Consider the following 72,089-nt stretch of genomic DNA (forward strand, 5'->3'; position numbering starts at 1 on the left):
CAAAAATGAGCAAACCTCTGTGAAAATGTCAGTGAAGCTTCACTCAGAAATGTCAGGAGAAATTTTAGCTGGAGTGGGAATTTCACAATGAATACATTTCTGTTTTTTTGAAATAGAGCCATATCTTTAAGCACTTTTGTGATTAAATGGAAGAAATTTCAATGGCCTCTACTGCGCACCATTCTATGAAACCCTTCTGTTTCCTTGCTGGACAGCCCCTGTGTCTGCACTGTGTTAGAGAAGGGAGCCCTGCAGCTTCCAGGCTCCTTTCCACACACGTGGGCTGCTGGCTCCTCACTGAGTCCATCAGCGCCCTGCAGCCCCAGCCCCTGCCAGGCTGGTGGGGCTTCTGCCAGGCGCCAACGCAGCCCGGGCTTCTCTGCCCCAATGGCCACTTCTACAGCACTGCCGTGAGCTCTGCAGATCTGCAAGGATCTTTTAAAAAACTTTTTAAAAACTGCTTTCATGCTTGTTTTTAAAACTTCTAATTTAAGTTTTGGAGCTTCCACATTCAGTTCAATTCTGAAGCATGAAATTAATTTCCTATAGTTTTGAGTTATCTTCAGCCATATTTTGTTATAGATGAGTGAGAGAAAAGATTAAAAGCATCAGGCCTTATTTATAAGGTGAAGAAATCTGAGAATTAAGGAGTTAATTGTATTCTGGCATGAATACCATTCTCATTACCTCACTGTCCAATATGGGTAAACAGAACCAGAAATATGTTTACAAGTACTTCAAGGACACTATTAATTTTGATAGATTTTGTATGTACACCAATATATCTGAGAATATTGATTTGGTCCATGGATATATGTCCTGAACTACACAGTATAGGTCCTGCTAATTAGAAACTCTTAAATTTTCACTAAATTAGTAGATTTCAAAAGATGAAATGTTTTCAGGCACAGTAGCTTGCTAAAACCTCTTTCCTTTACAGGGAATAGAATTAGCTATACTAATTCAATTTGCAAAGATGAAACCAATTAGGGAGTTTTGTTTCTTACTAAATGCACAAATCCTTTTCACAGACATGTTTCATGGAACCCTATGCACTTACCTATGTATTTTTATCCACAAGAATTCATACCAAGATAGCAAACCAAGAAAAATCCAAGTGCATGCAAAAATGAAAGAAAAAATAAGCAAAAAGATTTCTCAAAGTTTCTCATCCCAGTTAAACAAGTAACTGACCTTGCAGGTCTTGTCTTTGTTCTGTCCCTGCAGCACAGTCTAGGAAAGAGCACTCCCGGTGGGAGCTGTTAGTCTTGAATAATAAAACAGATAACATGCAGAGAAGGCTGAACAGAGCCCTTGCAGAGGTTAAGGGAGAAACACTAATTTTGGAAAGGAATCCCAGTGGTGGATGTAAAATTTGCCCGAATAAAAGGGAACACATGTTCCTGTGGCAAAACAGCTCAGCAACCAAGAAAATAACCAGGCATGAAAAGCTTTATTTTCCAATTATATCCATTTAGGGAGTTTGATATATGCACTGTGTATCTCTACCATGTCTTATCCAACTTTTGGTCTCTCTGCAGTCGAGTAGCTCCAGGTTCAAGCCTGGACTTCTCTGTCAAAGGATTTATGGGGCCAGAGATGCCAGAAAGATCCCCCACAACGTTTTCTCCTTACAATTTAGTCAAAGACCTTTCTCATTTTCACAAGTGTTTCTGCTCATAAGTCAGCTGGAAACCCAGAAGAGACCAGGACAAGTTTTACAGAGACGATCTGCTCCCATATCTCTGTTGCAATATTATTCTCTGAGAGCTGTTCCCTAGAAAATATGTTGCTCTCACATCTCCAGCCAACATCTGGCCTGAGAACCCCTGCTACACAGATATGAATACAGTCCCAGTCTTAACACATTGCTGAACTTCCCACTGAGGAGGAGGAAAATGTAAGAAAAGGGAGGGATATAACACTGCCTTCAACTCTACCAGTACAGATTTATGACCCTGTTGAAAAGGTGCTCCAGGATCTGCTGCAAGATAGTTGTTGGCTCCCTAGAAGTACCTTTTAAATTCCACCCCTCCCACATTGGAAAGGTGTAGTCTACATTCTGCACACAAACAGCCATGAAAATAGAAAAATATTTTGTAAAGGCCAAGTATAGGTCCAGGTAACCCCTAAGACTGCTTATCTTTCCTTAAAGTTACGAGTTGCATGGACAGAAGTGCCAAGTGCATAAATCCCTTGCCAAGAGTGTGCAACAGGGTTTAGAGCACTGGGACACTGGAGGCCTGGTTGTCTTCCCTATCCTGCCTCTCATCTGCTCTTCTCTTTGTCAAGCCTCTCCACTTTCCTGTACATGTAAAGTTTAGCAATACTAATAACACACACTTCTACTGTAAAGCATTAACATCTGCTAAAGCAATTAGAATATTCATTCATATTAATAAGAATAATCAGTGGTGCCTATTGGAAGCAAAAACGTACAGGAAGAGAACAGAAAGCATTTAGCTGGAAATATAACAGTTGGGAGAAGCGTCTGTGTCATGTGTTGTAAATGTGGAAAACAGAATACAAAAGGCCCTTTTCATTCACATGAGATTCACGATCCCTCGTATACCACGTTTGGTGCTGATTTATTTGAATTAAGATGGCAAGAAAACCTCCTCTTGCTGTTTTTTGATGCATTTTTTTAGTTTAGTTTTCTTTTGTTTTTAATCAAGATCTTGCTCAAGCCCTGTGAGTAAGAATTCAGTAACACATTGTAAATCACATTTTGCAAGTTCTGTGACTTCAGATGAGATAGTAAAAGATAATGCTGTATAATTCACATGTGGCTGGTTTGTCATTCCGGCACCACATGTCAGATTCTCCCTCTACACAGCTGAATGTGTGAGCAAAAGAGCAGTAGAGCTTGAAAATAATGTAATTTTAAGGCCCTGGTAATTAGAATGTTTTGATTATTGCTGAAACAATTCAGAGTCTTATGAGTGCAAGCCTAAGCCATTTTTTAAACAATCTTTGAGTAAATTCAATTTATGATGAAACTTTTCCAAAAGAGGAATTGAAAAAGAGCTCAAAAACCATCAACCAACCGAAACAGAAGTAGTACGCAGTGAGCAGTCAAACCTTTCCCCTGTAAATGGTAGAGAAAATTATATTCCAAAACAAAAGTGTGACATCACATCATACCAGGAGGTTTCTCAAAGCTTCACATACAAAATGAACATCTGAGTAAAACTTTTTCAACAATGTAGTGTTATTTTTAAGGTGTCAGGGGCTGTCACTGGCTACAGTTGCTCAAACAAGGTCTAAGGAGAGTCACTGTCCTAAACCTGTCTTTGGAGAGAAATAGGTGATTTGCAATCCAAAAAAGCAACTTTTCTATGTTGTCCCTAAGAGAGTCTCAGTTAAGGTGTCTACATCACAGGTGTAACTAACACCACTCATGCATCTACCATTTACCAAAATGAGGACCCAAAGGGTCTGACAATTGACTCACATCGTAATGTAAAGACTAAGTATTGTTTTATAGTGTTATACATCCCAGTATGCAAAACAATCAGCTGTGCTCTCGTGGGCAGCAAGTAAGGCCTGGTTTCTTATTCCTGAAAGTACCCAAGCCCCTCGAGTGCCTTCATTTTCACTACCTACCTAATCACTCACACAATTGCACATTTACCTGAACAGCCTACTGCAGAAGGAATAGTCATGGCACTGTTAAGGACATGCCAGCATTTCAGATAGATGCACAGTGAAAAGAAGCATGATCATTGTTTTCTTGAAGACATCCACACCAACGACTCTCCGAGACCTCTCTAGCTGGGTTTTGCACTGGTCCAATATATTGCTATGTTGTCAGCTACCAGACAGCTTTGCAACATTAATTCTGGGTTCTTTGGGTTTTCAGCCCTTGAGGTTCCAGTTGTTAAGGACGTTGAAACCCTCAACAACTTGAAAAAGAGCAAAGCTCTTGTGTCCTAAATTATAATAGAAAAGTCTTCATAACTAGAGAAACTGATATAGCTACAGATAAGGGTAAATTTTCATATAATTATGTACGTGTTGCATTAAATATGTGTGTGTATATTATGAATAAATATATATAAAATAACAAGTATTTGATAGGACAAAGGAAAAGAACAAAAAGTCCTGCATTAGTTTGTACTACTGAAGAAGAGATTATCTGAACAGGTTTACATGAAAACATGCCTACATTTACTTCTCCAGAGCATGTAGAAAGTTTGGTGCCACTATCCCTAATTACAAACCAAGGAATTATAGGTTATGAATTTATTAGGAATTTTTAAAAGCATTTTTCCTTTCCAATGTATTTCAAGTAGAGTACTGGCACTTGGAGGTATGATTTGAAGGTATGATTTTTATTAGAAGTGTAGATGGTTCACCATTGGCTGTCTAAGAAGCAACAAAATAAATGTAATTTTGCAAAATGTCTGTACTAAAAATGAAGTATAACAAAATCTGTCCATAACCATTGATGATCTCCTGCTTTTCCTTTTAAAAGGATACATCAAGTCAGTGTCATTTTGTCATGTATCTAAGGAGTAAAGCCACAGCAGAGGAAAACATTATTACAGGTTTATTATGTCTCAAAATATAGAAATATATTCCAACAGCATATTTTAAAGAATAATATAACAATAATCTTCAGCTTCTTAGTCTCAAAATGGTACACCATTATTTAAAAATATATTACTTAATGTACCCAAAATTTAGTGTCCATCAAATTCCATTTAGAATAAATTGAATTCAAAAAAGCACATCCATGTACCCATTTTGTACAAAAAACCAGTAATTTTTTGAATACGACAGAAGAGTTTAACTTTTCTAAATGGTAATTCAGATGCAGACCTTTTTTCCTATACATTCTTGTGCATGAACTGCAACTAAATCTATGTAGGCAATGTCAGTATAAAATACAGATGGGAGTGTAAAATGGAACTGTTCTATTAAGCGGAAAGAGTTCCCAAGGCTGAAATCAGAACTCCTATTTTTTTTTTTAATTGAGTGTATGCATAGAAAGGATTTATGTATTACTCCAATAGCAAGATAAAATAAATTAGTTTCTGCAAAAAAAAACAGCTGCCTATTCACATGCATACACACAGTCACACACATGCTGATTTTATCAGTCTGTAATCATCTGAGTTTTCTGAGATATGTTTTAAATAACCAGAGAAGTCAGAGTTTACATGATTAGACTGTCTAAGAAGAAACTTATCAATCCTATCAATTTTTTAGCAACTCTTTGAGAATGGTTTAAAGGAAGCATTTTTAATGAAGGCAGCTCATGATAAAAGCGTATGTGATAATTAGCCATGTAATAGAGAGAAAAACATTTCTATTTTCTCACTTTCACAGCACTAAAACAAAGGGGTGCCCAAAGACATTAAGTGTAATTAATTCAAAATAAACCTGTGTGTAGTGGTGATGAGAATGGTAATTTGTAATTGGTTGTGTAATTCAAAGCCAAAGGATTTAACTTGAGGCCAAAATTTAGTGGGAATAAAAAGTTGTTGATATGGATTTAAGAACTATTAAAGTTGCAAATGCTAAATAAAAGAAAAAGTATCACATATTGAGTCCCATTATTTAACTCAATTCCCACCTGATAGAAAAGCAGATGGGACTGCAAGTAGGCTGCAAGTTACCCAGCATCATCTTATGAAAGGTGTTTTTCACCTTTACCTGAAAACAGCCACCACCAGGGATAAGATTTTTGATTAAACATTTGACAACTGCTGCACCCCCCTGTGCCTTCCCTTGCACACTCTTAAAACACATCCAGGATTGGGAGCTAAATAAAGCAAAGCCCTTCCATACCCTGTATTCTGTATACTTTGTGCATATAGTAGCATGTGTATGTAATGGGAAAGCTTGCATGGTTTTTTAAAATTTGATTTTGGCTTGCTTTACACTAATATAAAAATACTTGCCAGAGCAGTGTCATAGATAATAGACTGATATGATTTGAGGTAAAAATGTTGTAGTTCAATTTTTAGTGTTAACTTGGAAAGTCATAGATAGAGGCAAGAGTCTCTCTACACAGAATTTCTGAAGCCTGCAGCCTTTTGCAAACTCTGCAGGTCACAAGCCAAAAAGTAACATACTCCTCCAGTTACACTCATCGTGTTAAAGAGAATAGTTATAACAATTATGTGCAATTTTTCACTTCTATTTTTTATCTCCTATTTATTTACTTAAGCACTGTTCAACATTTCACTTTTTCTAATGGAGCAGAAGTTCTAAAAGAAAAAATATGTTTAGCTGTGCAGTTTTGTTTAGTTTTTTTCTTCCTGTGCCTTTTTCTAAATAAATACCTTGCCACAGTTTTCATTGGCAAAATATGACCAAGTGCACTTAGTTCTTCTAACAATACAAAGCAGTTACAGAACTTCTGGAGTTTCTTGTTTAAAAAAATTCCATACAAAAAGGCTTTACTTTACAATATTGAAATGGGATAAAGCAAATTTCAGTATGGTCAATTGAAAAATTAATTTGTGAACTTCTGCTGCATAGTGAGGTGACCCATTAAATAAATGTTTCTGAAATTTTGCTCATACAAAAGCAACTATATATTTTTAAATAAATAAAAGCTACTATGTACACTATACTGTACAATTAAATGAGAGATGACATGAAATGGAATAAATTTAGGCCTGCCTTTTCATCAGCGATGCTCGTATCTTGACTTTATTACAATTTTGAATAAAACCCTCTGCTTTAGATTTTATTTTTTTTTGTTTTAGTGGCAGCCACATGAACGCACCACCATATTCCTGTATTTTTTTAAAATAACATTGGAACTGTCATCAAAGTAGAGCACGGAGATTGCGTTCAGTTTTGTTGGTGCACAGCATGGCTTGGGTACGTGATCAGGGAACATCAAATGAACCTGAAAGACAGATAAATACACAGCTCATATATCAAACAGAGAGGTGCAAGGACAATGTCAGTGCAAAACATGTCTTTGCAATTCAGCAAGGGCTGTGGTCACAAATTTTCCTTGGTTAGCAAGTTTAAAGTACAGCTTACCTCCAGCACATTTTTCTGATTTCAGTTGCACAGGCAGGGTTATAGAATAAAAGCAGATGGAGAGATAAATGAGAAGCAGCCAAGACAGAAAGTTGGTTTTCAGATGAAATTTAGAGAATTGGAGTTAGGCAGCTGCTCAGGAAGACATTTAAACGTATTGTCTGTACCATCTTTGCTGAGGGCAAGGCATAACATGAAGCAAATGCTCAAGCCCCAGGTCTCACCAGGACCCCAGCATGTGCTAAAATGCTTTCCTGTGGTGGGGGCTCAGTGTGGAGGAAAATCTATTGCAGACAGCAAAGGCTGTGCAGGCAAAGCCTCATAGTGAAACTGTTTTCAGCCTATGAAATGGTAAGATGTGGAGTCTCAGACAGTATGAGCGCATTTTAAGGTCTTATCTAGGTATCTATGGATCCAATTCTACTTCCACTGAAATAAAAATCAGTTCATAAGGTGGGTGCCAGCTGGACAGAATATTTGGGGCAGGAGCTGAGGCAGACAAGTCTATGTTCACCGGGCTGAAATATATCAATGAAAGATTAAAGCAAAAGAAAAGAGTTTTGAAAAGTGTCCCAGAACAAACAAGATCTAGTGGAAATAAAATGGGGGAAATTCAAGTTCTTTGTACTTGAAAGAAGGTTGGATGTAATATTCTATACACGCTGAAGACTTGAAACCTGGGGAGTGAGAGGAGGGAGTTGTAATAGAGAGGGTAACAGATTATTAAGGCATGGATGAAGACTTCAGCAGTAATAGATTTTGTTTGTATGTTAAGTCTTTGTAATTCTGTTAGAGCCATCTGTCTTGCAGTGATATAAACCCAGAGCCTTTGCCAGAAAACAGAGAACGGTCTATCAGGAAACGATTTTTACATAACAGTTACCATGAGAAGGTCTTTTGAAATGAGCAATAATAAATCCTGAAGTAGCTGTTTTGTAACAGTTTAGACACACATTTAAAAACTATTTAACAAATGAATAGCAAAGCACTGGAGAAAAAAATGATTGTGCCTGACCTGGTCAGACGTTTGTCCAGCCATAAATCGTGGTCCCACCAGCCCCCGCCACCCCTGGCGGAAGATCCGTGGCCCCACAATACCCCCTTGGAAGTGTGGTTCACAGCCTTTTCAAGTGTTTACCCCAAATTCAGTGCAAGCCAACCTGATAATCCACTGTCTTACATGACCAGGAAGTCAATGCTAACCCTGTGCCTGTTCTGAGGGTGATGCAGGAGACGAGAAGTTTATAGAGCTTATTAAATGCACCCCGTCTTTTATTTATATGCATCTGTATTGTCTGTTTGCCTGAGTTTAATTGCAGAGAAACAAGAGAGGGAGAGAGTGAGGTACTGGCCTGTATTTCTCCTATTCTTGTTACAGAAGAAAATAAAAAAGAATCAGTTAAGTTTGGAGGGGTACCAAGGAACAATCACTTCCCACACCAAAGAGCAGGCTTTTTCAGGATGGTGTAATCATTATGGCCAGGAGGTGACTGCATTTGGATTAGGGTGGAGCATATGAATAATTGCTTCCCAAGCCATCCCCATATGCACACCTTGTGTAAATCTGAATTTTGTATAATTTAAACCAGAAAGCATTAAACTACTGTTATCTCATCTAATTTATGTACAGCTAAAACTTAATTGGCCTCATGATTTTTTGGCTGCACTGAATGCATGTACAGTACATGCAAAGGGAGACACGCAATTCCAAAATGGCCATAAAAAGAGCAAAAATTAAGTATCCAATTTAAAAAGTAGGACAAACTACACACATTTCCTAACAATGGGAAAATAACCATTTTTTGGAAAGGAAAAACACACAAGAGAAAGTAGCAGTGAGCCAACCCTTATTTAACAGTCCATAATTGCAGGAGGGAACTCTAACCTGGGGATCTCAGTGATATTGGCAACTTTTCTGGACAATGCTTGTGTAATACTAAACTATTGCTTTGCTGACCTACTTCTTTTCTGCTCAGGACTGCAGATATGCTGTTCTTCATTGTCTTCTAAGAACATTGCTGTATTCCTTGCCAACTGGCATTTTCTGTTCCCTTTCACCTGAACTCCTTAACATACTTCTCCTTATTTTCAGCCTCTGACATTTTCCCTTCTTTTCGTAAATCTTGCTGACTGGAATTCTAGTATAGAGGAATAATGTTGCCTTGGTGACTGGACTTGGAGAAGGTGAGTAAACGAAAAATTGAATGGAAGGGAAAAGTTCTCAGCATATGCTGAGTTTTTGAAAATGTCCCTCTCATGTAGAAATATTTGGCAATTTTCACAAACAGAACTTGTTTCCTATCAGAAAGAAATCAAATTTTATTTTTCTTTGTTTGCTTGCTTGGTTTTGGGTTTTTTATTTTTGGTGTGGGGTTTAAATTTGAGGGGGGTGTTTGGGCTGGTATCCCAGGTAGTAACTCCACTCATTTCTCAAGGGGGGAAGGTTTTTCAGGCCCAGATTTTGATGTGAGAATAAAAGAAAAAGATCATTATCCTTGGACAGAGTCATCAGCATAATCTGATAGTCAGGATACTTTACAATTATTAGTTTAAATCAAACAGAACCTTAAATCCATGTTTCTCTAATCTCAATTGAGTGTCTTGAACTTTCCAGAAACTAACTGGGGATGACAGCCCTTTCCTGTTCTCATTTCATACTGTGACTCCCTCCTTGTGTATTATCTCTCATCCCTCTCCTTCTTAATCATTCTGCTAATACCAGTGCTATTCAGAGCCAGTTCTTCAGCTGGCACAGGTGAAAAATCAAGTTTTGACCAGGCTGACCAGACTTTGGCCTCAAATGTAATGACATTTAGTCATAGTCTAAAGGTCATGATTTCTGTAGCTGAACACTGCTGGGCTAGAGGAGGCCTAGCCAGCTGCCTCAACTAAGATCATCTTTTTGGCTGCTCCAGCTGAGGCACAGGACTAACATAAGAATTAGCAGAGGCAGAAAGCTGGCTGCAAATCCCGTTTTAGATGTACCAGGCAGAGCAACAGATCCAAACACACTTATTTTTAAATTGCATTTGTAAGCCAGGCATGACTGAACACAATTTCGTACATGCAAATGCATCTGTTTGCAAAGCTTCACATTAAATTACAGTGTAAGAATCTGTGCCAACAGTTGACAACAGAGGTCCACGGAGTGGCCAAGTGTCATCATTTCTGGAAGGTATAACATGTAGATGTTAACACTGAGCTTCAATAAGTTGCAAAAACTCTTGGAAGTCAAACCAGGGGGCCCCTTTGGTTCCTGTCTACACAATTCTCCAGTAATACAACACAGTCTTCTCATGCGCTATTGCATTTGAAATGGAAGTGAAACCTACCACACAGGCCACTCTGAGCAGTTCATCCTCTCTCCAACAAAACCACTAAAGCAGGTTTTGAAACGAGTTATGATTTACCAAGAAATAATCAAAATTCAGTAGTGGTAAACAGAAGAGTCAGACTCTGAGCAAAGACACGAACAACCGCAGCATAGGCAACTACAACACAGTCAGAGGCATACCAGAGTCTGAACAATGGCATGGTTTGTTGCATTCATGTGGGCATTGAGGGGAAAAGAACACTCTCCATCACAGTAAAACGCAGCGTAGCCCTCCGGTGCAATAATCCAATCCTAAAACAACAACAAATAAATCCACTCATTATATTTTCTCACGCAGGGAATTCATAACTATATCAAACTAAGACTTGCTCAATGACAAAATGAACTTCAGAAGGTGGCATGTGAAATGAATTTTTTTTTTAAAGTACTTGCTTTGTTCATGTAAAATTGAGATGAAAATTAATGAAACCTAAATATCTGTACTGAATACCAACTAAGGAGGCTATAAGGGAGACTGAAGATTAAAATATATTTGCAGAATATTTTTCATTCCAGACTAAAAGTCTTGAGCACTTCTTGGTGCAACAAAAGTAATTAAAATGCATTCTTTTCCTTCAGCATAGTCAGCACTGTTAACTGTGTTACTGTGTGAGACAGCGTTGCTAGGGATTACCTGTTGGCATGTCAATGAATCATACATTTTCAGTATTTCAAGCAACACAGCATGGGCAAAAGACCACAAGAGGGAAAATATTTTAAAATGTTAATGAAGGCTGTGTGTTTAGTTTGCTGAATTCCTCCTCTGGCAGGTAATGGAGGTGCTGCAGGAAGGGCAGAGAGGATCAAGTAGCTACTTGGGATTTGTATCTTTTTTTTTTTTTTTTGATCTTATTTCACCCTGTGTTTCACTCATCAAATATTGTACAGTGCAACTCTGGCTTTCCAGCTGAAACTTTTAGTTCTTATAGTAGCCTTTGTGTTAAAAATAGATTTTCTTTTTTCTTTGACTACTGCGGCCACTATGGCCACTGATCTGAGAGCCTAGCACGTCTTGGAGCTTACCAGAATTTACTGTTAAAAAAAAAGCCAAAACAAACCCAAACCAAAAAAAAACTGTTGATATCTGAAAAAAAACCCTGTAATCAAGAGACAATGGCTCACTTGTTCAGTGGCCTGAGTCCAATACCACAAGCCTGCTCTGTGGCCCTGGACAGGGTAATTATGCTTTGCAGACTTGGGAAAACAGCCTCTGCCTACTTCTTCAGGCTGCTGTGGGGATAAATGTACTACAAAATATCAGAGAGGATAATGAGGCCATAGGAGAGTCTGAGCTAGATACATAAAGGTTGAGCTGTCACTGAAGAGATAGCATACTTTTGCTCCTCATAGACTTGTTCTGCTCCTGGAGAATGGTTTCAAAGTAATTCAGAGAAATCTGAAATGCACAGGCAACCATCCCTGGGTTCTTACCATATATGCAATAGTTAGAGGTTGCTGAAGGCCTTCTTGTTCTTTCTTTATAGAGAGTTCCTTGCTTTCTGGAAAAAAACCCTAGATTGATCTCTATTTTCTTTTCCCATAATGCCCTGCCTCTGACTTCATGACCTTTTACTGTAAGTATATTATTTTTTTGTTACTGTATGGCAGGACGAGTTTTCCTCAGAAATTATATAAAATTAGCTATGGTATCATTAAGATCACTGAGCCTATTTTCCTCAGGGACATAAATCCAAGATTTATTTCCCTAAGGACCCTACCCGAGTGAAATCTCTATGACCTGCAGCAGACAGCACTGAACAAGGGGGATTTAAATCTGAACTAGTCAAAATTGAAAACTTTTCATCACTTGATGTGGAGATTTTGGTTTCATTTAGAAATTCACTCAACTCTTGAGCAGTAGTTTAAATTTATCTTTATGTGAACGAATCCATATAATAAAGTCCCTAATGTATGCAATATGTTTGAGAGTAGAGCTAAAAAAGGTATAGTGATAGCAATATTGATAAGGATTTGTTACAAAATGCATTCAAAGAATCTGTCTCTCATCATTTTAATACCAATTTCCATAAAGAAAACAGAGTGCAAATAATGGGGGACTTTAAAATAGATTGTCCCAGTTTGAACTGTTAGGAAAGAGCATTTATAATCTTACCTGCCATCCTAAGTCTCGGAAACTCACATAAAGTTCATGTTTCTTACATGCTTGCTTTTGCTCGCTTGTGTTATAATCTACAGGAAGTAAATAACATTCATAAGTTATTTGGAAGCATTGCTAGAACTGACAAGCTTTAGCTATTTTTGAGATCCTTACCAAGCTGTACAAAGGAAAGGAAAACCATGCAGTCATTTACACTCCTAGGGTTAGTTGTAAAGGCAATGTAAACCTGGAAATATGGAATCAGCACAGTCAGACTGATACAATTTCTGTACACTGGCAAAATATTGCATACAGTATTAGGGGAAACAGGTTTTCAAAATGTCTATTTGCTGGCCAGCTGAGTAACACCTCTGATAATATCCACACAGGTCATCAAAGAGGACAAGTGAGACCGTGATCCAAAATATCAGGGAAATCATCTCTAGGTTGGCACAGTTTTAACTACCAGGTAAAGAAAGTAGCTGAGTTCAAAAGATGAATTAGCAGCAATAAAAAACATCCTAAAACAAGGGAATTTCCAACAATCTCTTAGTTAAACACACAGTGGCATGTATTATACTTCTTAATTTTTACCATATATTCTGGAAATATTCACCACTTGATGATATTTAGTTGCTAATACTAACGTAAACAAGAAGACTAACAAGTGCTTTTTAAAGGACTGAAAGGTGTCTGTCAGAGATGCGTCAGGATAGAAGGACACCCAGAACTTCCCATACATGCTTCTCCATGAGGACCTTACTCCTGGAGAAATTCTGGTGCTTGTTCCTTACTGCTCCTAAGTAACAGGAATGGAAGGGAATAGGATCATGCCTTCATCACATTAACCCCCAAGGTTGGTTTTTAGAGCTATTCATGTGGTGCCATAAGTGAAGCATGTGACAGAGCAGGGAGCACAGACTGCCTCCTCTGTTTCCAATTCAAGAATGCTTAAGGTGACTTTTTTGAACCAAAATAATCATTCTGGGAAAAAAAAGTTCACAAAAAAATTCACAACAAAAACAACAACAAGAAAAAGCAAACAAACAAAAGTCCACAAAACCCTGAAAATGAAGACATGGAAAAATAAAACAAAACTTTCAGTTTCAGAAAAGGAATTTTTTTAGGCACATTTCTTTTTTAACATTATAAGACTTGAGACTAAAATGGGAAGGTCTCTGAAAAATTTCAGGATAGTTAAGATTCAGAGAGAAGCTCCTTTCTCACATAAAATGAAAGGAACTTCCGCGGTCTGTTAACTAATCTGGGTAGCTCTTCACCATCCTTGCAGAAAACTCTTCCAAATATATGGCCTAGAGGAGTTTTTCTGCAAATTTGTCAAGCGCTTCTTGTCAGCCGTCCTGACCTCTGCTACCATTGCTTCTCTGGGTTCTCTTCAGCTTCTCTGTGTCCAAAGATGTGATGGCCACAACCAAAACCAGTATAAAATAAAGCAAAGTAGTTATTGAGGCTTGTTTTCTAGTAGTGTTACCCAGAATAGGAGTTTTGCAGTAAAACCACACTGTCAAGTAATCAGCTTCCAAACTTTTTTTTAATGTATTCCTGCCTTGTCAGCCTTAGGAGTCTGTTGTAGTTTTACAAATCAATGAATAAAGAGCAGATTGGGGATGAGGATGTTGATGAGATCTGCAGCATGATGGGGCTGCAGCAACCATAGTAGAGTAAAGGTTCTGCGGGATGACATCCACAACAGCATTGCAACCTGTTGCAAGTCAAGCAAAGGTGGCACAAATGCACTGTGGTTGTCTAGGAAAATCTTGACTGAATTCAAATTCAAATAGGAAGCAAAAGTAATGTGTAATTGGGATGAACCACACAGAAATAATATTAACATGTTGCCTGGGAAAACATAAGAAAAATACAGCTTTGTTGTGCAGTAGAGCAAAGGGCCTAGTGACAAGGACTCAGAAGAGGTTAATGTGGCCAGTGATTTCTTTGTCTTGTTTTTTCCTGGCAAGATTTACCCCCAGGACTCCCAAGGTCCTGACCCTAGCAGCTGAAGGTCTAGCCACAGTAAAAGAGATAGAGTTAGGAGTCAGCTAAGCAGCTTGAAGATACATGAGTCCATGTGAGCAGAAGGGATGAATTTCAGGGTGGGGAATGAGCTGACCAGCACTGCAAAGTCACTTCCTGCCCTTTTTGAGCATTCATACACCAAAAGACATTTCCGATGATTCAAAATGGAAAATGTCACACCCATCTTCGAGAAGGCCAATCAGCTTAACTGCAATTTCTGGGAAATCTTTGGAACAAGTTCTCATGGAAACTGTCCAGGCACACAAAGAAGGTGTTTTGGGAAGAGTAAGCATGAATTTACTAGTTCAAACTGTGCCTAACCAACCTGACTGTTTTCTGTGATGATCTGACTAGCTTTGTGGGCTTTTGAAGAGCTCTGGGTGTTGATCCCTTTCCTTTAGGAAGGCTTTGGATATGGTCTCCCATCATATTCCTTGTGTCAAATTGGTCTAACCAATAAAAAGCTTTGATAGGTTAGAGTACTTTGATAGGTAAGAATATAATGGATGGAAACTTGCCTAGGCTTCTGGGCCCAAACAGTTGGGGTCAGTGGTACAGAGTCACCTGGCAGCTGGTTACTAGGGAGGTCCCTAAAGGATCAGTGCTGGTATTAGCATCCTTTTTAGTAGCTTGGACAATAGAACAGAATGTGTTCTCTGGAAGTTCACAGAGGATATGAGATCTAAGAGGAGTGCTCCATCATCCAAATTACCAATAAAAGGTTGGACTGCACCAGATCCAGAAGAAACTCGACAAGACCTCATTCAAAATACACAGATAATTTTTTCTTTTACTGGTAACATGCTCTTTGAATAGGCTTTTTCTTTATTTTTTAAACAGGCTGTGTACCCACTTTCTATTGAATACACATGGCCCCAATATGACTCCCAAAACTGTGTCAAAAGCTGCCCACAAGTCACAATTATGTTCATTTGCAATACTAGATAAGCACTAGGGATGTTAAGCTAGGCTTTCTAAGCTATGGTTCCTCAGATCCTCACGGTTTTTAAAGACAAGCACTGTGCTCTTTCCTATGGTATTTTTCTAGCCCTTCAATGACCACCATTAAAGGATCTCCACATACATCTGGTTATGTGCTGCCATCTCAGATACTTTCAGTTGTCCCAGGGTGTGCAGGGTCAAAATATACACCCACATCCCATGGGATATCTATGTCTTTTTGGAGAAGCAGCTGGAAGCAAGGCAGTTTGCCCTAAGACATCACAATTTTTCAAAAATCTATATGCTTTTATACAACCAAAATCCCTGAGTTTGTGCTGAGTTGTATGTAACAATCCAATGGGTTTTGCACACACTCTAGAAGTGAAGGTAGTTAAAAGTAAATGAACTTAAAAAAATTGGAGCTGTGTTCACTGATTACTCTTCACACAGTCCTATATATTCATTTTCACTAACATCAGTGCCCATAGGAGATGAATATTGAGCTTTTCTGTCTCAGCTATTAGAGGGAATATAAAACTCATACATATAGAATAAAAGTCACTTTGAAAAAGAACTGTGACTGAAAAATGTGGAAAGTATGCACATGAGAAAGTCAGGAAAGCCACAATATGTTTTTTAATAGCACACAAGCAGGCAAACAAACGAAAGCTGAAGATTGTGGTTTTGCCAGCCTTCTCTGCAGTGACAGTTTCATATTCAAGAACATGTACAGAAGTTTTAGGGCCAAGATGTAGCAGAACATCCTCCAGTTAAAGGGGAAAATCTGAATAACACATATGTAAGTCATTGCACAGATGTCATCATTGTTGTGATACTCTGAGCCATCTGAATATAGGTTCAGATGATGTGTGGTCACACCAGAACACCTGATAAAATGGCCAGCATGTACAGACTGTAAGCCATCTAACCCATTCACCTATGAAGAAAGTGAGACTCAGGATAGTCTGAACCCTTCCCTAAATTCTACCTTTCATGTAGGACAAATGTTGTGTGTAATATAACATTTTATGTAAGTATCAAATGTGACATTTATAATAAGATCTGGTGCTAAGGATTCAATTTCACACACTGTAGCTTCAAAGCCCATATGCTTATTCTGTCACGAATCAAAACCATAGGCTATTGTGATTGAGAAAACATTGTTCCTCAGTGGAATCTAAACCCCTACATAGCAGAAAAAGCTGTGGAAGGAGGTCAATAAAATATATGTATAAGAAATTTAATGAGTTTTTTTTCAGGGGAAATAAAGACATAAAAACATGCTTATACATACTATTGCAAAATACTATATTCTGAATCAGTTCATGTTACACCAATCAATAGCATACACAAAATTTAGTCTTAAGTATTGTTTCTTGGTTTTATCTCCATATGAACAAAGATTATGTAGCTTTGTTTTTTATTTTCCTGGTGTAAGTCATTTTTCAGTATTTAAATGTGGCTATTCTCTAGTGCCCAGTTACATTATAAGTCTTTTCAGACAATGCTAAAAAAGTTAAAATTTAGCCAGCTTTTTTTTAGGGGACAGTTATGTGACTGACTTTGTAAACAACCTGCTTGGTCTTGTTTTGGTTTGAGGATTTTAATTTTGATTTCTTCTATTTATAGTTCAACAAAAATAAAACTAGGTAAATAAAAAAGAGTTTAATCCTCTGAGCATAGGAGGCAGGTAGAGCCTGAATGCTAAGCTTAATTCTGTCTGTCTTTACACTGCATTGATGTCATCTCCTCTTGAAGTTCTTAGCAACACAGGGGTGGTGATCCCAAGTCTGTCAACAATTTCCCAGGTGTTATAATAATAGATACATAAGATTTTATTCTCTTATATTGAGATTGTGTATATGAGAGAATCACAGAATGTTGGTTGGAAGTGACCTTAAAGATCAGCTACTTCCAACTCCCCTACCAGGGGCAGGGACTCCCCTCATTTCCACTAGATCAGGTCTCTTCCAACCTAAACCATTCTATGATTTTGTGAAACTTCATGAATAATTAAAAAAATGTCTTGTCCTTTGGAAGGGAAGGGCTGGGTTGTCTGGTGGAGCTTTCCTTTTTGACCGTCTGAGAACACAGTAAAGCTAATTGATGAAATCCAAGAACTTAAAAAGGGAAAAACAGGGTGGCAAAATACAAAATGCAAGAGGCAAAAGAAAGATGAAAAAAGGCAAGAGCAAGGGCAAACAGGAGAAAAAAAAAAGAAAAAATAAAAGGGGGAAAAAAGGAAGAGAAAATGAAGAAGAAAGAAGCAAGGAGGAAGGGAAGACATGATTGTGGTAAAGTTGAAACTCATGTATAGACAGAGAAATATTAGAAGTCTGTCATACATGAATGACAACATACCTATCTGGGTCTGGCTACATTACCTCTGGCTATGTAAGTGAGCATTTTGCACTGTCAGTGTCTGTCTTATTTGTTGTAGATACAAGGTCGTGGAAGAAGCTTAGAAACAAAAGACCTACATCACACAATTATTTTTGCCCGTCTCTGTATCAAGTGTCTTGCTTCAAGGAGTGAATGAGGATTGAATACAGTCTATTGACTATCTTCCATGAAAAAGATGATGGGCAAAATTCTTTGGTTTTTTCCCAAAAACTTTTTGTGTTTGAATATGAAGATGTGAATTTTTGAGAACTTTTGAGGTTCTGCTCATTACTGAAACTGTAGGGAACTGGGACACTTAGCCTTCACCACAAACCTAAAGGGATGAAGTATATCCCCCAGATCCTGGGGTTGGAAAAGAGAAGAAAAACAGCATAGCTTTTCTCTGATAGCAGGCTCTCCATATAGAGGGACTATATTCTGAAAAGAGTCAGAGATCAGAGAAATATGTTCTCTTCTCTATGTCTTTTTTTCACAGTGGTGACATCTGGATAGAATCCCTACATTGCCTTTGCAGCCTTCAGCATTATCATCCACAATATTTCAAGAGAATTGTTGCAGTTGTTATTAAAAGAATTCTGGATCACCCATGGTGGGAAAAGTCCAGTGAGCAATTGTTAATGACACCCAAACAAGTTTGTTTATTTGTGACATGGGGATTGTTGAGGCAAACTGCAAGGCAAGAGCATGGAATGTGGTTTGCCACAGTGCAGGAGCTACACCTTCAAGCAGTTTTGCCAGAGATGTTGCTATGTGAAGCTGTGGTCACTTATCTACCTTCAGCTTTGCCATCTTTTCCAGTCTGCCTATATCTTAATGCTTCCCTCTCCAGGCAATGCCTCTGATTTTGATGCGATTGCATGTGCAATTGCTTCTTAACCTGATTTTCTCTTAACAGTATGGTTTTCTTGACCTGCAATCTCTTCTGAAAGAGATCTGCCATGGATCGACATATGCAGTGGTGTATCTATGCTTAGGTAGACCTTAAAAGATTAGAGAAAATTTGTTTCATAATGCCCATTTCACTAGAGATGTTCTGATTTTCTTATTTTACAACACGTCTGGTGCACAACTGGATGCAGAGACAAGGTTGAAAAGTATTTTGAGACTTACAGGCAGCTCTCCCTGAGGTAATTCTTAAGTCAATATAATGTGATAAGGTTGTGTTTTTCCCAGGTTAAAGCAGCAAGGAGCTTTGTCTTTCCTGCTATAATCAATGAGGGTTAAGAAACCTGTTCAATTCTCACTTTTTCATGCACTAGATACATAGGATTCAATCTGAAAGTGTGAGATATATATTTAGGTATCTTGCATGTACCATGTACCTAGGTGATTATCCCTTCACCCAAAATAATGTGATTCTCAAAATCAGGAGACTTTCCAGAGAATATGAAAAATTATTTAAATAATTTCTTTGATTTCTTTAGCAACTTAGCAGTAATTTTTGGTTGTTATGGTAAAATTTTCCTTCTGCAAAAGATCTGGGAAAGGCTTTTTCATTGCATTAGAGTAGTCTTAGCCTGCCTCTGTCAAGGTTCTGAGACAGATATAAGTAATGCATATTGCTTGTAACATTTCTCTTCAAATAGGTGAGCCCCACCCCAAGGCTAAATTCTTTCCACAAAATATTGATTTGCTTACTTTTAGACTTCCATGGGATTTAAGAACAGCACTTATATTAAGGCTTTGATATGCTGTTATTAAATCTGCCATGCCTCTAGAAAGAAACTATTTCACACCCTTTTCCCAAAAAGTAAATATGTTTGTTCAGAAATTAATATATTTAGAAAGTGACTTTGTGCCTTCAGCTGAAAGGATTGTTCCAGGAAAAACTGGAGCAAAATTTATTCCAGGCTCTAAAGCAATTAAGAACATTTTTATGTGCATTATTGTCCATACCCTTCAGGTAAGGGAAATTCGCTCCATAGAGGGATATATTTTATCTTTATATCATTATTTGTCAGCTGGTCTGAACTCCAAAACAGTTTACAATTTCGCAGATTGGTTTAGCTTCCTCATTTCCAGTATTGAGGTTTTTGTGTTACATCTTGCCTTCTTCAGCTGAGGCAGTTTTGCTGAGGATTGCTAGACAAGTAGTAGGGGTGCAATCCTTTTCCTCTATTTTTCACTTATGCATAGCAAAGTATCATCCAGTTGCATACTGTGTAGGCTTAGTTTCAAGCTCAGACACAGACTTTCTTAAACTGCTTGGTCCTTTCACCCGCCTGAGGCCCATGATACATGTAATTGATCTGACTTACAGAAGGGAGATCACGCCCAGGGCCAGCATAACGAAAGAGGAGTGGGAACACTGTTTCTGGCAGTTCCGCCAGTGAGCAGCACCTTTTTGAGCTGTTGTAACTGCATTGCATTTGAGCAGGTGCCCATACCTCCTATAAAAAGACTGCAAATCATAGCTCCATCTTACCCCCAGCACTTGGCATCCTAGAGGACTCCTGTTGACTACTGGATTTGTTGCGGTTCTGATTTTTCCTCTTGTTGTTGGCTGCTCGGACAGAACGGAAAAGCACTTCACTTGCCTTGAAGAATGCAACCATGAATGGTTGCTTTGACTGAGGCCCATGTCTTCCAACTAGGCCAGCAGATTTAACATTGATACTTCTACCTAAAAGCAAGGGAAAATAGAGGTTAAAAAGTGAACTTCTGGCCCTCCCAAAGTCCTAGCAGAAGTTCAACTGCTGACTGAATCATAGCAAGGAATTTGCTGCAATCCTGAATTTATATGATTAGTAGTCTATCCACATTTTGTTTAACAGAACTTAAAAAGACAAAAAAGCTAAGCAATTTGCAAAAGTTTCAACAGCTTTACAGATACAATTTTTATTTCATAAAATTGCAGTCTCTGTGTGCTATATACCTTTTTCATTACAGAGGTGTTTTAATTCAGTCTCATATACACCTCTAGAACTGAAAAATAAATGAGGCCCATTAAAGTTTGTTTTCTATAGAAAGGATAATGTAATAAGGTCTTCTAATTTTGCATCGTTTCAGTGGGATGTGGAACTTTATATCCCCCAAGCAAACCAGTAGTAAATAGAAGTGTAAATAATAAATATAACTCTGCTTTAAAAAAAAATATTGTGCAGTGTTACTCAAACTGATGTTCATTCACCAGTAAAGGTAGGAAGCCATTCAGTTGTTCAAGAGAAGAGAGTTTGAAATATGTGTGTTATTGACTCTGGTTCTGTTCCCGCGGGATGTGCATATTTCTTTAAAATATTTGTTCAGCCAGGACTGTGTGGTAACCTCACTATATTATGTGGTCTAAACCTCACTGAAAGAAAGGAAAGCAAAACAAGTCACTGAAACTGCATCAGTGACATTTTAGCAAATAAACCCTCACTCTTAACAGAATTTATTTTGGCAGCATAAACACTTTTGTGCGTACGTGTATTATGCAGAGCCCTTCAACCGTCAGAAAATGAGACAGTGTCATGTGAAGCTGTGCAGCTGTGCAGGGTGGGGACACAGAGGTCCTTTAAAGCCAGGGAGGCTCCGGGCACGGGCACCGCGCGCCGGGCGGCACCAGGGCGCCTCAGCACTCTTCTAAACCCGCTGGAAAATTCGGTACGTGGGCAACAAAGGAGCATCTGCCTCACAAATGTATAATGCTGTTAACTCAATCACCCTGAAAAAGAACTTGAAAACATAGGAGTAAACATTATAGAAATAAGCATATAGGTTTCCTTTTCAAACACAAACTCACAGTGGCTGCACGCCAGAGTCTATATTTCTTAAAAAAACTCTATCACTGGCGTAAATGAAAGAGGCAGTTTGATTTGTGGTTAAAGTAGTTTCCATTCTACTTCCACTGTAACAAATGTATTAATTCAGCTCAGACTTCCTCCTTCTGGCAGCCCTTTTGCAGTAAAAAGAGAAATTAGAAGTTCCAGCCAAATACCATACCTTGAACTGACCCACTTCAATACATAAACACTTTTACAACATGTTTATTCAGGTGTAGCACTTTAAATTGGTTTAAGATGTTTCCAGTGACAGAGAGCCCAGCAAAGGCAAGAGAAGAACTGAGAAAGTTAGCAGTTATGGAGCAGAGTAATTGGCAACATATTCTGAACAATTTTGATAATTGCTTTTTTGACTGCAATGGAAAAATATATTTGTTGAAGCTTCTGATTTCATTTTAAATGCTTTTTTAGTCTTGTGTTTCTTTAATTCTTTTTTTCATGTGTTTGAGTTACTATTAAATAATTCAGTAACATTAATTTCTATATGTTCCAATCTTCTGTTGCAAGTCAGATATGAAAAACTGTACATGCTATTCTCTATTCATAACAACATGGACAAGCTAGCTTCTCACCATAAAGTTCCACATTTCCCTTCATTTCTAGAGGGAATATTTTTACTATTTTTCTTTGCTTTTCATTCCAACGACTTTCAGAATTTTAATTTTATCTGTAAAATATTAATGCTTTACTGCTAGACATATGGATAATACTTTTAGATTTATATATTGAAAACTGTAAAGGTGTGTGAAGCTTTTCTGAATTTAAATTTAGGTCCCCTGAATTTACAATGGTGGATATTGTGTGCGAAGCAAAATATCCTTCAAACCAATGTGAACTCCCTTTAAAATAACTTTTAATATTATTAAGTTTCCTCTGGGTTTCCTTTAGACTTCAGCAATGAGATGGCTATTAAGATTCCACAAGTTAAGGCTTACTTGGTTATCCAGGGTATAGAGATATACTATAAAAAATTAATCCTGTAACCCACAGCCTTTTTACACAGAGAAACAGCTTATGTGACTAAATTCCTTTATGTGCTTGATCTTCTAAGCAGCCAGCATAAGATTTTAGCACTCATTTGTTCAATTCATGAATGGCATATGCACTGGATCTGCTTCTTGTGCAGAGGAAAACTTTTATTGACTTCTGTGGGTACATTGTTAAACTGTTCTCTCTCAGTTTATCATATACCTTAGCTTATATGCACCTTTCAGAAGATGAAGCAATCAAAATATACACTGCCCTTGAGACACTATATTTCTTCTGAGGAGGATCTCTGAACTGTTTGGTTTGGAAAATCAAATTACATATGTTGTCTCCATTTTAGGTTGCTTCTTTTCAAAAGAAATTTTGCATTTACAGAACTTCTCTTATCCTTTATTAAAATTTTTTTTAAAAGAAGAAAAAAAGAAAAAAAATGGTCTTCAGTCTAAAAAGCATTGCCCCTTCTTGAACAGGAGGTATTTCAAAACATTCTGTTCTGAAAAGCATCAACCTTTCTGCCATAGCAGTAGCTCCATTGTGTGTGCCATGGTCTTGTTAGGTAGACCTTATTTTTGTTTGTAGTGTCAATTTCAGCATACATTAAAAAAATATTTGCTCTATGCTGAATTTCCCCTTGTAGCATTCATTTTTGTAAGTGGTTTTAATCTATCGTTTCTTGTAAACATTTCGAAAGCTCTTGGCTTCAATGGCAACTGGAAATCCAGGTCTCTGGGGCATGCAGTTGTTCCATACTGTGGCATTAAAGCAATACTTTCTAAAGTCAGCTGAATGACTCAGGCTGACCTGCTTAACTACACTCGGAGCTTCAGCCAGATGAAACTCATAAAACCAAAACAGCGAGGTTTGTCTTTCTGCTTCTCTTGAGCATCTCTGAACAACGTTGTCAAGCATTCTGAAAAATGGGCTGCATTTTGTCCTTCCATCAAATCTTTAATTCTGAGGATTTCAAAGATGTTTTTCAGATTTCAGAAGAAAAGAAGTGCAAGTAACCAGCAGTCTGCTAGTGCCTGCTCCTCTGAACGTAGCCATTGCAATTGCCCCTGCATCTAGGAGAAACCCCAAAAACACAATAGATGGATTTACTCTGTGCAGTGATAGTCCAGAGCCCTTGTATTCTTCACATTCTGGCATGCAGTCCTCAATACTGCTCTGACAATTAATTATCTCCTCTACGCACTGGCAGGTATATTTGGAGACTAAAATTTATTTAAAGCATTATGTTTCAAATTTGCTGAACTCCTTAGTCCTTATTCATAGGATTCTGAGTCTTTGGCAAGATGTATTTGTTTGACTTGGCATTTAAACTTCTTTTTGGCTTTTATACTATTTGATAGTAAAGTGCCCTTAGCAGTTTGCATAAAAGCTTGCATGGAAGTTTGGGGTTGACTGACTGAACTGAATGAATATTATTTGCCTTTTCACATTCTCTCCCCTAATAATAAAGGAATCACTGCTGCAAAAATAACTATAAAGTTCAGCTTACAAAAAGGTCCTATCTCAACAATCCTGACAATTTTGTGGTTTTTTTTTTTTCACCCACAAAATAGGAATTGCACTCGGGTTGATAACAGCAGAGCTATTTGCTGTGTCACTCTGTCTGCTTCAGTTCTGTCACATGCAGTCATATCATACAATCCTTTGCATGAACTGATCAAGTTCCATCTTAAAAGTTCATTTCCCCTCCAGCTGCTCCAAATGGAAATGCAAGAGGCCTTCAAACTTTCAATAATAATCTGTCTTGCAGTCTTGACCTGGAGACATATCCTTGTTTTTCATAACATTCAGAAAGCTGACTTTTTCTGAGACTGCCAGTGTGGATGCTCATGACAGTAAGATCTGTGCCTTGGCTTTATCTCCTCAGACAGTATATATTTTAAGTAAAATATTGATCAGACACTTATTTTGCAAGAGCTTTCAGTCATTATGCATCCTAGCCAGATTTACACTGGCAACACAGCACAATGAGTAATTCCAAAATCCATTATTTTGTCCTGAGTCATCAGCCTGCACCAAACCACTCATTTTGTTATAAAAAACAAGAACTTATTTACTTTCAAAAGCGTTCAAGAAGTCACAAAACACATTTTATAGATTAACCAATACTGCTAGGTCACAATAGTTATTTTGGTAATAATTTTACATATTTGTACTTAGAAATGAAAAAATTAGCAATTCTGAGAATTCATTTCAATGCAGTTTGCTGAAAAAAAATTAAAGTTCCAATGCCACACCCAGGATTTCCTTCTTTTGGACAGTGACATCTGAAATGAGGAAAGGCCTTTTGAAGAAAAATCCTGAGCATCCAAGCTCCAATAACATTTTATATTTGAGCAAAAAAACTGCCCATAGGCTCTGACTATGAAAGCTGACACAGTAGTTTTCAGAATTAGAGAGAAACTTCCATGGTTTTTCATGCCCGAACAGCACTCTTGAGAGCAGTGGGACTTGAAACAAAAAAGAATTGAGCTGGAGCTTGACTACCTAAGCTTATTTTAAAAAAATACAAGAAAAAAGCTAATAACACCATTGTGATGGTCTATATATAACACATCCTCAACACTCCAACTCTAAAGTATTTTTTTACTATCTCTATTGTATTATCTACATAAACTGTTGCTCAAACTTTTCCTTTGGTGGACACATTTATCTATAACAACATAAAATATGCTTTTGACGCATGCTTTATGTGTTTTATTAACTCTTCTTCTCCCTGGAGGCTTTAATGGGGGGTCTTGGATGCTCTGCTCTGACTTTCCAAGTTTTCACAGCTTTAGTCAAGACTAGATTCATCTTTTGTTTGTCAAATCTTACATTTAGTTGTTTTTACTCAGTTCATTTAAAGGAATTTCGGGTGTCTTTTTTGTGTTAATTTTGGTATTCATAAAGCTCTTGAAGAAAGCACTTGGGAACACATAAGGAACTCTGATATGCTGTATAATGTGGCAGTACCATATATGCTTACACAAAAAAATCAGTTGTAATTATACACAAAAATGCTCTGTAAGTACTTGATTTATCCTTCCAAGTTAATGCACTTAAACTGTGAGTGGCTTGTGGGAGTCCTGGGGCTTTTCTGCACCATTAAAAAATGTGTTCAGGAAGACAATAAAACAAGGAGAGATTAGATTAATTGGTCATCCACCAAAGAATAAAATGGATAAAAGCCTTCTGAATGGAATGCAACACAAATGCCATTATCTCTAAACTAATGGTGTTGAGAAGCAGCTGTATCCTTCAGCTGTCTGGGGAGCAGGGTGTGGGGTGATTTGCACAGCTGTACAGCCAGGGCCAGTGTGCACCAGTGGTGGAAGGAGAAAGGGTGGGAGCCCATTTCACGCCCCTCCTTGGCCCTTGTGGAGTGTTTGTACCCAGCTGGAAACTGTGGTTCCACCTATCTGAGCAAATTAAAGACTGCTGGAACTGGATCATCCGCTCTGCTCAGGGCGGGAGTGTGCTCCTGGTGCATTTACATCCTCTGCCAGCTCCACCACAGTCAGCAGAACCTCAAGGCAGCACTGCAGCACTGGGACCTTTCTCATGGGGACAGCTGTCATGGGATCACCCTGTTTTGGAGACTGAGACTCATCCCTCCAGCTTGTTTCACGCCAAAGTATTGCCGAGCACGTTTAATTTAAAACTAGTATAATTTTGGCCAAAGTCAGCTCTGAACCAGAAATGAATGTAGCTGTACTTAGGCAATGCTTGAGCCCAAGCTAATAAAACCTGCTGAGGGGCAGGATGTATTAGCTTGGGTTCAGTGCTGTGCTAACATGGCTATATGGCTTCCAGATGGCCCAGAATTTAGTCAGGGCTATTGCCTGCCAAAGCCCAGATATATATATATATCAATATAAATACATATTTCCTAAGTTCCCCCACTATAAGGACAGTAATGGAGGAGACATTGCTCCTCATACTTTGCCTTGTAAATACCAGATCCATCAAGAGATTTAAAGGTAACAACCCAGCAGCATCCTCCAGAGTACTTGATAGCTACCATGGCCCAGGTGGTCTAGGGGCAGCTGTGGGATAAATTCATGACATTTAGTGTGGTAATGGTGAGGCCAAAACAACATCAAATATACAGCCAAGTACATGAAGAGGCCAGAGTGCTGCCACAGGTTGTCATTGCTTGCAAGCAAACCAGCCACTCCATGCCACACTGAAAGCTGCCTTTCTGAAGGCTTAGTTGAAGAAAGGGACATTGGAAGATATAGGCTAGAAGGAAGGGAGGGTAAAAAAAGAGAGACTATGGTTTTTAGTTTCTTCCCCAACATGTATGGAGAAGAACTTCACCAGTCCTTCATGCAGCATGTGGGGTTAAGAACCAAACCCTCTTCCAGGGGACACACATCAGAGCATACCCAAATTCATGCTGAAGAGGGAATCAGCCTTCCACAGCCTTCACTTGGATTGAGTAACCTATTTTTTTCAAGTTTGCTTTTGCTCTGGGGAAAAAAAATACTTGAAAATACTTGAAGAGTCAGAGTCAGGGAGCTGAGGGTTCCTGCTGCCTGCCCACCTCAAAAAGCAAGAAAGCCCAAAGAAACCTTCTATTGGACTATGTGGTAACAGAAATCCTAATCTTTGTTTTTTCTAAGTAGACACCAGTTTATTCCCTTCTGGTGTGCTGGTAGATAAAAAATAAGTGAGAGCTGCAGTAATCTAATAAAAGGCACAGAACTATATGACTGTGGGGCTACTCAGGATGTTGTGTATTTGGAATCCATTTTATTCTGTGGATCACCACCAATCACATTGCACATTATCTCCCTCTCCCATACTCTGTAAACAACCCTAGGTTCTCCTCAGCAATGACATAAATAGAAAAAGGCTTGCTCTTGTAGCTGTTTATACTACTTCAGCAATAGTGATGTTCAGATCACTGCTAACATCCACTTATAAAAATGCTAAATGTTAATACAAAGGTGCTGATCCAGTAGAACAAGTTTTAAGTCTTAGGAGACGTGACATATATACAGGAAGAGGTTGCATGGAGCTTTTGAAATTATTTGTGCATCTGTATTGATTTTATGCTGCAATTCATCCAACACCCACGCATCCATCAGCGTGAAAAAGATCACCTCTCATTTGAATCACGACAGAGAGTTTTGGTGTCAAAAGTAGGGAATCAGCCAAAAAGGGATGCTGCAGAATGTTGAGGATACGTTAAAAAAGAGAATAAAAAAAACCTGATCCTTAATTTGCCACAGCCCCAGGGAAATAGTGCATTATATGTTGACAGCTTCCATATGTGTCATGCAAACCTTTATTCTTACTGTTCAAAATAAAATCTCCCATTAAGAGAAAAAGTCTACATTTCATGCTAAAATGAGATGTATGATACCGAATACTATCCTAAAGAAAAAATAAAACACATTCCAGTGTCATGTGGCTTTTTGTACTTTTTTCAAGATTTTCAAAGGGGGAAAACATGAATTACAACAACCAGACATTTTTCCAAAGATTTTCTTTTCACACTGTTGTATTAGTTACAAACTTATTTTTATTCCTTATGTAGACATTATTATTATTATTTGTGCACCGTCTTCAGGGATGCAAAGAAATATACACAAGTAATTGCCAAAAAATGTCTCTGATAGATGATGGTAGAAAGATTACTTTAAATGGTAGTGATAACAATATAATAGCACCCTGGAGTCTCATCAACCATTGGTTCCCCATATTGGCTGTATGAATAAATCTAAAAATTAGTATGTACTTACAGATTATCTAGGACCCCAGTGTAGCATCAGAATAACTCAATCAGGGATCCTCTTACTTACCAGAATCCCATTTAGTTTAATGATCTGTTGCAATAGAAAGGTTAATGGATCAGGTTTTATCATAAATATCTCTCCAGTTATGGGGACAGAAGTACTATGCCTCCTGTAAACTCAGCTGACAGCTGAAGGCATGAAGAAATGTGTTTCAGACCTGCATGGCCTGAAGTTCACTCAAGCCAAGGGAAGGTTTTTCAGCTGTTTTGAGCCAGTCCCTGAGCTCTCTCAGAGAACTCGTTGGAGGAAAGGTGGGTGGGGTTCTCTGGGTTACGAACTGAGTCCGCTACACACTGAGTCGTATAAAAATTCATGTTCCATCTGTACACAAACGTGTCATTCAACTGCTGGTGTTTCTAATAGCTTCCAGAAGTAACAGCAACCCAATAAAAATAATCAAAGCCTTAAGAGCAAAATTGTAAGAGCATGAAAGGATGATTTTGCTTGTGCTAAGCTGAAGCAGTGTAGCGTAGGTCTATCCTATAGTTTTGAAAACTTTAGTCCCTAGAAGTGGACTCCTTGTACAAATAAAGGGGAAAAGGGAATAGAAAGTGAGGGAAAAGGCAAATTCCTTCATAAGTCAAATAAGTAAGGTGCAAAAGGTAAAGCTGTTTGTGGCTTTGGAATTTAAAATAGAAAATTATCTATCACCTTTCCGATCTTGGGAGTAGGACAGGGGAAATATTTACATGAGCTATTCTTTTACAATTTCTTCAGTGTATTAACCTAAAGGTTTCCTTTTACCCATACAAACTTTCCTGTAGTTTACCAAACGGATGTAATTTTGAGGCTAGAACCAACAAATTGCTGGTTGCAGGGTTTCTTAATGAATGCCTTTCATGGATATTTAATTTTCAACAATTTCTGTGTTCAAATCTCCTGGAAAAAAAAAAAAAATCAAGGATGGAGTTTATTCTGGAGCAGGAAAGCTGGCCAGAAGCCAGTCCACCTAATTTGGATTCCTGACGGAGGTGTCACCTCCCCAGAATTGTAAGAGCTTTAAAATGGCTCACTAAACCAGGCTGCCTAAGAGATCTACTCCCCATGCAGCCCAGGCTCAGGAGTGGTGCCTTTGGAGGTTGGGTGAAGGCAGCAATGTGGTCTGCTCTGCACTGGTGCCCCCCTTGTCCACTGGCTGTACTCTGACCATAAGGTAACACCAGATGGAATGGCCGTGAGCTTCGGTGCAAGCCTGCCATCTCTCTTCTTAAGCATCGTGCCTAAAGGACAGTTTTTGCATAACTCTCCAGCAGCCAGGGCACTTGCTGAAAAAGTATAAGACGCTTTGTTCACAGCCCAGCTGAGCCTGAGGGAGAATTTAGATCAAAACCAATGAGAAAATGTAGCCAGAACAAAGAAGAAAAAAAATATTAATCCTTACACCAGGGTTTCTTCTGCTACTCATTAACATTATGTCAGCTAAGGTTTAGATTAACTGGCATCATAGATCCCTTGACCTCTGACATAAAAAGCTTTTTGACAAAAAGAGTTAAATCTGAGTTTGCTTGTAAAGTGGTATGGATTAAGTGAACCATCACAGAAAAAACAGTATATAAGTCTCTTTTTATTAGTTTCTAAAGAAGTCTAAATAAAGAACATTTCTTCTAAAAATATTGTTTTGCACTGAGATGCATTTTCAAATTTAATGAAGAGCATAACTCTGAATAATGCAGTAGCCCAGTAAATTTGTACTAAAACCCCCACAGCTCAAAACTTCAGTTTTGATAGTGGTTTTTTCTAATTTACAGCTAACTAAAATTTTCAAGATTTCAAATTTTTAACCCATTTCAAGGTTTAAAAAAATCTTTTTTTTTTTTCAAATTAAAGAAAACCAGTTCCCGCATTACCCTATTGTTAAACTTGCTTCAACATCAGTATCAACAGATGCTATATCTTTTGAATGGCTCTGAGGTTTATTTTATAATGTTTTCTATGCTTCAGCCCAAGAAGAAGTTCTGCAAATCTGTCTGACTTTCCTGAATGTAATCATCAGTAGTAGAACATTAAAATGCATCTTAATTTTGTATGTAGGAGCTCTTATCCTGAACCCAATTTCACTTGATTCAGTTAGTTTTATAACTGTAATGTTCTAAGGAATTGAAAATAATAGAAAATTTGCAGACCACATCAACAGCAGGATAAGATTAGTGTTATTTGCTTACAAACTCTCAGTGAATTGTCACCCAGTCAAGTTAAAAAACACCCATCCAGAAAAAGGTCCTAGCAAGGTTTGACAAGAGCACACAAGGCATTGGGATCTGTAGTTTGGATCTTACCGTCCCCAGTTTCAGCGCAGAGTTGCAAGCCCAGGTTGTTCTGTGGATTAATCACCCAGTGATTGCTGGTCACAGTGATGTCGAAGACAAACCAGCCCACATCTGAAGCTTGAGCCTTTCTTGTGTCTAACAGGAACAAGTCTGCATCCCTAAGTTAAAGAAAATAGAGACTTAAGGCATTCAAATATTATTAGCTTTGCCCCTAATTTTCTTGCTGACAATAACTTCTTGGAGCCCAAATTAATAATCCTTTGACATATCCTCATTATGACATAGTACAGCATGTGCTGTAGATGACAGGTAGTTGGTAAGTATAATGCAGGTATTTCCCCTAAGAGGCTTTTCTGAAATGAGTTGCAGCATGTAAAAATGATAGCTCTGGAAAATCTGAAAAATACAACTTCCTGATACAACTACATGAAAAACATAATTGAGGCCGTGTATAAAAAATTCATCTCTCAACATTAGAATGCGTCAGGAAGATTCACTTTTATAAACTTTTCAGCATAAAAGACAAAAAATGTCAAAATCACTTCCCAATTTCAACTAAAACTCAGAGGTATAGCATTGCTAAAAAGATCTGTTGTTAATAACATATGACGGCAGCTGTATCCTATGACAAAACATTAATAGATAGCAGTTCAGACCGTTTCCTATTACTGCAGATGTTTAGAAAATAAGTCTCTATATCAAAGCAGAAATTACATATCTATTCAATAATATAATTATTACATTTTAACCCTCAGTTCCCTGGTATATTTTCAAATTTGTTCCCATGAAATCTTCCAGTAATTCAGAAGGGCTGCTCGGGGGAGTTAGTATAATTGTGTTACTAAATTTTTAGCATGGGTCATTTACTTGTTCTGTTTCCACATATCTTGTGACACAATTGGTTCCAGATCATCATCTATATTACAAATAATTTACTACAATGACCAGACTAAACCCAAGATATTTAACTCTCATCAGTTTCATTTTACACGCTTCTACAAAGCAGCATGCATTATTAAAAACTGTTTTCACCATTTAACCTTTTAAACCTAAATCTATAGTTATAGAAACCTATTTTTTATGCCATAAACAGTAGTCAAAACAGTAAGATATAAGAAAAAATATTTCATTCTTATTTTTTACTGTACAAGCCAGCTAAAGGCAGAGTTGGCTCACATAGATCTGGGAATTGTACTGTTGCCTACAGACAAAATGAATTCACACTTAAAGAGGAAAGACAACCAGCCAGAACAGGCTTTGTGTGAAAAAGTGGATTTAAAATTGCTAGTGTCTTGTCACTGTATTCTTACATGCTTAATCACAATGACACCTTAGAAAGTTCCTGTCTTATCTAAACACAGTAAATGCACCTAGAATGTCTGATACTAAAAAAGCATCGAGTGCACCTTTTGAAACTGTGATTGCTAAATAATGAAGAAAATAAGACCAAGTGAACTATGACAAGCATATGTTTACTTTTATGTGAGATATATCTGCAAAATCAGGTTCAAGAGCTCAGAAATTATAAAGGAAGATAATTTAAAATAAAAAAGGGAATTGAAAGGGCTTTTTTTTCAAGTTGCCTTTTTTTTTCTTCTGTTAAAGGATAATCTTTGTGCTGGGCTCTTATCATTTCCATTCTAGTAGAACTGTGCTAATGACCACACAAGGAGAAAACCTACATTCCCCCTCTGGAGTTAACATGAAGAAAATCTTACAACTCAAAAGAGCCTGATCTGCTATGCTAGCACTGAACAAATTAACAACGTACCACAAGCTCATAAATAGTACTCTCTGGAGTCTTAAATGCCAAGTTTTTTTCTCTAATAAGCAGTTTTATCAGAATTTTAAACCTGAAAAGTTCCGACTGTAATAGTCTTTGAGATTTTTATTTAGAAATACTTTTGCATCACTCAGTAGATTTAATAGAAAACTGTAAAAGTGTTTGGAATATAAAATACTACAATACCACAGTGATATAATTCCACACTTGTCTTTTCTCCTCCTAGAATACATAATTGCTTTCTCATATAGAGTCTTTCCATTCCAAATCCTGGACTGATACTAAATGTTCTCAAAATTACAATGTTTCCCATGCTAAATCAGAATAAGGCACTACTAATGGTCCAGTCCAGAAATGCCTATGAGGGACAAATTTTTCCCCAATGTGACTTTATTACTTTGTACTGCAGCAAAAACTCAAACTAAAGTGTCTTTGATATTGGCATATCAATTACTTGTCTGTCTCCCTGCAAGTACGGCGATCTGGCTAAGGTAATAAACTTTAAAGAGACAGATTGCTCTTACTCATTACCTCAGCAAATGAAACAAAAATGAGTTGGCATTACTTAGAGAAAACCAGAACTGATTCTTGAGAGCACACAGAAGAATGGAGAAAATGTGTCTGGATCAATACTAGTAATTTAGCCCAGGTAACAACAGCATGTTACTACAGAAATTCAGTCTGTAAAACTCGGGGAAAAAAATTCGGGGAAAAAAATTCAGGGAAAATAACAACTTCTTCCACAATTGATACAGATACAGGGTAAAAACCTGACCCCTGAGAAGGCAGCAGGAGCTCTGGGATCAGGGTTCCCCCATTAGCTCATGTCATTCATTCAAACTTCCCATCATATTTTGTGACATTTTTAATTTTAAAATTCTCCTTTATTCTGTGCAATCACACTTAAAATGAAAAACAGCTGCAAATTTTGGCTGAATTTTAAAAAGTATTTCTATTTAAAATATAGCCTACAACACATAATAAAAACCCAAGGCATTATGTCGTAAATAGCCCAAAATGCAGAATGCAGCTGATTGGCTGTACCTTTACAGAAGCTCTTTAAGTTCAGTGATTTCAGTCTGGTCCCCAGTGATCAGTTTTATAAAGGAGAAATGCTACCACAGTCAAAAATTTCAGCAAAGAGGCTGAAGGCAGAACATCTAAGAAGCTCCACAACTCCTGGGACCCTTAAGGAAGAAAAGGTGGAACAAACCAGCTACGTGTTCCTTGAAAGCCAGAACAGTACTTGATCAGATCAAATAATCATTACAGTGTAATAAGCCATCCCAATAATGCTGTTTTACCTCCATCCTCATTCTGGAAACTGGCTTTTGTATCTTACTGCCACTTGAGCATTCCCTAATGTGAAAACAGCCCTCAGAGTTTACTTGAATTAGTGGCTAGCTGCCACCAAATCATGAACCAAGATTTGGCATCCATTGGACAATATTTACTTCTATCTTGAGAAAAGAGCCGGGTAGGATTCGATGGTGGGGCTCCATAGGAAGTCAGCCTGCTATAGGCCATGCTGTACATTTCCTTAGACCAAATAAGAAACTTTAATCTCAAAGACTGGAACTTCAGTAAACTCCAAGGGAATTAAACACACACACTTCAGTAGCCATGCTGCCATAGAGACAGAACAATGCCTGAGACTACAGGCAATCCTTAGTATGCAGCTTGGAAACCCTGAGCCCTGGACACCCCCTGCCTGAAAGCACAGCAGGACTGTGTTTGGGATTGCAGAGTCCTGTCAGACACCCGTGTGTCCTGCTCAAAGCAAAGGGTGCAGGAGCAGTTTTGCTGTGGAATGTCACTAGTAAGGACTGTGGGATATTACAGAATCATAGAATCAGAGAGAGGTTTGGGTTGGAAGGGTCCTCAAAGATGATCAAGTCCCAACTCCATGCCATGGGCAGGGAAGGCCCCATTCAGCCCGGCCTTGAAAGCTTCCAGTTTATCTTTTAATTACCTTCTGCAGAATGGTCAAACACAAGCAAAAAAGCCATGCTTCTTCAAAAGTAATCCAAGTTAGACAATCTTTCTGCCTCTAAGGAGCTAAGTGAATCTTGGCTTGCAGTACCTCAGTGTCAGCAAATGGTGCATTTCCCAAACCCAGACACTTGGACTGTGCGCGGGACTCCATCATTTGCTTGTTGAGAACATGAACCCTCACCTGCTCTGTGCATAGGCAGATTATTTGGTGAACTTGGACATAACCCTGGATTAAATTACCTTTAAGGTAAGTTTTATTCTTGTTCGGTGCTTGCTGTTGTTGCCTAAGAATTAACACTGCACAAGGCACAGCAGTAGCAACGAGGCCTTGTCAGGTGTGCACTTATGATCAAATATTGTCCCTACTTAAGACAGGTAAAGGGGATGGAATTCAACATGTGGTGAGTCCATGCCAGGATTGGGATACCTGTTGGGATACTCCTTGATGATCTGATATATGCTAATCTGAATGGTTTCATTCTCAAAGCGGCTGTTGCTCCGATCTTTGTATATCCGGAACTCGGCGGCTGTCACTGCCTCTCCGTGAGGGATCTGAGTCAGGTCAAAGCGGAATTCCTTGTAGTGCCTTCGGTGGTGGGAGAAGTCCTTGTCCCTTTCAACTGTGAGAAGAAGAATTGAATGTAAATTAAAGACGTGAAACAAATGCCCATTTCCCATGATGAATGGAGCATTCCCTCTGCTTGGGGGTTAACAAACATGACAATATAAAACTGTGCAAATAATAAAACCACAAGCCCAGACATACTTCCAGTTAAAGGAAATTCCACCAGCCCAGTATCTTCAGTTCAAAAGGAAAAAAAACCTCCGTGGCTTTCATATAAATTCCAGAAGCTGGAGTGGAAAGAATATCAAAAAAAGCTGAAAGGGGGCATGTTGTAAAGCAACTAGAAATATGGACAAACTAAAAGCTGTGAAAGGATTTAGGACTTGAGTGTAGCTATAAGCACAGCAATAGCAATGTCAGAACTATAGATTACTTTGAAAAACACTAATTGCCTCTAATAACCAGGCTGATGAGAGGAATGCAGCTTATTTCTGTTTAATGTATTAAAAGTGGTACTAAAATGCACTGCAACAACTGTATAGTTACGAAGCAGTTAAGTCATATAAATTAACACAAGTTGTACTCTAATGGCATGCACGTCATCTTTCCAGTGGTCAGAAGAAGGAACAGTGGGTCAGGGCCAAGTGGTTCTGGCACCCCAGCAGCATAGGATGTACAATTCTGGCTTGAGAAGTGCCCTCAAACCTGTTCTTGGTGGGCAGGTGCAGCTCCCACTGCTTCTGACACTGCCACAATTTAAAATAAAAAAGCAAGCCTCATGATTGCTTAATTGAGGTTTCTACAGAATTTTAAGAGGAACAAACCAGATGATTTTAATTTATAACTGGTTTGGGTCTATTTCCATTGTCTGCTGCAGTTCTGATTCTGAGTTAGAAGCAGCTTTTGCAATGGAATATATGTTTTGATGTGACAACGGAAACTACAGGCCATAGTACTGGCTGATCATTGCCTTATGGGATTCATACTTCAGATTTTAGGGATGTGGAAAGGAAAATGATCCATGGTTTCCACTTCCACAGAGTACAACGTATCATTGACCTATGAATAAGCTGTGCTCCGTGGGAAGACAGAATTTCTGTCTTCTGGAAAGTTCTACCTGCCTGGTGACATACGTGCTTTGTTTAACTGATGGTGGACAAAGTCTAAAATGCAGAGTTGGGATTTGGTTTTAGATAACCAACTAAACATTTATGGCTGCACTCAGCTTCCCTAAACACTCTCTCCTGTAATCCCAGCTCTTTTGCTGCATTTTAGTCCTCAGATCTGAGGGAGGAACAACGTCTGTTCTGAAAAAGCACACATTTGCATTACTAAATGCTACATGTATGAATAATGTGTAAATTATTACAATATTTATACTTACATGCTTATATATACATGCCTCCCAAACAATTCTTTCTACATACATAATGTGTATGCGTTTGCATGTATATACATATAATTATATAATTTGATATATAAACCTACATATCTGTATTATTATAATGCATCTGTTGTCTTACAAAATAGAAATCCACTAAAAGGTAAATAAATAATTTTGGGCTTGATACATAAGGGTATAGTTAAAGTGGGAGCTATCGAACAAAAAGTATTTAACACTATTTTCAGAGCAGTAGTTACTAGTTAAGTCACCTGTGGTCATGTAACTAGCTCTTTACAGTGTATTTCCCTGTCACCTTTTCAAAAATCCAAACCCTCCTTGCTTTCATTAGCTTTTTTTTTTTACATACAAGTCTATATTGCCTTAAGAACCACAAAAAATAAAATATATAGGTTATAAGAACACTTTATCTTCAGTGAAAATGAACTTTCTCCTGGCTGACAAAAGGAAAATTGTCTGCTAACTGTGAGGTTTACTTGGCTCAAGTGCATATTTAGCTTACATGGGTTTGCCATCGAACGCTGTGCAGAAAAAGTAAAGCAGAAAAGCAGCAGAAGCATGTAAACTGGCTGCTCTGCAGCTGAAGATGGATGGGCTGCTACTGAAGAGAAACAGGATACAGTCTATTTAGCAGCTCCACTGCCCAGTTCTAAACCATGAGATATATACAGAGATCTGACTTAAGGTTTGGGAGTTGTTTGCTTTTTTTTTAAATACCCATGTAAAGCCTTTCATTTCAGAGGAGCTTGGCAGAGATTAGCATATGCAAAAGCACTGAGCCGGGAGGGTTTTTTCTAGTACAAAGAGTCTGCTCCAAGTTTCTGAGGTTATAACTGAGCATTTCAAAACTGTCATGGAACAGATATGTCAATAACCTTCAAATGAGAACTATATTTAACACAGACTTAGTACAGTGCAAACCTTTCTGCTGTCCCTGGATAGTATTTTCTCAACAAGTATTTACCAGCATGCATGGGTAATTAAGCACTACTCACTATGAGTAAATACTGAATAATTAAACACTGAATAAAAGGTTTAAATGCCACTACTACTGGACAGATGGATTTTTCTTTGGGTTTGAAGCTTCCTTTCGTGTAGTTTCTACCAAGTACTTTTTAATTAGTAATATCAATTTAGAAGCAGTAGTTGTCTGCCTATATGTTATAGTTTGGACAGAAGCCTCCACAACACCCCTAACAGTATCAGTGGGGATCTCTCAGGATCACTCACAACTGCTGAAAGAATACTGACAGCCACTTTCTGGCAGGCCTCAAATTAATTGTTACAACTCACACAGACAGAATTTATCTGTGTTTCCACGTGTATACCCAAGGAAGATGCAGCACTGTCATCTGAAAGGGACACAAGCTCAAAATTTCTCTGGTTCAAGACAGCATTTACAGGCAGGCCAGGACTTCAGAGCAGCAACAGTCTGCAGAAGTGAGGGGCTGTAGGAAACACTGAACAACACTGCAAAAACACCCCAAGTCCAAGGAGGTCCCATTCTGCAGTGAACCCAGAATGTCTATCTGCAAATTTATATCAGACAATGTATAAAGCAAAAAAAAAAAAAAAATTGCATGCAAATGTAGACAACTTAAAATCTTGCATTATATAGCAGACTGCAAAAAAAGAGGTGATGGTGATGTTACAATAATGACCAATAGTTAGAATGATAGACAAGTTAAAAAAGTAAAATAGTATTTAATGATAATGAATATTTTATTACTGAAAATAATACACAAATCTTGGTCCCTTCTGCATCTAATAAATGCCTTGTCAGGCAAGACTGTGAATTCTCAGTAGGGTATCTGTCAGGTCCTTTGTCCTGCTGACATAGCATGAAGTGCAGGGAGGCACCATTTCTCAAATATTTTTATTTCACAGGCAAGAGCTTTTCAACACTAGCAGCCTGAAAAACACAGGTTAAATTTTCAAGTTTTCAGTCCTTTCAGAATGTTCTCATGTCATTCCAGCCCTGCTCAGTACATCTGCCAAAATGCATTTCTGTGGGACAAATCACAGCATCTAAAAAACAGTTGAACAGAAAATCAGTATTTTTTAATCATTGGAGGAATAGAATTTTTCTAAGTAAAAAATAATAGATTAGGGGCAATACTGATTACAAAAAAAAGGAAAAAAAATCTTCCTTTGCTGTCATTGGTCAGGATTCTTAGCATTGACTTTTAAAAATGGCATTTTTATACCACCTGAAATTAATATATGCAGCACTACAGTTACATCAGACAAGTTGTGGCTCAGGGGAATATCACAAACACCTGTGTGTAAGATGGGAAAGAATGATATTTTCCACCCATGTGGCAAACTGATGAAACATTTACACTGTATTAACACTAAGTCCAACTCTAAGAAGAAAAAAAGTCGAATTTACAGGAAAAAAGGTATTTTGGAAAAAGGGTCTTCTTTTATACCAAAATAAAATATCATGCATTGTTTTTCATTAACAAAACTATTTGTTTTATGAGGGGGAAAAAATAACAACTAAAAAACACCGAAAGCACTGACTTAGATGTATAACAAGTAATCAGTATTTTAGCAATTCAGTTATAAATATCTGATTATGTTGACTGAGCTTAAAAAATATAAAAACTGCTAGCAATGAGTTTAGGTTATAGCGCATGAGGGACTATTAGGTGTGCTCTTTCATTAGTGATTAGCTCCACAATGATGTGTGCTTCACTTTTCCTGAAGATGGTGTGTGGCTGTGACACATGGGCAAAGTGAAAGCTGCTTTGGCAAATGGGTAACAAACCAAAGATATGCTGAAAGACATGTTATAATAAGCTGATTTTACAATATAACATCCCAGGATCCCAACTGGCGTCACAAACACTGAACCTTCACTAATCAAATTAATGTCACTTTTAACTATTAAATCTATGTTCCAAGGCAAAATGGAGGGTTTAGAGACATGTGTAACTAGAAAGGGTCATTTACACTAATCTCACTGAATTTCACTGTTTGACTCTAAATTCTTTGTATAAGTACTAAGTAAACCAGTCAGTTTTAATCACTCCAAGGTGATAAAGTTTACAGTAAGCTGATACACTACAAACGACACTCATTTACATCTTGAATATAATGAAATGATAGTTTATCTACAGTGAACACTAGTGGTTATCTGACCAAAACAGGTCAAAGGTTCCAGGCATTTTCTTCTGAAATTACTCAGTGCTGCCTCTAATGACTGATAATTGAAAGCAGAGACTGGAAATATCAAATGTGGTAGGTGACAGATAAGCAACAGATTAATGCAAGTACTCTGTTACAGGACACTGAAAGGTCAGAGGCCCTAGGAATTAGCTATTGTGCTACTGTGAAAAGACAGACATCAAATAGCTGTTTATCCCACTCTTGCTCTTCTCTCTCTCATTCAAATTCCAGTATCACAGATGAGACTGTTTAGGGTGACTCACCTTTCATAAATAAAGGCAACAAATGTTTTGTAGGGTATATAGAAACGGGAAAACTGATTCTAGAGAAGCATACAGGGTTAAAAAAACCCCAAAATAAGGCAGCTATGCTAGGTGCAAATGTTTCAATGAAGTGCTTCTGAGAGAAGTTAAGGACATTCATAAGAATGTCATTCTCAGTTGAAGAGAGACCAGATTATAGATTCTAAAATATATATATTTTTATTTCTAAGCTTTATAATTTTTTTGGCTTGTAGAAAATGAATATCAACTTTAGAAAATCACTTTATCTGGGAAAGCATACCTTTCATTTTTTCACCCTGGAAGTCCTAAATATGTACAATCTAGTCAATATTGAAGTAAGTGGCAGCCATTTCATCCCGTTCATTGGCCTTTGAATGAGGATTACAGTCTTCTAGAAAAGGTTTTAATACAGGTGAACTTTTAAAGTCCAAGAATGAAGAAAAATAATTTCCCAAAGTAGTGATTAAAAAAAAAAAGCAGCAGACTATGGTTCTACTCCTCTAAGCACTACTGCTTTACTAGTTTTATCTGTTTTTTGAATGGTAAGTTTCCTGATCTGACCTCAGGGAATCTATTTTGAGTTAGACGTTGAAATTGAAAAAAACAGTCACCTGTCCTTAAAGCATTGCTTTGGACAGCAGAGATGGCTGCCTGATATGGTCAGTGGAGAGACAATTCTGTTTGTTAAGGGTCAGCTGTCTTGTACCAGCCAGTAAACAGAACAAGAGTTTATTTACATTCCCTCTTTGGTCCACTGCAGCTCCAGCGGATAGTCCTTGCTCAAAGGACAGTTCAATCCTTATCAGCTGATTTCAGTGACTGTGTCCTAACTGCCAGGATGCCAGTAACCCAGCAATGGGACATCCTGAGAAGAAATGGTTGAGGTCCAAAATGAGAATGAAATGGGTTTTTGTTCCCACACCTGACTTCTTTTTACTATGTGACATTAGACATTTACCATTTACATTACCATAATCATTCAGCTGAGTATTTTAACTACAAAACTTCCCCACTGCATGTCTGATGGCTTGCTCAACTGAAGTGCTGTTAAAGATGGCTATAAACCCTTGAGAAGGGATAGGAAAGGAAGGAGAGGCAGTGAGGCAGCCCTCTATATTAGGGAATGTTTTAATTGCCTAGAACTTAATTATGGTCACAGCTGGGTTGAGTGCTTATAGGTAAGAATCAGAGGGAAGGCAAATGGCAGGTATCCTGGTAGGAGTCTGTTACAGACCATCCAGCAGGATGGAGAGGCAAATGAAATGTTCTACGAGCAGCTGGGAGAAGTCTCCCAGTCACCAGCCCTTGTTCTCATGGGGGACTTAAACTTACCAGTTGTCTGCTGCAAGTACAACACAGCAGAGAGAAAACAGTCTAGGAGGTTCCTGGATTGTATGGAAGAGAACTCCCTCCCACAGCTGGTGAGGGATTCAGCTAGGGAAGGTGGACATGCTGCTAGTGAATCACTGGTGAGTGATGTGATAGTTGGAGGCCTCTTGGGCACAGCAAACACAGAATTATGGGGTTTTAATGGAGTTGTTAATTCTCAAGAAGTAAGAAGTAAGGTAGTGGGTTAGTAGAACTGCTCCTCTGGACTTCCTGAGGGCAGACTTTCACCTGTTTAGCAGGCTGGTTGGCAGAGTCCCTTTGGAGGCAGACTGAAGGACAAAAGAGACCAGGAAAGATGGACATCCTTCATGAGAGAGATGTGAAAGGCCAGGAGCAGGCTGTCCCCATGTGCCAAAAAAACAGTCAATGGGGAAGAGGAGCAGCCTGCCTGAACAAAGAGATTTGGCTGGAAATCAGAAGAAAAAGGGGAGTTTATGCACTTTGGAAGAAGGGGCAGGAAATCAGAAGAACTCCAAGGATGCATGGGTTTATGCAGAGAGAAAATTAGAAGGGCCAAAACCCAACTATAATGTAATCTGGGCACTGCCTTAAAATGCAATGAAAAGGTTATTGTAAATACATCAGCAACAAATGGAGTGCTAAGGAGAATCTCCACGCTATTGGACGTGAGGAAAAACACAGTGACAAAGGATGAGGAAAAGGCTGCAACACTTAATGTCTTCTTTGTCTCAGCCTTTAATAGAGCTGGGCCAGTTGTTCTCTGGGTGCCAGCTTCCTGAGGCTGAAGACAGGTACAGGGAGCAGAATGAAGCCCTCAAAGTGGTGCACTTGTCAGTGAATGTTTAATACTTGGAGTCAATGATCCCTTCTCAATATAAATTATTTTATATGAAAAATGTAGGCAGAGGCTGAAAACAGGAGTCCCCAAATTACATTCCACACATATCCTATCTTAGACATGAAAGTCATTGTCAGAAACTTAATCTACATTCAGATCCCCTTCCAACTGGAGCAAAGCTGTTTCCTTTATCAGTGGGGATTTTGCTTAATTAGAAAGGGCAAGTCTGGAGAATTTTTTTTTTCATTGCAACAGTTCTGTTTCTTAAAAACTGATTTATTGCAGTACTTTTTATATGAGTTTCTCTGCATTTATTATTACTATATTGGTTGTATTTAAAATAATTATATATTTACAGATGTGGTTTTGAAATAATAATGTAAATTACTTTCACATGAAACTTTATTTTCAAAACTCAAAAAATGAAGTTTGATCAGTCATGTACAGAAGCTAGATACACTGCTGTAAATTTACAGTTATTTCACTAAATCCTTTATTTTCAGGTCAGCTACTGACATCAATGAGCAACATTTTCCTATTTTGTTTACCAAAATTAGAGGCAGTTTGAAAATTGTTTGATGAAATACTGTGCAGTTAGTGACAGTTTAAATAAATGAAATACTTATTGAATCCAAATTTTTAGTGTTTGAACATCCCTTCTATAATTGAACAGACATACTGAACTGTATAAATTGCATAGTAATTTAAATCAAAACAAAGTCAATGAAAACACCTTCAACAATGGCAATATAAAGCAAGAAGGAAAAGAGAAAGCACAATTAAAAAATCAAACCAACAAAAACCAATTGCATTTTTTCTTTTTTCTTTTTTCAAAGCAAATATTATTTCACTTATTGTTTTTTTTTCTCTTTAACCCTCAAAGAAATGCATTTCAAAATCCCATAATTCATAAAAAAAAAGTTAGACTGTATGAATGTATTTTAATCAAGCACTTAGTATTATATCTTTTGAGAGCGCTGTTCTATTATTAAAATGTTCATTTCTTCATTTTGTTATTGTAGTCAATAAGATCTCATAGATCCTTGCCAATTTACAAAACACACATTTCAGAAACTACAAATAGTGTAAAGACTAAAATATTAAGCTGGACTTTCAAATTATGTGATTTCTACTTTCTAATCCCATCAAAATGTACCTGCAATGTTTTACATTTATAAATAAATGTAAATTAAAAATAAATGTTTCACTTTAGTAAGTGATAGACAGTACCCAGGTGAATAATGAAAGTTATACATGCATGCTAATATATAAGTGAATATGTAAAAGGATAAGTTTCTTTTTTTTTTTCCATTAATTATTTTCAGAATTAGAACTCAGTTAACAGTTAAAAGATTCCAGCATTCACCATGAGAAGGAAAGAGTTCCCAGAAACCACGTAACAATGCCTGCCAGCAAGTTTTATAAGCAGATACCTAAAGAAACACCTCCATCAAAGAGGCATAACTGGGCTTGGCTTTCTCACACACAACCTCCCAGGTGATCTGGACACGGTGAGATTACCCATGATACCTTCTTGCTACTTTACATTAAATTAAGGAGTGAAGCAGAAGTTTTAATGAAATTGCTGGTCTTCATTCAAGAGCCAATGTTTTGTTAAAAATTTCATTGCTAAACATGTGTTATTCATTCAATTTACTCTTCTTCCAAGTCAAATGCACTTGCTCAACAAGTCAAAACAAGTGCCGCACTGCAGCTGGTCCAATGATAATTAAATGCTGGAAGGCTTTCAGTTGTTGATACAAAATAAGTGGGAAAGCAACACTCTGCCTTTCTTATGCTGCCTTGAACCCAGCCAAAACAAAAGGAGAAGTAACCAGACAAAGAGATTGAGTTCTAGAAGTGAACAGACCTTTGAGAGTCTAAGGTTGGGTACTATCATATTCCTAACATAGAAGATAGTTCGCAACGTGATTCCTCAAAATCCCCTTTTTCTGATGGTTTTGACAGTATAATGCACTGTCTCTTTCAACATGAAAAATGCAAATCTTTCACTCCAGTTGCTCAGCTGTAGCACAAAGCACAGCAAAAGATACAACTGCACATATGTGCTATTTAATCTTTAATAAATAAGGACCCTGTGGTTTCTTTGTTGTTTTAAGACACACCATATAACAAAGGCACTCCAATCACAAATGCATGTGTTAATCTAAATCTACTAGATTTCTGATTGTGTTCAGTTTCATCAGTGATAAATAAATCTTTACTTGGAGAAAAAGAACTCCACAAAGATCCCTCTATTACGTAGTTCTGAGCTAATGCATAGATAAATTAGCTAATCCTTACACCACCACCACTTCTGGTTGCTAATTTTGCCTGCTGTTTTCAAAGATGTCTATTTTGCCTCACCTTTGGCAAAGCCAGTAAATTTTGATACCATCTGTCAATGGACTTCCATTTTTTCTCACATTTAATTCTGTTTTTCTATAATCACAGATCATCACAAAGAAAACGAACAATTATTGCCAGGTTTCTGACTGTGTGTGAAAGTCAGGATGTCAGATCAACACAACCTCAAGGTTAACAAATGACAGAAAAAAAGATCCCTCTTGGGTTCAGCTGCAACTGAATAGAAACAAAAGTTATACCTCTGGGATCCAATGGTCAGAAAATAGGTGTAAGTTATAACTGTTTTGACACTGTAAAAGTATACAGATGGAACATAACTTCTGAGGAGGGTGAAAGGGCATATATCATCATAGGGCAACTGGCAGGGGAGGAAAAGCTAAACATTAAAGTGCACTCTATCTTCTCACATCTCCTTAGTTTCTGCTCATGTTAACCCTCTGCTCACTTCCAGCCAGAGGTGGCAAGCCACTCTACCATTCACCCATGTTGCCTAATAAACTCCGTCTCTTTTCTGCTGTGGAATTTTTTGGAAATGCTTCCATGGAAGTTGTGTCTGAACATTAAGCTGGATATGACTGGATAGGCAATATTTTCTGCTTACTCTGTGCTCACATCTGAGTATTTTAATATTACCCATACCCATTAACACTGACCAAACATTCCATAAAAACAGTCCAGCTGTAACAAGGATAAAGAAGGAAGCCCTCAAGAACATATAATTTAGAAAGTAGAAGGCTTCTTTACATATATAAGAAATCAAAAAATTTTGCCAGACTATATTATAGACAGGATATTAAGTACAGTTGCAAAAAATAGCTGCTGACAGGCCATGCACTTAGTTATTCTGTCAGCTTGGCTCAAATAAAATCAGAAGTCCTCTGATTTATACTTTGGTTGCAAAAATGTATACTGGGCTAATCACTACACTGAGCCATCTCCTTAAAATTAAAAATGTAAGGAGACTAAGCTTCATCTTTTATAATCTGTTGGCCCTTGTTTTGCAGGTTTGTCCTGCACACTCTTGTTGTTGTCCAACACCAAGGAGCCATCTAGGAGAGCCTAAGAGGTGGTGCTGAGAAACAGAGCATCGGGGCCAGAAGCACAGCAGGGGCAGGCCTCACAGACATTGCACTGGAAGAAAATCGGAGGAAGATGAGGAGGAAGAGCAAATAGGAGACTGGCCTGGGGTGGTGAGAAATGGCACTTTCTGATGGCAGGTTTTAACAGCCAGTTTGGGATCTGGCTGTGGTTTTAACAGCTTGTTAATATGGATACAAAATGTACCCTCTCCTCTGTAGCTCTGTCAGTCTAATCAGACCATGATTTATGCTCACAGAGATAATTTCACCCCCATATGGAATAAGTCCTCGCAAAAAGAAGGAAAAAAAAGTGGGGTTTTTTTCCCTGAAAGAAGCTTAAAATTTACCAAAGCTAATTATCATTTTGACTCTTTTTCTGGGCAGAAACTCACTGATGGTTAGTGAATAAAATACCTCTGGATTGGCCATCCAGCATTACACCTGTACTGCCAAAGGAAAGAAAAACAATCTTCACAAACAATGTGAAGATCTCAGATTAACTCCAGGTAACACTACAGTAGGTTGTGATCCCTCACAGTAGATTCTTTTGGAGACTTGGGGAGAAAGACACAGGAGGCTCAAAATGACATAAGCAAGGAACTAATTTCCAAAGTAGAAAGTATGACATTTTGAGCACACAGTACTGTTCATCCAATAATTGTCTGATGCAAGATCATCACTCCTCTCAGAAAAAGACCCAATGATTTATGTCAATGTACAAGACAAGAGTAAGGTCCCCCTTCTTTGTAGCTACTCTGTCACAGAGTCACAGAGAGGCTGTGGTTGGAGGGTACTTGAGGAGATCATCTCCTCCTGTCTCAGGCACAGCCACCTAGAGCTGGTTGCCCAGGACTGTGGACATGCTTGTAATATTTCTGCATTTCAGTGTTATTCCACCTAAGACTGCACTTCTCATATTCCTCACACAGTTACTTACAATACCTAAGCCAATAGTAGAGGCATCAACAATCATGCTGTAGGTGTAACACTTCTCTGGAACAGCAAAGATGGTTTCCCGGACCTCGTACTCTGCTGAGCTGATGTGCCCCAGAAAACTTGTGTGTCTTTCTGAGCAGAAGGTAAGAATGAGCAGGGAGTGGGAACCTGACCTGCAATCTTTTTAATACCACACCACTAAGAATATTTCACATGCATTTTGTAGCAGCTGATCAATCTTTGCCCACGCTTGTGCTAAACCTGTGTTTCCACTAGTTTGGAAGTGACAACTGCTCTAATCTCTGGGGATAGGTGTAAAAAGTAAAAAAAAACCATTTGTCAATCTGGAAGCAACACAGCCTCATCTTTTGGATACATGCTTTCATTCCCATTTTGATGAAAACAAGCTCCCTACCTGCAGACAAGGAGAAGCAGCATGATTTAATGGAGGTTGTGGTAAATCTCACTGATATAATGATGTAATGTTAATGATATAGTGATATGTAAATAAAAGAAGCTTTATTACTTTACAGCAGCAGATGGTAATGTAAATACAGCATGAACAGGTCATAACTTGTTTGGCAGCTGTGCCCATGGAGCCAAGATTTCAGTTCATGAGTGTTCCTGTGTAGTGGTTCCAGTTGAGTGATGGATGCCTTTTAGACAAGGTCTCCCATGCACACACACATCCTAATAGAACATCTTTTGTATTTTGCATTTATAAGGAATACCTACAAATATGGAGGAAGTAGAACACAACTGCTGAGCAATCAAAACAGTGGCAATATGCTGTCAATCCTAATGACATTATTGTCTTCATTCTGGCCCAATGAATTGCAGCAGGAAGTTGAACTAATCAGCCTCAAGATTAGCTCAGCTGGCCAGAGCATGGTGCTAACATGACCAAGGCTGGGGGTTCAATCCCCATATAGGGCATTCACTCAAGAGTTGCACTTCATTCTTGTGAGTCCCTTTCAACTCTGAATATTCTGTGATCTGTGTCTGATAATTTACTCTACAGCATCAATTGCCTCTGGATTTTGCATTAACACATATCTATATTTCTATAGAAAAATATATATGTACACATATTTTATAAAATTATAAATATATTTAAGATACACTTACTTAAATTGAAAATGTGATATATCTAAAAATGTTTGTCTTTGTAAATGTGATCTCATTATATACAGCCTCATTAAACATGATTATTAATTCAATAGTTTAAGAAGTGATAAAAAAATTACCTTTTGAAGAACCATAGTTGATAGCTATAGGATATAATATAGGAGATAACCAAAGAATTAAAGAAAAGAAAAAACTTGATTCTGAAATAATATGTAATTTTAAATTACTGGGATGTACAATATTGTATAGTGTCACATAATACTACTTCTCAAAATTCTGAAAAATAAATCAGGCCTCCCTGAATGTCATCATATTTAACTGTATGTTTTCAGGTATATTTTCTGTTGCTTAACACCCAAGAGGATTAAAAAATTATGATCTTTTGAATACCTTACTGTGACATCCAGCAAATTCAGTGTTTTATTTTAATCACATAGGCTTGTAATTTAAATCAATACTCAAGAAAGATTTAACTATGTAAAAGCAATTGTGTCTAGTTGAACTATAGGTTTAACCTTTGCTACATGAAAGACAGTACAGAGTTTTAGCTTTCACAGTAGTGTTCTGTTCACAGTGACAACCATGGGCAGTACTGCATCAGCCAAAGAGCTCACAGCACAGCCCTAAGTAACTTACCTTCTTTATCTAGCATTTGACTCATGGGATGATAAAGCATTGCAATAATGCCATGATGTGCAATTAACCACTACAAACAATTAAATTTTTATGGCACTTCATTCTGCAAGAAGTCTATTGATCACTGTTATAATAAAATGAAATTGAAGGTGTATTCTTTTGCCTTGCCTTAAAATTTTGGGACTAGATCTTCACCTGGTAATGGTAATTTTATAGCTTCTATTTCCTTTTTCCTTATTGTATTTTTGGAAATCAAATTTACTACAAATTTGTGGAAAGTAAGCTATGGAACAACAACAGAAAAGGACACACACACACACACACACACACACACACACACACACACACACATTATATATATATATATATATATCTTATCACTAGTGAGAAGAGAAGTGATATGGTCAATGCCATGTGTTTCAAAAGCCGTCAATTATATGAAAAGCATTGTAAAATAAAAAGTGCTTGAAGTTGCTTTCTGAGCCTTTAGACTGACCATTTTCAAGAACTGCAGCTCTTTCTGGATATTGATTTGTTTTCATTTCTGTTTTTCTGCAGCTGCAGGGGATAATTGCTGATCTTTAATGAAACCTTAGATGTGCTCATAAATCATCAATGCACAGAAAATCTCGTAACAAATATTATCTAAGTCTCAAAAAACTCGTGGGAACTGGCAATTCTATGGAAGCCTAAGAAACTGTGAAATCTTGGAAAACTACAGAGATATAATTTGTGGAAACAGAGGCTACTGTCTTTTATATCATCAAATGTGAACTTCAGCCCTTGCAGTACTGTTGATATCTCACTTCTTTCTTGATCTCTTTGGAAAAACAAAAAAAGTGTGATCTTATTCACAGAAGTACCAACAATCCTAAATGGAAAAGAACTGGTCCAAGGACCTAATTTTGCCATCGACTGGACAAGCCACAGCTCTCATCAGCCTCACTACAAGATTATTCAGCATCTCATACCGCTGAATTCTGCTGCTGTTTTAGTCTTCAGGTCTTTGGAGCAGATCCATAAATTCGCCTCCTTATTTCAAAATGTTACAACAGGATGTAATTAAGTACAATTAACAAGGAGGTCAAATGGTCATCTGATAAACACTGGTCCAAACAGGCAGCTTGAAAGGTCAGGGCTGCTAAAGCCACATAGTATTGATGGGAAAAAATATTATGATTTAAGGGGGAAAAAATTCCAGTGACTAAAACTGAAGAGATTTACATGCTTTCTATATTACATACACAAAGCCATGCACACAGACTGATATGCAAGCACACATGACTCAGAGACACACAAACCTATATTCTGAGAACAAGAGCTAAGCTAGCCACACTTCCTCTCTTCATTACACCAGAACAAAAATCTCAGTTTTGGTGCTTACATTCCAGTGCCTCTTTCTCATATTCATTATTTTGTAAACTGTGTTTTAAGAACATCAAACTTGTTGCCCTTATAGAAGAGCCTTTTTAGTCCTTTCTAAAATAACATTTGAGATCCCCATGATGAAATGCAAGGTGTTGTGAGGCTTTTAGAAGCAAAGTATTTTACAGAGCACACAGCCAGAGTAAAACACAAGAAGAAAGCTGTAACAGTCCTCTGCAACTTCAAAGAATGACAATGCACAGAAGATAAAATGAATGCAGGAGTGTTTGCCCATCCTCATTTTATGGACTGGAAAACAGAGGCACACTGTTTTCATTCTCTATCTGAGGCTCTTCAGGATTTTCCTATTAGGTTGCTCTGATATTTCATTCTGACTCAGCTGGGGGGGACTGACTCCCTGCAAAACCTTTGCATACATTTAATTTTCATGTATGAGGCAGCAAGGTAACCTGGTCAGGAGCAGCAGAGTAACCTTTGGGATCACTGGCACGTTATGACTTGTAGCTTTTGATGAATATTCCAGCTGAGCTAACCTTGGGAACAACCTTCCCAGAGCTATGTTCCTGCTGGATCTCCACCATCCTAAATCACCCCAAAGACTACAGCTGTTATGGAATTTTACACTGGGCTTGGACTTGCTCCCACAGCGATATCATCCACACTACTGTTCTCCCACTCGTTCAATTTCTCAGCTAGTGTTTTGAAAACTGTGCCACCAGAATCCCATGGCTCTAGGCACCAGATACCATCAGATGCCATCTGCCCACTGCTCCAAAATCAGAGCCCCTGCTCATTCAGTGTCCCTGCTCCTTCTTTTTCTAAGGCCTAGAACAAAACAGAAATAGGGTTTTTTCCCAGAATTTTATTCCTTGTCAGAACAGAATTTAACACCTTTAAGTCCAAAAATTATGCCACTCACAATTGAAGAAGTCCAATAAAATGAATTTTTGGATTTATTTTGCAGTATCTTATAGGGGCGTATGTCATGTGTATTTCCCCTCCATTTTTGTTTTAAATGGGTATGCCTAGCCAAATTGCTCTTAATTTACAATCATTACTCTGGAATAGGGGTACAGCTTTACCAGATCATAGGAATTTAACTTCTTTAACTTGACTACAGTCAAATACCTGGGAAATAAAACAATAACAATTTCATTTAATTGACCCAGTCTACAAAGGCATATAATTACAGAATCATCAAAGATGGAAAAGACCTTAAGGTTCTCACGGAGTCTGAATAAGTAATATTGTTAAGTCAGATAAGGATAAACCTTACAGAAATTTCAGTTGTACAAATTTCTTCCTCCTCCTGACTCTCCTTGAATAAGAGAATAACGTGGAATTTTGCTTCTGCTAAGTCACTGCTTATTAGCTACAGATACATATCATGAACCAGCACTAGCTGCCCTGGTTAGTTTTCTAGGCTCTGACTCATTAATAATTTTTGCCTCAGTTTGCCTTGAATTACAGTGGGAAAAAAAAGTAGAACCACATTTTGGTAAGGTACGACATGTGCCTCATATACTACATGTGTATTAAGTGGTATAGTAGTGGTTAATAAAGCCAGGTTCTTGATCTATTGCACCAAAATAATTGCTCAAAAAAAGCTGGGAACTAAACACCAAAATTCACCTCTTGGAGCATTTCTCAATAACTGGGAAATTTCTGAGTGGAAAGCTGAGCTACAAAATCTTTCCTTTTCTACTTTTATTACAGTCATGTTTTGTATAGAAAAAAATTCATAATTCAGTACAAAACAAACCAGCTCTTGCTTGGTGTACCCCACCCACAAACTTAAATAATGTAGTTGTCAAGGTTGACAAGTTCTGCCTGCTGTAGCATTTCTGCGTTTTATAGGAAATTTTAACCAGGGGTGTTATTTTAAGAGATGAGCAAATAGGGAAACCCCATGGCCTAGCCAATAAATATGAACTTTAGGTGCAATACAGCACTCATAAATATGACTGAGAACAAGGGGATTCATTGTTTCTCCTGACCCCTCTTAGCTGCTCCTCTGATCTCAACCTCTGTGTGCGTCATGGCAGCCCTCATCCCTTAACCTGCGGTTTTTAAAAGCGGCTTCTAAGTTATTTACGGCTGCTAATGTGAGTAGCCCGTCTGTGTGCTCCCGGCGCACACATACCAAAGGCTGGGGGGAGCTGCATTTTGTTTTGCAAGGATGAAGAGTCTTGCCTGGGAAGCCAAGTGCCTGGGGAGGCTGAGGTAGCTGCTCTGCCGCAAGGGATTCAGCAGAAAAGTGCTCCCTTTGCCTTCAAGGCTTACTCAGAGAAGAAACCCACGCCTGCGCTAATTTTGCCTTTCATTTCTACAGTATCTCTCTTTATCATGCTCTTTGCTCTTTCTCCATTGCATTCACCTTCTCCCTACATGACTCTCCTACTGGCATGGGAAATGCTTCCAGTGCTGCAACATCATGCTCCACATGAGGCACGGAGGAGCAGGACTAAATCTTCCAGCAATTTCTGCAGAGGCTGTTTCTCTGTTGTGAACCTTTCCCATGGTATCCAGCCCTGCACGTTGGCTGCTACCTACTGGGAAGAGGGATGTCCTCCCTCTAAAGTCCAGCCAGTGCTTTGCTGCTTTTCTCTCATGCTTGCTCTCATTCCTTCCCTCTCCATCTCATGTGCTGTCTCCTGGACTCACCACTTCTCACCCTTTAATCCTTTCTGCAGCCAAATGCCACTGACATAAAACTAAAGTTCAGTGACCCTGCCTAGGCAGCAGGGGTTAGAGACAAGGGAAAGGACAAGGAGGAGAGGATAGGGAAAAGTGTGGGAAATAATTATAAAGTCTAGTAGCAGCCAGAGCTCTCCTGAAGCCCTGGGGAGCCTTTCTTTAGCTGGAGGCTGCAATTGGCACTTCATAAACTGTTCATTCTCAGCTATGTGGAAACACCAGACGACACCTAGAATGATCAGACTGCAATCAATCATTTTTTTTCCAAATTCTATTAGTATGTGGGCCTATGAAAGCAAGCTGAAAGGAACTGCCATGGCAGCAGAGAAAAAAGAAGGGAACTGCCCCTGTCATAATTACCCCCATTACTCAGGCAGTAAGTAGGCAGGTAGCCACAGTAAAATTCTTTGCATAATTTAACATTCAGAGAAAATAATAACAGGAGCAATAAGTGTGGGAGATTACATAGATGCCAAAGTTGTCCAGTTATCTTAGAAAACAACCCAGAGTTTAGGGAGAGAACCAAGAGGCTCTCCATCCAATCCATGGCAGGATTCCTCCCCTAATACTCTCCACACAGAGATGTCTCCACAAGCCTGCCTCTTTCATGGTTAGCCAGAGTCACTGCCAGATTGTGTTTTCCTGGGAAAATATGCACTGTACAATACATGCAATCCCCAAAACCCCACCCAAAGTCTGTGTTTAGTCTGGAAAGGAACACTTTCTAAAGAAGAAGCGGAACTGGGTCAGCCGTTCTTCCCGATGGGAAAAATATTAATAATAATATATATTTTTATATATCCATACATATATATAGCTTTTCACCATGCACGTCTAACCATCTGCTAAATCAGTTTCTCTTCAGTTATCTGCAAATTCTTTCAAACCTGTCGGCAAGGAGAGTCAGACAGTTTTATACCCCAGTTAATGGAGAGCTTGACATTTTTTTGGCTGGGTAGATACAATAATTTACTTGGATTTAAAGTGTTAACTTTGGCAAAAAAATTAATTGACAGTTATAAAAACATTATTTTGTTAGATGATATTTATGGATCACACAAACCTATTTTGAGGTAGAGCTATATAGTTCTTAAGATTCATGTAACTTGAGAGATTTCAAAGGAAATATAAAGTATTTCAATATAAAACAACAAAGGTAGTGTAATTCAGAAAAGGGATATAGAGGATATTTCTTTCTAAAAATTAAAAGCAATCTCCAAAAACCTGTTCTGCCATTGTACAAAAATTGTTTAAAACTCTAATGAATTGTAAGTATTGGATGAGGATTTTTAGCTCATGTCATCCTGTGAGTAAAGTCCTTTTGTTCTAGAAACAAGCAAAAGTATTTTACAAAGAATTGTCTTAATATTTAATTTGATCATAGACAATTGTTTCATAATTCATAGTTATTTCTAATGCCTGACTGTACTAGGTCACATAAAATTCGTTCCATTCACTCACTGGGTGATAAAACTTTAATAAAGGGAAAAAAAAGTCTTAGAGTTTCGAGATGTCAAGTGGTATCTACTTCAGATGAAAATTAAGTGAGACCTCCTTGATCCAATTTGCTCTAAATGTTATGTAAAACAGTGAAAAATGACTCCTTATTGACTTGGGGTTACCATTGAATAAAAGCTTCACAGATGTTTTCTCATTTTTTCTCAGTATTGATCCAACTCCACAATTAAAGACATGGGGTCTATTTGTAATTTAACAAGCTTTATCTCTGCAATAGCATCCTTCTGTTCAAGGCAAGATAATAGTGCTCTTTCCATCACTTCAGCTAAGGCTGTGTCAATATTTTCATTAGAAGCCTGGGTTTATACACTAAAACTGTACCACAGCCAAAGAAATTAATGTACGGTTAAAATTAAGACAGCAACATCTGAAATCCTCTGGAAAAGAAAAAAAGTGTGCTCATTCCTGAGCTTTAGGAGAGAAGTTAATGATCCTGAGGCCTTTTTGCATGTATCCTTCAAACCCCTTCCTCAGCTCCTGGCATTTTATAGCTTAGCACTCCATATTCCTTGCTGATATGTTAGCTGTGAGTGGAAGGTTGTAGAAACTGAATTAGTTTAATTTAAGAAATGAGCTACTATGTATGCTCAGGGTCTAATTGCAGTAAGGAATCCTTTCTTTTACGTGTGTAACAAAAATATATTTTTACAGATATTTGGTGCTGATTGATGTACTATAGGTTTCTCAAAGTAGCTGTAAAATTTGTTCTATACCATGTTAGCATTCTCCAGTGAACACAATGGGCTATAAATCTTTTGAATTTATGTATTTACTTAATGATTCAGGTTTTAAAGAAGCATATAATCTGTAAAACAGTGTTCAAAGTTGGGATAGAGAAGCTGGAGAAATATGAACAGTCCTCTGTGCCTCAGACAAAATTTCCATTGATTTCAGTGTCTGGTTTAAGAACTGAACACAGCACGTGCGGTTTCAAAATTATTCTAAGATTGTGGAATCATTCACATTGTTTGTGAAGAAGAAAAAATGTCTTTCTGAGGTGGGTTGGTTACTTTAAAAATCTCAGTAATTATTGTATCCTTCTTAGCACATGTACATCAGGGGTCACGAATTTTATTGTGATCTTCAAATTCAAGTTTTTGAAATTAATTTTATATGCCAAAAAAGAAAACATACCAGACAGCTACAAAAGCAGATATACATCTCCCATTTTATGGAGGTTTCATATCAATTAATAGGAAAATATGAAGAAAGCAAACAGGCTAACTTAGCAATTGAACCAATCTGTTACAAAAAAAATTAACAGACGTGATGTAAAAAAATGAAAATACAGACAATTTGAATGGCATAAGAAGGAACACCTAAGTATAATGAATTTAATGATCACTTTAATGATAATGGAAAAATCAGTATTTGAAATGTTTAAATGTAGTTTACAAAAGGGCTGCTGTTTTTCCAAGTCTCATCCATGTAGATCTATTTTATTCAATACCCCTCTTTTTGTAAGAGGTGAAGAGTGGAAACACTAACATTTATCTTAAAAAAGTCCTTCCCTAACTAAATTTTGAGTGAGCAAAAAAGTGAGTTGGACTGCATAAGTATTATTTGCCTGTTCTCTGGGGAATGGGGTATCCTATATATGTCATTTTGGGAGACCAGCCAAAAAAGAAGATGCCAGAACTCTAAAGAGTCGGGGTTTTGCAATAAGACAATAAAATATTATAATAGGATAAAAAAACACCCAGTCAGGAAAACAAAGTTCTGAATTTGAAGGTGATAGAATCAGATCTTTGAAAACCCCAGTGTGTTTAGTGGAGGATTTATTCTTTGACTGCTGGACCAAACCCAGTTAACTCCTCTGTTACACTCATCAATATTTATGGCGAGTTGCCAACACACACAGTCTTATACAAAACACAAGACAAGACAAAGTCTCTGTCTTGTTGTGTCTTTCAAGAAAGAAAGAGATGGAAATTCTGATATAAATTCCAGTAGAAAGAGCAGGTGTTTACAATTTTAACTTCAGGAAAAGTAAATGTATTCTTATTTTTCTCCCTGGTTGCTTGACAGAATTATGATTGCAGTTCCCTTGATAATTATTTTCTAAACTTGTTTTTGAAAGTGAGGTATTTGCAGCTCTGACAGGTTGGGGTTTTAATCAAAGTTAGCATAAGAGTTTAATTTTTTATTCTTTAATATGAAATTATTTGCTTTTTTCTATTTTTCCTATACTTTTTAATTTTTTTCAGTCTTTTCAATTCTTATGCTTAATAATTTCTATCCAACCTCTCAGCTACATATTTCTTGTTTCAATATATATGTCTTAAATAGTTATAACTGGTACAACTGTATACAAAAGTTTCAATTTAAAATATCATGACGATTAATAGAGTTTTATAATTACACATTATGTAATTAATGGTGTGCAAGTATGAACATGGTGAATACTATTTTCAGAGCAGATTTATTTGATGCAAGTTGTCTGGGGCTTCAATTCTAAATCCATTTGAGTTATTACTCTGCTGCATCAGCATTTATTGATTTTAAGGTACAGCATTAGCATTCACTTATCACTGCATATTTTTCCCCATTCTCCATTAAAAGAGCTTGCCCTCATCTGTCACAATCTCCTACTGCATAAATCATATAAAATGGTTACTTGTTTCCATGATTTATTTCATTTTTATGTTAATTATACTGAAACATAGGATTGTTTAATAAAAATGTTGAAGCTAATCTATATTGGTCATCAATATTTTTTACGCATTTTACACCATGGAAAGTGTGATATACCACAATATCCAACTTGCATGGAAGGGTATTCAAAGTGAATTAGGATTTAAACTAACTTAGAGCTGAGATACATTTTAATTTTACAGATGCCAAATCAAACATGATATTTACACAGTATTTTAAGCTAATGGTGTCTATTAATATTAATCACTAAAAAATACAGCATCTCAATCCCAGCTTTCACAGTTTTGAAACACAAGATAAGCTTTAGCTTCTCAGAATTACTTTCTTAAGGCAGCACTGGCATCCCAACAAAATAAGACAAATATTAGAAAATTCCTACCCAAGGTAAAACACTCAGTGGAAACCTGAGTTCTTCCAGAGAAGGTTTTTGTCTGGGAAAGCGCAGTAGGATCAGCCTAGGACATATCTGACTCTGAAACTTCAAAGACTTCTACTCATTCACTGCAAGAAGTCCTATTGTATTCAAAGACATTTCTGAAATCAAAGACTAGGTCTCATGTAAATAGTCCTCAGGGATGCTGATGGAATGGTCCCTGATATATTTACAGATGGTACTTCTCAGGACACACAAGGAATATTTTTGCAGGATCAGTGCCTTGACTAATGCTAAGTATAAGACCATTTCTGATTTTTCTGTATAACTTTGCTATTTTAAATTCAGCTGACTCCAGATGCTCTGGGTAAATCGAGGCACGCAATGCTAATTTAAAAGTAACGCATGAGCAATACATAACTGTTTCCTAATGATATGGAACACATATTCAAAAAACAGATTCCATTTCTTTCCTAACCTGCTATTTCCGGAGCAAAAACAACAAGCAAATGTATTTAGAGGTGTGGACATCTGTTACTCTTAAGGAAAAAGACCTCAGACTTGAACACCTTCTTGTCAGCCAAATAACTAATGAAAAGTGATTTTATTATTATGGAAAATAAACTCCAGAGTGTTACTTTCCTAGAATTTTAGTATTTGGAGTATTAGTATTTACTAAAAACCTGGTAGACATAAAAAGTACAGAATGTTTGTGATAAAATGAAGGTATTTTGGAACATTTGCCGCTGTTAAAAAGTTTCTACAGAAAGTATTACCCTGGAAAACAAGAGTACATCAAATTTTGTACCAGCTTATTGTGAAACTTCAAGTTTTCAATTAAATCTCTTGTTATTCTGATCCAATGAGAAGTGGCTTTTTTATCCAAATTTATGAGTCCTGCAGCATTTCATATACTTATAAAAATACTAAATGGATTTCTTGAATTATTTGCAGCTTTCTAGATGAGATTTAAGTTGCGCTTTAGTAAAGAAATCTGTAACTGCTTTTTTCTCCTACAATGTAACTGGCAAGCATGTTTATTACACTCAGAAGCCAATATAATTTAGTTTTATCAGGTTTTCTATCTGAATTGATATAATTTTCAAAAGCATTCTTTGCTTGCATGTTTCTGGTGTTTAATACTCTACTTGTCATTTAATTTATTTATGACAGAAAAAATAAGAACCATTGTAGATTCTGAGCACCATAGCAGTGTAATAAAACACAGACTGTTGTTATTAAATAGAAATAACAAAGGAACAGCAACAGATTATTTAAAATCCAGCCATTCAACTAAAAAGATAATAAAATTCTGACTCTTAACAACAGAAAAAACCCACTAAAAAACCTAAGAATTTTTTTAATTGTTTAACTTTTCCCTTTTCATACCTTTCTAGGCTTTAAAATATTAACAACTGATGTTTGTTCATGTGTAAGCTTTAAGGAAAACACTGAGGGAAATAACTGAGCAATAGGCATAAGTGTTTGATTTTTAGAGATTTAAAAAAAAAGGAGTTAGTTGGCCTAAGGCTAGAATTTTCATTACATCAATGAAAGAAAGAAAACAGAAGCCAGCAGAGGGAAGTTATAGAAACTGACTTTATATAAACAGTGAGAAAAATCTTTTTCCATGGCCACCTACAATGTAGCTACTTTACCATCCGTATGATTTTTCTTTTACCGGTGGCACAGCAGCCCGGGCTCAATCCTGCTATCCTGCTGTTTTAGAACAGGTTACAGTTCGGCCGAGAGGTTTGCCCTTCACAAGAGCAGGCTAAGAGTTTGTCAGAGAGAGCAAAAACAAAAAATATTTCCACATACCTAAATTGACAAAGCTCATGACCATGTCAGCATCATTCAGAAAGTTGGTGTCGTGCAGGCTGGCTAAGGGAGGATTCTGTGTGGTCAGGGGGGTCATGCGAGATAATTGCATTCTCCGCGAATATCCATTTGGAGAGGCAGGGTATCCTTTCCGTATCCCTCTGCTCTCCCCTGCCATTGATCCCTTTAGTGAATACTCCAGCTCCTCAGAATCCTCTTCATTTGTCATGGCATTATACAGGTCCAGCATGAAGAGGGGTGCAGAAGAAGCCTGTTTTCCTGGTGAAAATGGTCTGGGTCTGTGAGGTAAACCCAGGATAGAGAGAATCTCTCTCTGAATCTCCCTTCTCTCATGGTTCCGCAGCCTCCTGTAAATAAAACTTGAATGGACATGATTGTCTCCTAAACCTCCCTGTGCGTGACCCACCAGAACCCAGCAATTCCAGAGCAAGCCCACGAAAGCTTTGAGCGCAGTTAGGTTCATCTTTGAAAAGAAAAAGAACAAGGAAAAAAAAAACAACAACTTTTCTCCTACTTGTTCTGAGTTCCTATGAGGTCTGCTTTCCCAGTAGTTGAAAAACAAAATTTACCTATTCTTCATGTCAATGTCATCTCTAAACGTAACATCGTAACATCTTTGGTGATTCCTCTCCCCCCACCCTGTTTAAATATTATGGAATGTGTCAGGTTGCAGTTATTTCTAAGAAAGCTGAAATTCAGACTTCCAATTTTCCACTGTTGTTATCGTCTTTTCTGCATTTATGGAGCAGAAGACCAGTATTTTGTCAGCTGACCTAGGCATTCCTATATAAACCTTAGATAACCGGGTCTTTGGTAGGGAGCTGTATTAGCAAGAGATGTTCTTCTGACACATTGTAGTTCCCAGAGTTATCTTCCCTCGTTATTCTGAGTTCTTCGTACACCTTGCGCTCTTCCCAAGATAAAATCCTGAGTCACAGATTTGTCTTGATCTGTACCTTGGTGGTGTAACACATATTTGTCCAGCAGCCTGGAGATAACTTTAACATCTTTTGAATCTCTTGAGTGTAAAGTAATTCTAAAGCATGTACTAATCAAATTAATGTGTTGCCATGAATTTACTTGCAAAAAATAACCTTCTGTAAATCCATTCAACCCTTTTCAGCTTCTGAACTGTTATTTCCAACTGTAGCAGGCACAAATATAACAGCTCTCTTCAAGAGAGATCTAAAGACTAATGTAAGCACAACCCTGCTGGGAAAGAAGAGGCTTCTCATTGTAATTTGAAACGGGTATAGCAAAAAAGTCCTTAACCCTTCTCTTGCCAGATAGAGCTTTAAACCTCTCCCCCATCTCTCCAATTTACAGTAATATACCTAATTTTGGCTAATGGCTGGTTTTTTGTAATAGCTTGTACAATCAATTTTAACTTTAACAACTTTAGGATATATAGATGGCATAATATGGAAGCTCTCATGAGCCTCCTTATGAGTCTATGGTTAATTAAACCTGAGTAGGAAACTCTCATAACACACTAAAATAGCAACCCACTAATTCAAGAAAAGTTTATGTTTTAGGCAAATTTAGCAAACAAAGATGAGCTTCTTAATAAAATCTGTAGGACATTTTGTAAGCGAGGCTTGATTCACTCTTTTCTAAAAATGTTGGAAATGCAATCTGAATGAAAACAAATTTATTCAGCAAGTAAGATTTCAAATTGTGCACAGTCAAGGCTGTAATTATGGTTATAGTCACAACTTTCATAAACTGTAATTTGCAATGATAATTTATTCAAAGTACATTTTTCCTCATAAATTGCTATACTACTTTTCCCTGTAAATATGTAAAGTTAAGATTTAATCCCACAGCCTGTTATTAAATTAAGTTTAACTGAAGAAATAAGAATATTAAATAGATTTTAAAGCTGTTGCCCATGAAGTTAAGGTTCAGTGTAGAATTTTTTGACAGCAGGTAACTAGTGTTTTCCTCTCACTAAAACAAAATCACTGTGTTAAATTTCATACTGCTCAGATTATTGGTGGTCATTTTCCTTGCTGCTAAAATTTGCCTTTAGCCTTGAGAAGACTTTACTTTGATGAAGGGTAGGAAAAAGGGACAAAAAAGGGTTTTTGTCAACATGAAATTAGGGGGAAAAACTAGCTATATAAAATCCATTGCTTTGGGTTTTCCTTTACATGACACCTACTCAGCAAATCACACAGTCTTTGAGTAAACTTGGGAGTGTGACAGCAAGTATAGTCACACCCTAAGAAGCCAGGAACAATTTATCTAGTATATTAAGCACAAACAAACTTTACACTCTAGTCCAGCCATCACCTAAATACAGCTGATTCTCTCTCATAAATCAGCACATGTAATGCACAATGCTTCTCCCAAGAAAGGATTTATCTCATGCTAGACTGGCCAAACTGGCACTAAAATTAGGAAGATATTTAGCAAAAGTCTTGTTCTTATTAGCAGAAGAGCAATCACAATCAGAATACATTTTCTTTCCTCACTAAGGTGTTTCTTCAAAATCTATTTGTTAAAAGAAAAGTGTTATTTTCTGGTTTTTCTTCTTTTCATTTGTTCTGCTCAGTCAATTGCAATGATACATGAGACTTTACTATACATGTCTTTTCTAAATTTGGCCATAGCATAGCCTGCAACAAGACTTCTTCCTCTTTTCCAGTAATATATTTCCTTTTTTCCCTAAGCATTCATAAAAGCCAGTGGATTGATTGCTCAGATGATTTAAGTCCTCAGCACATCAGTATGTCCAGCAATAGAAATTTCCTATATTATGGGACTAGAAGTTCCACATTAGTTAATTTTTTTTTCATTAAAAAGCCAAAAATGCCTTTAAATTCAAAGGTATTTTTATGTGGCAAACATCTTTCCAGACAGAAACTAAATAAGAACACATCAAACTTAGTAATGATATGTTTGACGAAAAGAGCTACTGTTAGTTTTTTATGGAGCCACAATTAAACAAGTAACATAAATACAAAGCATTTATTTTACAATAACTTGCACTCCACTCAGGCACCAAATGTCTCAGACTAGAACACAGAAATATTTTTTTAAAGTTTTTATTAATATAAACAAAATGTCCTTTTGCATAAGCCTATATTCCACAAATACTCAGTCTTAGCATGGGTATTTCATACAGGGCAGCTCTAAAACTGAAAGTCTCTGCTAAAGAAGTGAAAGGTGTCTGTAATCATTGATAGACCCCATTTTGCATTTCCAAGATGAAACAATGAACATCTAAAGAAAAAATACCGTTTACAATTTCAGCATGTCAAGATATACACAGATAGACCTTTCTTTGCCAGATGCTAAACCTGGTAGCAACATAAGAAATCACCTGAACAGTCCTTACCCAGCCCTTTAAAAATAAAAGGAAAACTAAAATGGCTCCAGAAGTGAGCTCCCCTTAGGGATAGATATCTGAGAGAGGAGCACATAACCAGTGGTGCACCTGGAGAGCTGGGACTCAGAGGCAGGAAAGCAGCAGAGCACCGTGCAGGCACCCTGGCAGTACAAGATAGGAAGCAGCTGCATGAATTTCTTAAACAATGTGGCATGTATGCACATGATGAGTGAATTCAGAGCTCATTACGTTTGTACTAACCTAAACAATGTTAGAGAAAATATTGTAGGGGAAGTAATGAAACCTGGGAATCCAGATCTTGCCAATCTTGCATTCCAATGGATCGCCATTCACTATAATGGTGAAAAAAATTATAGCTACCCAGCAGACCACTGTAATCATTGAAGGTAGAAGTGGTTTTGTGGGCAATGCCCACTACTCAAAAATATACAAAAATCAGTGGATGGCTTCTCAGTGCAGAATCCCTTTGGTTCTCAATGTCACATCAATAGAGGGTGATTCCCCACAGCAACGTTTCTCTGCAACTGTTTGGCAAGTTAGGCTAAAATGCGGACCCTCTTCAGGATATTTGCAGGCTAAATCTGAAACATATGCATGCACACAGAATAGTTCTGATGGCCCTGTCCCTTCTTAATGACCAGATAAATTTGACATTCAGATCAATATTATGCATAAACAGATGATTCAGCATTAAAAATGTTTAAGTCTGCTCTTGTTACCTCCCTACAAGGCTATTGCTGCAAAAAGTACCTGGAGAAAGACTCCTATGAAAAGGTTTCATGAGAGCTGGAGAATAATTAGTTGCTAAAGCTACAGATTCCCCAGCAAAAAGAAAGCAAGTAGTCTGAACATCTCCAGGGGGAGGAATGTGACACTGACACCATAATTTGGCAAACCTGTTGCACTACCTGTATCCAAGTCAGATTTAGAGTGGTATGGACTGCGTAAGGTGTACATTTCAGATTCAGGACATAAGTATGCACACGTCCATATGTTCCAAATGTCCAATCAAAAAAACTCGTACATAACTTTCACTCAGTTTTTTATTTTATTGAGTTGGATGTTGTATGACATGTATTCTTACCCTGCTAACATAAGAATGAAGCACAAATATATTTTTCTGCATCATTGAAAGACACATCTTCTAATGCAAAGGTAATTCCATTTGTAATGAGCGCAGTGTGAAAACTGGTAGAATTCACTGCAGAAATTGGCAGCTAAGACATACATTAACTACGATGTTTGAAAACCCCTTTTATTCAGAGTATTATTTATTTATAGAGAGAGTACTTCCATTTTATGCTACAGCAAGAGGAATCCATTGCAAATAACACTTATTATGTGGAAGTTTTCAATACTTAGATTATAGTGCTATTTATTCAGTTACCAACCAGTTTCCTGAAAAAAAGAGTTTTTCATCCAGGTATTTAAAAGCACAGGAAAAATCACAAATCTGCCTAGGATGTAAGTCATCAAGCATTTTATAGATGGCATTTAATAGAACACTTTGTTTAAAATTTACAGAAAAGGCTCCAGCTTCAAGTACAATAGTTTGTGAAGTTTGTCCTATTCACAGTACATACACAATGTTGTAAAACTATAAGAACAGAATACTCTGCAGTATTAAAATTATACTTTTCTTTAACATTAAGAAAATTGAGAAAAATAATTTTGCAATCTGCCTGAGGACTTTTTGAAACTTCTTGTATTGAAGGACTGAGAAATAAAAAACCTTGTTTCACACATATACTTCAGAAATGAGAACAACAAAATATACAGTTAATAATATGATTCAACATCACAGTGTTATCATTTGTATAATTTAAAAACCCAAAGAGCTCCCAGAAATCCCCTTTGGTTTAAAGTAAGCCCCTAATTATCTCAAAAGAAAAAAATGGAGCTGCACTGAAGCAAATACAAAACACTTGGACAAGAGCAACAACATTTGCAAGTAGTAAAGCACTTTTAAAGAAGATTATTCTTGGCTCAGCTTGTAGAAGGGTTTTATTGTGCCCCAGCTGTAGACTGGTACCTGCTGGTCTCCTTGTTCTCTGGCTGCAGCACGGCCAGAAGTATCTTGTGCTGTTCCCAGGCTGGTTGAAGTGCTTTTCCAGGGAACATCTTCTGCCTCTTGCTGGAGTTCTTTTTATTTTCAACTACAGATTCAAACAGAAATTAATTTCTAAATGGACGCCTTCTGGGTAGCTGCACTGTACTATTGTTCATATCGTGAAATACTCTACCTAAGTACAGGAATTATTTCTTCCCTTGAGCATTTTGCTACTCTATTCCATAGCCGTGGCTTTAGCACCTCTACTGGCAATGGGATAGTGCAGCAGTCTCTTAATCTCTAAATTAGTTTTGGGGGTTTTATACCGTTTTCCTGTGCTTCATTTTACACACTCTCTCCCTCTCTTCCCAATACTTTCTCCTATTACATCTCTCTACATTTAGTTTGCCACTTGAATGTGCTGCCTCTGATCCCACATGGACTTTCTTTTCAGCTTTTTAAACTTTAAATATTTTTTCCCCACCATCTCCATTTTCACATTTCTTCTTTCCCTCTCCACATATCTGTAGACAGATGTTATTTCCTTCTTTTAAAATTACTTCCTTTGTTTAGCAAAGTTTCCCCTTTTCTAAGAGATCAGCTGGCCTCTCAGGCAGTAAAAAAGGAGCTGCTGCTCCAGTAATTCCAATTGAAAGTGATCACTACCATGAATCACACAGTCCTTGAGAGACTAGTAATCTCCTGCTGTTGGAGGACGATTATGGGAGAAAAAGATGTGCATGGTACAACTGCTAGACTGTGTGCACCCTAAAATCTTTGGTATGTGCTAACTGATCTTTCTACATAGAATTGTCGAATAATTTAGGTTGGAAAAGACATCTAAGATGATCAACTCCAGCCATTAACCCAGCACTACCAAGCCCACTGCTAAACTGTCGCAAAGTGCCACATCTATGTCTTTTAAAAACCTCTGGAGGTGGGATCTCAGCCATTTCCCTGGGACAGCCTGTTTCACTGACTGACAGTCCTTTCTGTTAAGAAATTTCTTTATCTAAACTTCCCCATGTGCAACTTGAGGTCACTTCCCCTTGTCCTGTCACTTGTTACTTGGGAGAAGAGATAGACCCCCACTTTGCTAACCCCTCTTTCAGGTAGCTAAAGAGAGCAGTAAGGTCTCCTCTGAGCCTCTTCTCCAGGCTAAACAACCCCAGCTCCCTCAGATATTCCTCATAAAACTTGTGTACAGACCTTTCACTAGCTCCACTCTGACCCAGAACTGGATATAGCATTCGAGGTGTGGCCTCACCAGCGCTGAGTACAGGGGGAAAATCCCTGCCCTGCTCCTGCTGGCCACACTATTGCTGATACAGGCCAGGATGCCACTGGCCTTCCTTGGCCGCCTGGGCACACACTGGCTCACGTTCAGCCAAATGTACACCAGAACCCCCAGGTTTTCTGCTGGGCAGATTTCCAGCCACTCAGCCCCCAGCCTGTAGTTCTGTGCAGGGTTGTTGTGACCCAAATGTAGGACTCAACACTTGGCCATGATGAACCTCAAAAATTTGTCTTTGACCCGTTGATCCAGCCCATCCAAATACCCTTTCTTGCAATTCAGCATATCATCATACCTGCCCAACTTGGTGTCATCCACAAACTGACTGTGGTGCACTTCATTCCCTGGTCCAGATCACTGATAAAGATATTAAACAGGGCTGGTCCAAATCCCTGATCCCTGGGGAACACCACTAGCGACCACTTACCAAGTGGATGTGGCACCATTCAGCACCACTCTCTGGGCCCAGCTATCCAGTTTTTAATCCAGCAAAAATGCAACTGTTCAAGCTGTTGGTCTATTTAATAAACCGACATGCTATAGCACTGTGGCAATGATAAAACACAAATCAAGAAAAGTCTTTAAAACAAAATACTGTTTTCCTGAAATTCTCTCATTCAACCATACTCTCTTCTAGCATGTAATGCCTTGATCTTGCAAAATTATTACAATTGGCCACAGCTGATAAAATTTATTTAATTAACAATCGGTAACCCTTGCCAGTATTTACTACAGCAGTCTGTTCAAACCAGAATTTGATAAGCTGGCAAAGCAAAGGAATAAAGTGAAAAATCAGTTTATGCTGTTGGTCCAGAAAATCCATTTGTTTCTCTCAGATGTTTGTTATGGTAGTTGAGAAAAACTGAAATACTGAAGAAAGTATATACCTAAAATCTGCAGTAAATTTGCTGCAAAATCTTTACATTGAAGTTAAAAGATTATTGTAGCTACTCAACTTTCCTTTATGTAGCCAGAGGTCTGAAAACATGACCTGCATGATGCCAAATAGAGTAATCCAAGGCTCTTGTAAAGTAGGCTTAGGCAAGAGGAACATGATTTACATTGCAACTCTTGCATCTGAAACTGCATTGTAATCTGTAATCTGTAAACATGGAAGAGACATGTGAGCAGTCCATTTCTGCTTCTTTGGCTGTACTACTTTCAGTGTTTGTTCCTTAACATTTAGACCTTTAAATTGGAAAAAAAAATGGTATTTCCTGAAGGAATTCTAGCTAAGCCATGCAAATTATAAAACAGCTACAGATGCTGACTAAGACTGTAGGACAATGTTTTCCTTTGGGCAGTGGATTCACAATATTTTCATAGGTTTTGCTATCTGTTGTTCACTGCTAATCGTCAAAAAATATATCTGCCTCTCTAGAAAGAAGCACTGAATCACAAAAAACAAACTGAGCCTTGTTCATGAGTAGCTTAGATTAGGATGATACATATGATAAAAATACTTCTGCATAGCCCAAGCATGTGGGTGCACCTTCTCATCGTGATCTCTCAGAGCAGATGCCCAATATTTTCCACGCTCTTTTTCTCCTCTTTATCACCTTTTAGTTATAAAATGCACACTGGGACAAATCAATGAGAATTTTCCATTACTTTTAGGCATTTTGGATATTTTCTGTGTGCTCCTGTGTGCGCTGCTAGAAGAACCAGCTGTAATGGACTGGCAGGAGAGCTTCCACCTTTGAGATGTAGCTGCCTCCTGGCTCTGACATCTTCCTTTGGCATAAGAAGGGTGCTAGAAAGGGAAGGTCAGTCTCATGGCAGAAGCATTTTGCAACAATTCATTCTGAGGCCCAAGGTTAACGAAGTTCTCATTTCTTCATTGTAATTCGAAGCTGATCAGTCTTCATTATTTCTGTAAAGCTTTGTGAAGTTTGTTCTCCTATATTTATGGACATTTAAAGAACTAAAATTCTCTGCTTTCAAGCAGTGACTGATCCTGTTAATGCAGATGAAAAAAATAAAATATGTTTAAACTACAGAATGGCCAGAGAGCCTCAAACCATAAAACTTCTGGCTTATTTAGTGCTCTCCTAAAAAGCATAAAGATGACCAAACATATTATTTGTATTTAGAGGGAAAAAAAAGAGAGAAACAAAACTTTTCAGTCTAAGAATTTTGTTTCTAAGCTCTATCTAAAATCATGTTTTATGGTTACATTATAAATTGCTTAAAAATGGGGTTTATAATGGAAATGGTGACAAACTTAACTATGGCAGCACTAGCAGGCGCCAGCATAATTACAGTCTTCTCAAGACATAACTTATTACAAGCTACACAGCAGAGCCAGTATTTTGTATTTTAATTAAGAAACCTGGATTTTGTTTGTAATAATTGACTGTTATGCTGCCCCTCTTGCCAGGACACTCTTTTACAAGAGACTCTTGCCTCTAGTAGTCTTTTTTTGTTAAATATTTTAAATACATTTTATATTTTTGACCAGAAGATTGCATGCATTTTATAGGTCATTATTAACTGTCTTTTGATGACTTCAGTTGTTCTATATTTTTTTATGGAGATCTTTTTTCCTCTCATCTGTGACCAGAAAAGGTTTACATAAGTCTCTGAGAAGTATAATACGGTAATATCTGTTATCTGCCTCAATCTGCACTATGCAGGCCTTCCATAAGAAAGCATTTTCTTTGGCAATGCTCTTCTGATGCCCTAGGCAGGTACTACAGACCCCGTTACCCAGAGATGCCAAAACAATTACAGCATCTCTCTGCTGTCCTGACAAGGGCATCATGTCAGCTCCCACCATGGGACAGAATTCAGTTCCTGGCACTGGGCCGTATATCCTACTTGCTACCAGCTCCTTGTACATTGCTGAAATTAAAAACCATGGTGCATAGTGGTCTGAGAAACACCAGCTGTTTGTCAGTGCTGGGGAGGAGCCAGCCAGACGCTGGGACAATGCCACAAGGGTTGCTGCCACCACTCAGCACATCAGACCCTCAGTGGCCTCTTCTGGCCATGCTGCTCACCTGCCTTGCCCTCAGCCTCACCCTCACCTCTGCAGCAGCTGCTGCTACAAACACACTCCTCTTTTTCAGCTTTGCCTTCAGCTCCTGATTTCTTTCAGTTGTTCTTCATGTTGCAGGAGTGTGTCCTCCACAGCCAGCACTGACAACTAGCAGCTCTGTACAAGCCTGGTCCACAAGCACTAGGTTTCTGATTTTGACAGCAGGTAATTAAATGCTTAGAGAATGACCTTGATATACACAAAATTAAGATCACACTAGCCCATGGGCAATTTAATACGCTGTAGCTTCACAGGCACACATACAAATGAGATCTATAGAAGCATTTACCATTTTAAACTGGAAACCACAGATGAACTGAAGCAGTTCAGAACAAATAGAATATTTTTCTCAAACTGTTATTTTTTTTGTGCCTGACTGGCACTGAGTACAGCAGACTCAGCTAAAAGCATTGTTCACAGTCTCTTTCTCTCTGTTTGGCCTCAGAACAGTGCTGTTCCAACTAACACTATTCAGTCATTTTCCCCCAGGACTGTCTACCAACCAGAGAGGTTATCAAAGTTAATTATGTCACTTCCTTTCTTCTCTCCAACACACTTGCAGACTAACAAAAGAGACAAAGCAGTCACCCTTACCAGCAGCTCTCTCTCTGCTTCCTCCTACAGAAGTTTGCCTCCTGCCAAGAGCACCTTCAACAAGACTTTGCCCCTTTTGGATCTTCCAAGTGGACCACAGAAAAAAGGGAGCATAGAATATAATCTACCACTACGTGGTATGGGAGGGAAAAAAATCTAGAAAATAGTGGCACTGTCTTGTGATTTTCTTTTGGATCCTGAAGCACTTATCAGTATTGCATTAGCAAAGAGATGATTAAAAACAGACAAAAAAGTTTTTATTTCTATTTTGAGTCCTTGAAAAATACTTCCAAAATGAAGAGTAAGTGAAGGAAGAAATAGACAGCAAGAAAATTCATAGAAAATACTCAGAAATTATATCACAAATATCTATATTTGAGATATCAAATATCTTAAAAATCACTCTTCACCAACTATTTATTAGGTGGCATTGATTTCAACTGTGTGAGGGGAAAAAAGCTGTAAAACATATTTCAGTGATAAAGCTCAGTCAGAAGAACTGATGATCAAGCAATAATCTGTGAGATGACTGGAAAGGCTGAAGTCTGAGCCTAGAAAGCCCACATCAAGGTCCAGTGAGGTCCCTAGGAAAAGGAAAGTCTATTGGATGAACTAGTAGATAATTTTCTGATATGCACCCTACTTTTAATCATGAGAAAGAGGGAAGGCTGTAAGGTGAGATATCAAGCAAGTTCTAGTTCAGCTGATGCTACATAAGGGAAGGAACAACCTTGTCCAGCGCGAGAGGCACCCAGCACCTTCCAAGCAGTGTTATGGAGCTGAGGGCAAGGAATCAGGGTGGGGTATGACCACCAGACTTTAGAAAACACAGAAGATTTGAGGAATGCTAATGAAGTATTATTGCAGTCACTGCTAATGTAGGTTCAGTCCCATAATTTTTTCTCTGCTTGATCATATGTTAAAACACCTTTTCATCTAATTCTCCAAAGACAGCCCAAGCAATATTTCATCATGCAGGAAACAAGAGGGACCAACAAACAGACTGCATGTGCAATAAAAAAGAAAAAAAAACCAGCCCCATGATCTGATTCCTTTATCCAAACTGACTAGACTGATTGCCTTGACATCACGTTTATCAATTCCACATGTTTTATGGGGAAACTTTTTCTAATTCCCAGAAAAGGATGCCTACAAAGGTAAAAGCAGAAACGAGTAGAATCCATCTCCTAGGAGTATGTATTTGACTGCAGCACTTTGTTTTGTGCCACAGAAGGGAAGTTAATACGCCCTTTAAAAGCAGCAATAAATTTTGAAAATATGCATGTATTTCAGAAACAAAACTTACAGAAAAAGAGGTGTGTCAGAAAAAGTAAATGGAGTATAATTGTCTCTTCTGTGGTCAAGGGGAAGACAGCCTGACAGAGAAGTTCTTGAACACCAACAGATTTTCCTCTTGAAGCGTCTTGTAATATGAACCTGAGTTATTGTCAAGATTTAGGTTACTCAAGAAGAAAATATATAATTAAAAATACTATTAGGAATCATTGCTAGAAAACCAGAATTAGCTATTAGTCTCTGAAGAATGATACACAAATAGGAAAGTAATGAACCTAAATCTCTGCCACTAGATATCAAAACCAGAAAAGATATAAGTAAAATAAAAGATTAAGGATTTTTATTGGAAATACAATACTATTTTTACAGGATTTATCAAAACAGAGTTACCTATGCAAAATGTATAAGAGCTAAGAGCAAAAGCTTTGTTTTGTTTACCTGACAGGAAACCTCTTCTATCTCACGCTATGTGTAAACAGAAGGGTCTTTAAACCTGAGAGCTCAACAGGAGCTGAGCAACAGGATTATCTGCTATCATTAGCAGCTGTGAATCCATTTTCAGGTTCTGCAGTCTTCTTCCATTTGTTCTCTGAACGCAGTGTGGAGCACAACTCCTTCTCAGCTGGAATTTTTCCGCAACTTCTGTCATAACAACGGAATGATAAGAAATGTTGGCCAAATCATGCAGGCTTTAGTCAGGCAGTGCACCTAATTAAGACAGTGAGAGATCTTCACTTCATTTGAACTGTGGAAATGAGCTTGTTTTCTTATTCACTCACAGAACATGATTCTTACCTTTTGTTTGTTTGTTTGTTGTGCCTTACTGAAAGATGACATGAACACTGTCTGGCTATTTAATGGAATAACAATCCTGTCCACCATGTACCAGCTCCATCCTTCACAGGCGTGCAGTTGGATATAAAGGTGTCTGTTACAGCACATGCACAAACTCATTCTAATCAGCAGCAAAATGTACTTTGGCCCCATTCCAGCAGAGCACTCAATCATTTGCTTATCAGTTGAAAGGACAACTCAAATACTCCAAATTATGAACACACTTTTATGCCTTGTTCTATCACACCCAGAATGTTTGCACTATTTGCTTGGATTAATATTAACCAGAGACTGAGAGAGATGAAATGGGAGAGAGAGGTTTACAGCAAACTGACATTCCAAGCACTGCAACACACAACTGCAATATTTTAATCCTACTAATACTTTTCAAATGGTTTTGCACAACCACCTGCTTAACAGATGAGATTAGAAACTTAAGCCTCTGGTCTTAAGTCTCTGATTAGAAACTTAAACCTCTGGTCTTCAGAAATACTAATTTTTTAAAGAAATAACCTTGTTTTTAAGTCATCCCAAACCATTCCACTTGCATTTAAGTTGGTGTCATCTGTATTTCAGTTTCCGGGGATGAATACTGAAAATGTCCTAAGGTCTTTGCTTTTCCTAAAATTATTTCTCTTAACTGCTATAATGACACAATATCGATAAAATCAGGACTTCTTCCAGGTAGTCCCAGCTGTCTGTGGGTGATGTCTAAGTGAGACTACCAATAGTGCAACTGATCAGATTCCAGTCTGGCACAGCTTCTTTTCCACGGCCACATGCATGTTTCACTTTCTGAACCATGGGCATACCCCATTTTTACCCATTGATTTATTTCTAATGAAATAATACTCGAAGTCAGAGAAATATTTATATGGATAAAGTAGTAAAGAAATTAATACCTTGTATGGATGACATAAAATATTATTTTAAATTATTGT

At 37.7% G+C, this 72,089-nt stretch overlaps 1 protein-coding gene across 2 annotated transcripts; it reads right to left on the reverse strand.

Annotated features, from left to right (window-relative positions):
• Positions 1–4,536: 4,536 nt before the first annotated feature.
• BMP5 (bone morphogenetic protein 5) lies at positions 4,537–59,882 on the reverse strand. 2 transcript variants are annotated; one of them, XM_031062755.1, is made up of 8 exons: positions 59,642–59,822; positions 58,665–59,032; positions 34,883–35,075; positions 30,687–30,835; positions 20,287–20,484; positions 12,495–12,571; positions 10,523–10,633; positions 4,537–6,868 (listed from the first exon to the last, which is right to left on the reverse strand). In XM_031062755.1, exons 2-8 carry the CDS (start codon positions 58,912–58,914, stop codon positions 6,719–6,721), a joined length of 1,128 nt encoding a protein of 375 aa, XP_030918615.1. In that variant the 5' UTR covers positions 58,915–59,032; positions 59,642–59,822; the 3' UTR covers positions 4,537–6,718. The 2 variants fall into 2 exon arrangements, with proteins under 2 accessions (XP_030918615.1, XP_005427972.1); XM_005427915.2 differs by having other exon boundaries at positions 58,665–59,882.
• Positions 59,883–72,089: the final 12,207 nt, after the last annotated feature.

This window comes from Geospiza fortis, unplaced genomic scaffold, assembly GCF_000277835.1.
Source record: "Geospiza fortis unplaced genomic scaffold, GeoFor_1.0 scaffold603, whole genome shotgun sequence".
NCBI classification, from domain to species: Eukaryota; Metazoa; Chordata; class Aves; order Passeriformes; family Thraupidae; genus Geospiza; species Geospiza fortis.

Bases quoted from the DNA above. Each gene is read 5' to 3' on its own strand.
- BMP5 (XM_005427915.2), bottom strand. From the start codon at position 59,148: ATGAACCTAACTGCGCTCAAAGCTTTCGTGGGCTTGCTCTGGAATTGC. The intron at 20,485-30,686 runs GTAAGATCCAAA...CCTTGCTTTTAG, and splicing joins CTGCGCTGAAACTGGGGACG to GTAGAAGTATCAATGTTAAA. The intron at 10,634-12,494 runs GTAAGATTATAA...TTGTTGTTTTAG, and splicing joins TCCGAGACTTAGGATGGCAG to GATTGGATTATTGCACCGGA.